Genomic DNA, 72,089 nt, shown 5'->3' with positions numbered 1-72,089 from the left:
CAAAAATGCTTCTTGTTTCTTTTCATGTGCCTGCTGCTTGTTTTGATGCCCAGGGTCTTATCTTTTATGTAATTTTCCTTTACGCAATGTGGAGCCTCTGATGTGGCATGGGTTTTACATGAGGCGTGTCACTCCCTTTTAAAACATGAACAACTATTTTAATGTGCCTTTGTCTTTTTATCAGCACGTGGATATGCTTGCAGTTCCTTTATTGGTGTATACTTTCTCCTTTTTATGCACTTTTGGGTTGCTTCAAGTCTCCTTTTAAAATTTCTCTTACTAGTGGTAGCTTGGATGTATGATTCTCTGCCTTCTTCACTTGCTGTGTGTTCCTTCTTGGGCATGGTCATTGTCTTTTCTTTAGCATCGTAAGGCTCCTCCCTTGCATGGGAATCTTTTAATGCACTAGTTTCTATCCTTGATGTTGTCGTTGACTATCTTCATAGCGCCTCCCTCTTCTTTGGACGGCTCTCTACTCTGTTTTATGGCAGTTTGGCCTCTAGCATTAACTCTCTTTTTTATGCTACGAATTCTCCAAATTGTGGCTTCAAGTGTCTATTGACTTTGATGGTGTGAGTTGCATCTTATTTCCTCCATCTCGATGCCTCCTAGCTTTCCTCCACATGTCATGAATCATTAGTAAGACACCCCCTTTTTTTTTTAAACTACAAAATCAATATATGATGCCTCTATAAATGACTAATTCTTAAAATGAACCTCCTTTTCAATGGATTCACCCTATATTTATAACTTGGGCAGCTTCAAACTTTAGTAGTAGGGTCTTCACTCACGTGCTATGGCTTGTGTCTCATTTTAATGACATACAATTTCATAATTTCCTTCCCATTTGTATACATGGGAACAATAAGATTCCCTTGAATTATGGAACCGGTAATAAGATTGTTCTTGACACTCCACTTTGAACTAAACCCTGAGACTAGTTTCACATTATAATCTCCATATCCTTCAATACCATCATGTTCATTAGATCCTGTTGACTCCTTGGACGAACCCGAAAAATGACACTATCGCATATCCTTTCTTTAACTTGAAACAATGATTTCTAAAAGCCCCTTTTTCACATGGTATTTTTTTCTATGACTGGCTCCCCTTATTTAAAAATGTGATCTTCCACTCATATACCATGGGTTTAGCAATGTTAATGATCATATGGTCATTTAGGCAGCTCCCCTTCTTGTTGTCTTTCTTTATATGTTTTGCAACTTTCTTTGAATGCTCGGAGTTCATGGTGAGCATTATGTTAGTAATGACTCTGTTCTTTGCTTGAAAACTTTTCACAATTATGTTCACAAATAGAAACATCAACTTTGAAATAATGATTATATCTTTTAAAAACATCTTGCTTCTCCATATCTAATCAGTCTAATGCAATTAGTCGGGCCCCAAAGTGGGTCTAACTAAAAAAAATTCATTTTCGAACAACTGAAATGCTGAATTGATCTATTGATCATTTCGAACTGATTAGAATCAAATTTGATCAATAATCTCTCATTAAAAACTCATTTTATCCTTTATCTAAAAACTATAAATTTGGTGCCAGGAGGTCTTTTACTGGCCTTAAAAATTGATCCAAAAACCTTATCGAGCTCTGAAAATTGGCACACTGAATCTTTGTTCTACATTCTTGCATCCTGTCAAATCTTATCTCATGACGACTTCGGAGTCAAAAGATATTCACTATCAAAGTTGACCTCTCAGAACTGCCTACAAGAAAACATGTCAAAAAGCAATAAACTGGGTTCGGATTTGTCTTTAAAATTTGGGTAAATGAGCACATGGGGAAATGAAAATTGGGCCATTGGTTCTCTGTCACAAGGACAATATGAATCTATGATTTGGCCTCATGACGAATCATAGGATGCAAATGGAAATCAGTCAAAGTGAGCTACTTGCATTTTGCAAACTGGAAACAATGTCAAATAATGATTTTTGCAAATGGAATTGACCTGGAAAAGTGTGTAGATGGATTCGTCATGACCTAAAAACTGACACTCTTGAAGTATTTTTAGTGGACAACATAGTGATACAATCCATTCAATCTTACCAATCACAGATCGGGAGAAATAACATCATGAACAAGGGTTCCAATCAATCTGCAAATGTTGACACCAGTAAAAAGATAGAAATTGTGTTTGGAATCACATTTGAAAACTGATCAAATGGATTTTTCATAAGCTGAAACTTGAAACATAACAAGTCTCTGACATCTACAATGCAACGCAAAAGGAATTTTGGCATTTTGGTCAGCTAGGTCAAATTTATAACACATCAAATAGGGCTTCCCAGAATTTTGAACTAATTGCATAAGCACGAAAAATAGTAACTGACCAACTTTGAGGGTTTCAAAACCTAGTCAAACAGACTCGAAACGACTCAAAATATGAAACATAGGCTCTCAGGTATGGACACTAGGCATTCCCAAAGCGGCGAGTCATGACACAATTCTGGGTGCAACTTATTCAATGCCAAACATAGCCTCCTGTCGTTGTTTGACACTTACGGTAAAATTACAGATTTGGCAATTGCTTAAAACAAGACTTCACGGGATGACTCAAAATCTCAACTTGACTTCATGGAACAAGTGGACTCACTAAATGGAAGGTGTTGGAAACATTAAACACCTTAGGGGCCTTAAAGGTACAGTCGGGTAGAATCTCATTTAAAAGCATTTATAAGGCTTGAATTTCTCAACGGTGCTCAAAATCAGGGCTAGAATTTTGAGCACCAACACTTCTGATAACGTACACTCTCCATTGTTCTTCTTTCACTTGATTAGTTTAATGTACTTTATCCCTCTTTGACAACAATGCCAAACATGTATACTTAACCCTTGGCATCTTTAATAAATGCAGATATAGGGTTTTGCAAGTTCTTCAATTTTCTCCCTCTATCACCTTGCTTGTGACTAATTTGTAATTCTAGTTCTGTGATTACTTTAGGCAATCCCTAAAGTAAGATCCACTACATCAATTTGTATGAAATGAATGTCATCTTGTTTGATGCAGGGTACTCCCTCTATCTTTTTACGTAGCCTTTGATAGGGGTATCACCCCTAGTTTACCTCTCAAATACTCATAAGCATCCTTAGGTAATGCTTTTGTGAAGATATCAGCAATGTGCTCCTTTGTGTTAATATATTCCATCTTCACTTCTTTATCTTGAACCATTCCCTTACATAATGATACTTTATTGCAATGTTCTTTGTCTTTGCATGCATCACTGGATTCTTTAATATATTGATAGTACTTGTATTATCACAATAAAGTGTCACTAGTTCTATGATATCTTTCTTCATTCCCTTAAGTAGTTATTTGATCCATACAATGTTTGTGTAGTTAATAGCAGCAGCAACATACTCTGCTTCAACAATAGATTGGGAAGTACAACTCTACACTTTATAGTTCATGTAACAAGTCTTTTACCTAAGAATAATGCTCCTCCACTGGTGTTCTTTCTATCATCAATATTTCTAGCCCAATCAGCATCAATGTAGGCTTTCAATTCAAACTTTTCATTCTTCTTATAGTATAAACCAAACTCTTATGTTCCTTTCAAGTATCTCATTATCCTGTTCATAGCCATCAAGTGATTCTCTCTGGGATTAGTAGAGAATCTTGAAACTATCCCCACAGCTAATGCAATATCAGGTCTTTTGTGTACTACATATTGCAATTTAGTAATCATGGATCTGTATAATGTTTGATTTACCTCAACTAAATCATCATTCTTTGATAGCTTGACTGTTGTCACCATAGGTGTACTTACTAGTTTTGAATCCTCTAGTCCAAATGTCTTCAATATCTCTTTGACATATTTTGACTGAGTGATATATACATCGTGTTTCATCTGATATACTTGTAATCCCATAAAGAATTTGATCTCACCAAACATTGACATTTCAAATTCTTGCTTCATCTGATCTGCAAAATCCTTACGCAAAGCATCTTGTCCTCCAAATATGATATTATCAACAAATATCTCAGATAATAGTATAGCTTTTTCTTTATATGTCTTCATGTACAAATTTTTGTTATCATCTGTTCTTTCAAATCCAATTTTAACAAGATACGTATGAAGTCTCTCATACCATGCTCTTGGTGCTTATTTCAATTCATATAGGGCTTTGTGCAGTCTACATACCATGTTGTTATTATTTTTATCAACAAAACCTTATGGTTGTTCTATGTAGACTTCTTATAATATGTCATTTAGAAATATAGACTTGACATCCATCTGATAAACTCTGAAACTTGTGTATGTAGCATAAGCAAGAAAAATTCTCACTCCTTCCATTCTTGCAATAGGGGCAAATGTTTCACCATAGTCAATTCCTTCTTCTTGTGCATACCCTTTACAAACTAGTCTTGCTTTGTTTCTTGTCACTTCACCATTCTCATTTAACTTATTTTTGAATACCCATTTTGTGCCAATCACATTCTTGTCTTCTGGTCTAGGAACTAGACTCCAAGTCTTGTTCTTCTCTATTTGCTAAATTTCTTCTTCCATAGCCTTGTAATATTCATCATCTTCCAATGCATCTTTCACTATCTTAGGTTCCTTCATGCTTAACAAACATGATTCACTTCTCAATCTATTTCTTTTCATTGGCCTTGCATCTTTATCTCCAATGATTTGATCTACAAGGTGATGTCTTTTGACATATTTGGACAATCTAGTCTAAGCTCTTGTAACTAAATTTTGTCTCTCAACTTCAGTATCATTATGCACATCTCTATCAGGTGTTTCAGCATCTCTTTCATGTGTGCTAATCACAGAGTTAGATTGTGCATTTTCCTCATTCTGCAACTCGACATCTGAATGCAACTCAACATTTATAGGTTGTGACTTGGTAGTTGTTGAGACTTGCTATTGGTTTGTAGCAGGATTTGTAGCATCTTCTTCAGTAGGTATTCCTTCATAATAGTATATATATGATTTGTATTCTTTTGGTTATTTTGTAGGTTTTGCCTCATGTACTTCTATAAACTCATCAAAATTCACATTTTCACTTTTCACAATTTTTTTAGTGTTAGTATTTAAACACTTGTAAGATTTACTTCTTGTGGAGTAACAAAGGAATATACCTTCTTCACTTTTTGCATCAAACTTTCCACTTCTAACATATTTAAGAATATAGCATTTGCTTCCAAATACCTTAAATTATTTCACATTAAGTGGATATCCATACCATAGTTCAAAAGGTGTTGAATAAGTACCTTTCTTGACTTGCACATAGTTCAAGGTGTATAAAATAGTACTTACAGCTTCTCTCTAGTATTTCAAAGTAACATTCTTCTCTATCATGAGTGTTTTGGTACAGTCCATTATAGACCAACTTCTTCTTTCAGCAATTCCATTTATTAGAGGGGTCCTAGGTGTAGATGTTTGTCTCTTGATTCCTCTACATTATAGAACATCTCAAACTCATTTGAAGTGAATTCTCCTCCTCTATCTGATCTCAAGAATTTTAGACTTTTACCTGTTTCTTTTTCAACTCTTGTCAAGTACCACTTAAACATTTGAAAACCATTTGATTTTTCTTTTAGAACATGACAGTCATCATCATAGAGTAATCATCAACAAATAGCATTATATACTTAGCTCCTTTGTAGCTTTGCACTTCAATAGGTCAACACAAGTCAGTATGAACAATTTCCAATATTTTCTTAGAGGTATAAGCTTGACTTTGTCATCTTTCCTAGTTGACATTATTTTCACATTATATTTTTTGGTTTCTTCAACTTAGGCAAACCTCTAACTCTTTTCATGCTATTGATACTAATTAGATTATCAAAATTAACATGATATAATCTCTTGTGCCAAAGTTATACATCATCAAATTTTGCAATAAGACAAGTAGCATCTTCTATATCTAGATAGAACATATTACTTCTAGTTTGGTCACCTTTTCTAATGAAGTTTCCATTTGTGTCATATATCCTGGTAGCTTTGTTTTCAAACTCAATTTGCATCCCAGATTATTCAATTGTGACACACTTAAAAAGTTATAATTCAAGCCTTCAACATAATAAGCATTGCCACATGAGATCTTGTTTGTGAGTTTGATAGACCCTTTTCCTTTTATCAAACATGGTGCATCATTACCAAATCTTACACTATGATCATAATAGGTTAAGGTAATGAAATTACTTTTCTCTCCAGTCATGTGATGTAAGCATCCACTATCAATGATCCATTTGTCATTCTTGTTCACACAAGTCATAAGTATAGTTGCCTCATCCTCATTAGATTCATCCTTCATTGCAACGTATACCACTTCATCATCATTTTCATTAGAATCATGTTCATCAGCAATGTAGCATGACTTCTTGCCTTTGACGTTGTAGTCTATTCCATCATCTTCTCTTCTATTTTTGTGTTTGTTTCCTTCTCTATAGTTCTTCTTCTGTATACATCTTACAGAAATATGACTAACTTCATTGCAATTGAAACAAATGATAGGTAACTTACCTTTGAACTTTCCTTTTCCTATATGAAATCTTCTGGCCAGCAATGCTTCCAATTGTTCAATGTCTTCCTCATCTGTGTTACTGTCACTAGTGTGTTGCATAAAAATGTAACTAAGGAAATAACACTAAGCAACTAATGCATATTCCTAAATTATCATGCAAAACCTCAAAATATGAAAGAATACATGTAAATGAATAACATGAAACAAACAAAAGTATTAATGACATCAAAATAGCACTATGCAAACCTCATGAAACCATCAAGTGTAGATGATTTCCTTGCTCATAGGATGTGGTTGCTCACAAGTCCAGCAGCATAACAATAAGGTAGATAGTGCTTCTTGAAAATGAGGAGAGGGCTCTCCTTTTATAAGAAAATGGATCCAATGGACGGTTAAGATCGAATGCAAGATGGAGGGCTAGGATCCCTCAGGATTGATGAGGTGTCAATGAGGTGGAGGACAAGTAGACTCCACATGGATTAGGGTTTTGACCATTCAAAGGGGGCAATATGCTCACACATGTGTGAGCAACCTCTGATGGTGACATGATCAATGAGGTGTGAGAAGCATGGCTTCTCACACGTGTGAGAATACTTGATTCTCATGCAAGAGGACAAGTGTGCAAGAGGTGTGAGAAGGATGGCTTCTCACACATGTGTGAGACACCTTGACTCTCATGCAAGAGGACAAGTGTCCAAGAGACATGCAAGATATGAGGGATGAGGAAAGTGTGAACATCTCTCACACATGTGTGAGGATTCCTCACACATGTGTGAGAACACACTTAGGATTAAGAGGAGATTTAGCTAGGATGATTATGCAAAGCAAGCATGATTAGGAAGTGGGTAGGTTTAGCATGATGGGTTAGATAGGATAGTGAGGTTAGGTGAGTGTTAAAAGTAGGAGCCATGTGCTCAAATAGGATTAAATGTAATATTTAATTCCTAGTGGGATTAGGAAAGGGATTAATTAAGTAAATGACATACTTAATTAAAGTGAAAGGGGTTAGATGCAAGGGGAATAGGTTAAGATTTAAATAAACCTTAGTTTATTTAAATCAAAGAAAGGGGAATATAACTAAATAAATGTAAATTTATTTAATTAAATGATAAGGTAATTAAATAAATAATAGATATTTATCTAATTGGTCAGGAAATGGGTTTTGGACAAATTTAGGTGTCTACAACTAGATGTATACTTTATCTTTCTTTTCTTCTTCTTTTGCTTTACCTCTTTAGAATCCTTCAATAAAAAAATTTCTTTGAAAGTTGATTCAATACTCTCTGGTCTGTAGTTGTTAAAATTAGATAGCTCAAAAGCAGTAAGTCTTCCTACCAGACGTTCAAGGGTTAGATCATTTCTTGGCATACATCTTAACTCTTGGATTGTAGATATTCTAATGGCATACACAGGAAACAATTTCCTCAAGACTTTACTTAGCATAGTATCATCGTCCATTTTAATAGTAGCACCTTTTATTACACTAACAACTTCTTTTATTCTAGCAACATATTGAAAAATATTCTCACCTTCTTCCATTCTCATGTCATCAAACTTACCTCTAAGGCTCTTTGACTTGGCTCTTTGAAATTTTTTGTCTCCTCCATAGATGGTGTCTAGAGCATCCCACATCTTCTTTGCACTATTAAGGCCTTTGATATCATCAAATTTTTCATAGCTTAGGGTAGAAGTAATCTCCAACATTTCCTGATTGTGTTCTTTGTTTTTCTTCACATATTCAGCAGTTAGGGCTCCTATTGGATCAGCATGCTCTATTGCAATGCAAGATTGTGCATAATCTCCAAGTCCTCCAAGGTGTAGCTTCATCAAACTTTTCCATGAAGGAAATTTATCTCTATTAAGCTTGGGTACCTCTATTTTTGACATCTTGATCTTTGTGCTTCTAGTACCTTAAAATTAGTCCTCTTAAGCAGATGGCTCTAATACCAATTGTTGGAATTCTTTTAGAATAACTGAGAGGGGGGGTGAATTAGTTATTCAAGGTCTAGATGTACAAATAAAACTACATTCATTGTGTATTAACTAAAACTAATATGTTACTATCAAATCAACTTGTAGAAATGTAAAGCGTGAAATACAACACATCCATCAACACATTTGACATAATGATTTAACATGGAAACCCAATTTGGGAAAAACCAGTAGTAACATGCTACTCCTTTTTAACTCTTCTAAAGTGATGCCCTCTTAAAGACCAACCCTATTAAAGGTTACAATACACACTATTAAATGTGACTCAGTTAAGGGATTTCAGTCACCCTATCAAAAGTGAGCCTTGTAAGAGGACTTTAGGCCATTCACTTGGAATGCCACCCTATTAAAGGATTTTCCAATAATGTTAAGTCAACCTTACTCCAAAGGATTTACCCTAGGCTAATACAATTGTTAGAAAGTAATAGTAAAGCTTTGATTTGATACAACTTACAAACCTTACTTGCAAATTATAGATCACTATTTAGTCCTCAACTCTGCTTAGCTTTGAATCTATGTAGCTCTGACAACTTGTTCAACCTTCAAGAATTCATCCTCTTTAAGCTTTCTAGCTCAATACACCATTGCAAACTTCTTCACTTGGGTCACTTAATGAAGCAAAACCCCTTTTCTTCTCATTATCATATTTTTGCATAAAACTCTCTAACACTTTGCTTCATGACCAGACATTCCTACATATAGGAAATTAGAAAATTTTCCTACTCATTATCCATCATCAAAATTAGGGTTTTTGATGGATTAGGTAGGATACAATGTATCTATCTCATATCTTGTCTTTTCTAGAAACTTCTCTTGGAATCCATTTGAATTTGCTTCCAAAATGGTTTACATAAGATTATGTGCCATCAGCTCATCAATCTTATCTTCCTCCTAATTCACAAGTTCCAAGAAAACAAACTTGTCAGCTTTTATTGGGAAATTTTTTTATCTTTGTCATAATGCAGCATCTCGGCATTATCAATCTCCTAATGCTTGACACATATTGCATTACTCGGCATCAACTATAAAACCACTCGGCATCAACTGGATTTTACTAGTGCTCGGCATCAACTAAAAATTACTCAATATCTACTAACTTTCTCGTCATCCACTAGAATTTTCTTTCACTCGGCTCCAACTGACTTTTTGCTCGGCTTGTACTAACTTTTCTCGGCACCTACTGTCCACTTGTTCAAGTTTGGCAAATGAACTTTGTTTAATTTTATTCTTCTAAACTTTCTAAGTGTAGCCATTCATTTTGTAACCTCAAGTAGATCTAACCAAACATTGACATTTCATATTCTTGCTTCATCTGATTTGCAAAATCCTTACACAAAGTATCTTGTCCTCCAAATATGATATCATCAAAAAATATTTTAGATAATAGTATACATTTTTCTTTATCTGTCTTCATGTACAAATTGTTGTTATCATCTATTCTTTCAAATTCAATTTTAACAAGATACATATGAGGTCTCTCATACCATGCTCTTGGTGTTTGTTTCAATCCATATAGGGTTTTGTGCAGTGTACATACCATGTTGTTATTATTTTTATCAACTAAACCTTACAGTTATTCTATGTAGACTTCTTCTTCTAATATGTCATTTAGAAATGCAAACTTGACATCCATCTAATAAACTTTGAAACCTTTTTATGTAGCATAAGCAAGAAAAATTCTCACTCCTTCCATTCTTGCAATAGGGGCAAATATTTCACCATAGTCAATTCCTTCTTCTTGTTCATACCTTATGCAAACTAATCTTTCTTTGTTTCTTGTCACTTCACCATTCTCATCTAACTTATTTTTGAATACCCATTTTGTGCCAATCACATTCTTGTCTTCTAGTCTAGGAACTAGACTCCAAATCTTGTTCTTCTCTATCTGTAAAATTTCTTCTTCCATAGACTTGTACCAATCATCATCTTCCAATGCATCTTTCACTGTCTTAGGTTCCTTCATGCTTAACAAACATGATTTACTTCTCAATCTATTTCTTTTCATTGGCCTTGCATGTCTCGAATAATTTGATCTACGGGGTGATGTCTTTTGACATATTTGGATAGTCTAGTCTGAGTTCTTGTAACTACATTCTATCTCTCTACTTCAATATCACTGTTTACATCTCTATCAGGTGTTTCAACATATCTTTCATGTGTGCTAATCTCAAAGTCAAATTGTGCTTTTTCCTCATTCTGCAACTCGATAATTGAATACAACTTGGCATTCATAGTTTGTGACTCAGTAGTTGTTGAGACTTGCTATTGGTTTGCAGCATGATTTGTAGCATCTTCTTCAATGGGCATTCGTTCATAATAGTATACAAATGATCTTTATTATGCTAGTTCTTTTGTAGGTTCTACCTCATGTACTTCTATAAACTCATCAAAATTCACATTTGCACTTTCCACAATTTTGTTAGTGTTAGTATTTAAACACTTGTAAGCCTCAAATACATAAGGATTTACAAGGTTGTAGATTTTTTCAAAATGCTAAAGTGAGTAGTCATAATGTGGATTTGTATACACCTTTGAAAGTACCACCTATGTCTTGGGAAGAAATTATCATGGATTTTATACTTAAATGTCCTAAGACTAAAAGATGTAATGATTCTATATTTGTTGTACTAGATAGAATTTCCAAGATATCCCATTTCGTATCTTATAAGACAACTATAGATGTAGTACATGTTGTTGGAAACTACAATTAGAACTAGTTTTATGTTGTCATTGATGTCAAACCTCACTAGTAAGATATTTCCTAACAATGTAGAGTGATATATCAATTGAGTGATGAAGAGGATTTGAAAAGAGAGATAACAAGATGAACTAGTAAAGTTGTTCAGTAAAGAGAAGTAAGTATGATGGAATTACATTGGACACTTGATCAGTTAGTATTTGACAAGATAATGTGCTTTTTATAATTTTATAAAGTGAAGAAGAAAGATGAGTTGATGTGTAGACAAGATGTTTAGTAAAGCATTAAGCTTGACCAAGTGACAGTTTATTAGGTCAATGAAGAAGTTGAAGCAAAAGATTAAGGAACTTAAGTAATAGTTGAGAAAAATAGTATTAGTTGAGCACAATGAAGGTTGAGCGAGTCAGTGTAAGCCAAGAAAGAAAGATTAGTAGTGATGACCGAGTTATATAGTGATGGCCAAGCTGAAGAACATAGTGATGATTGAATGTTTGTGTTTTAATAGTTTGTGAAAGAAATAATTTTTGAGGTAGACAATTGAATTTTTGGATGAGTCAAAATGCATAAATGATAAGGATTGATAAATTGGTATATTTAATGCATGAATTTATTTGTTTAAGCAATATAAGGTGGGATTCTTTTGGGACTCAAAATTTCATTCCCATTTTGAGTACCATTCCAAAGTTTTGAGTCCTTTTGAGCCCTATAAATGCATTTTCTTGCTTGTATACCCAACTATCATTTTGAGGCCTAAGAGGCACCCTAAATTCAACATATCTATGCATCCTATAATGATAAATTGATATTCTGAGTCATTCTACAAAGTTCTATTTTGAGCAGTGTTCAATTTTGCATTTTTGCCTAAGTGTCAAATAGCAATAGGAGACCTAGTTTGCATTTGAATATCTTGTAACCAGTAATGTTTCATTAATCGCCACTTTGGGATTGTTTAGCATGCATATTATTGAACCTATGTTTCAACTTTTGATTTATTTTGATATGTTTTGACTAGGTTTTGAATCCCTCAAAGTTGGTTACTTATCTCTATCATGCTAATGCATATTTCTCAGAAATTCAGGAAGCCCTTTTTGACCTATTATAATTTTGACCCAGTTGACCATACTAAGAAAAATCCTTTTGCATTACATTCTAGAGGTCACATTCTAGAGGTCACACATTTTCTATGTTTCAAATTTAAGCATATAATGAATCTGTTTGACCAGTTTTCAAACAAGATTCTGAATGCAAATTATAACTTTTTACTAGTGTCGTGAAATGTAGATTGATCAATAATCCTATTCGAGATGTCGTAAGTTTGAATCTATGATTGCCTAGATCAAATGGTTTGTACCACTACATTCTACTTTGAAAATACTTCAAGTGTGTCAGTTTTTAAACCTTGATGAATCTATCTACAGACTTTCCCAAGTCCATTCCATTTGTAAAAAATACTTTTCTATTGATGTTTCCAGTCCTGCAATTCTGAGTAACTAACTTCGCATGCTTTCCAAATGCATCTTTCTATCTTTCATGAGCCCAAATCACAAATTTATATTCTCCTCATGGCAATGAACTAAATCCCCAATTTTCAAACCTTCACACATATGTTTGCCCAGTTTTTGAAGCTAAAACAAAATGCATTGAATGGTTTTTTAACATGTTTATTTGCAGATAGTTTTAACTATGCAATTTTGAACGTCAATATCTTTTGACTGAGTGGTCATCATGCAACAAGATTTGGCAGGGTGAAAGGATGGTAAAAAAGAACCAATATGTCAGATCCCAAGGCTCGGTCAAGTGTTTCTATTAGTTTTTAAAGCCAACCTATAGGCCTTCCTATCAACAAATCACAGTTTGTAGATAAGTGATAAAACAAGTTCTAAATTATGATTTAGTGGTTGAGTTTGATTTTGATCATTGCCATATACTCATTAGATTAGTTTCAACAACATCAAGATGAAGATAATTTCAGTAGGAAACATGTCAGTATCAGATTACAGATCTGGAAACTTCTCTATAAATCTTTCTTCTTTGCTCTTTGTATAGGTTCCAATTTTTATGACTATGAGACCACAATGTTGGCTCTGGTTCTATAGTTTTGATTCCACATCCCTCAGCATATTTTCCTCTATTATAAACAGCATCAATTGTATTTCCTTTTGAAGCATTTTAAGTTATACAGTCATCTTTATGTGTATCCTTTGAGTTTTTGACATACGAATGATGTATTGATTTCAAGGACTTAATACAGAGTTTTCATTTATAGTTTCATTCTGAAGTTTATTCCTTTTCTATTGTTTTGTAGTTTTGTGTGATATATGCCCAAAGTGCATATTGTCTAGTTGCAGCTTGGTGTTGAAGTTGTATGTTGTTGTATGTCTTGCTAGTGGGTCAAGGACCTGAGTAATTTTCTTGATAAGCCATTGACAAAACTGCAGGGATCATAGGAGGATTTGATAAGCACGAATTTCATTTGAAGATTTATTTCTATTTGCAAGTTAAATAGATCGATCAAATGTATGAATATATGAGTATATTTCAAGTATCCATGTGTATGTTGAGATTTAGTTGATGCCCAATAGATAAGGGACTAATCAACTTAGAGGTTACATGTTCTTGTTGTTGCATACCTAGGTTATGTTGATGATTCAATTATTAATCAAATATCTTTTCCTTTTTATGTTTAAGAGTTGAAAGAGTTTCCCTCACTTGGTTTATTAGGTTCATGTGCTCTGTTATTAGCTATTTCATCTCCTTGAATCTTTGCATAAACATAGAAGATAAAGGGGTTTTATATGTTATCTAGATTTAGTTGTATGCCTTTGTATTGGTACCATATAAAGAATATGAGGTCCACCCGCCTAGGTCTTGCAGAGCCTAAAGAAGAAGAAGGAGAGTTAAATAGCCTTATAGTTGACCCCGGTGTCTGAATAGGTGCATTGAGGATGGGAGTTTGTTGCCCCTAGGTGTAAATGTTCTTCCACTAGGTTATTCAAAAGTTGTTAATTCAGAAGCCAACAGATTTAATGAAAAGTGTCTAGAAGTTTGAAGAAAGGAGAAGGAAAAAATGATGGACAAATTCAATGAATGTGATCAAACCCTAAGATCTAAAGTTATGTTTAAGTGGCAAACAATCAAACCTGTCTATTTAAGGAGGCACAAGAGACATTTTATGTTGGGTGTAATGTCTACCCCTAGTTTACATTCAGTTATTATTCCTAAACTCTTTTAGGCCAATTTATGTTTATGCTTGATGATTAGTAGTAGTATTTTCTAGATTATTGGATATTGTTTTCATACTCAATTGATTATATGATGAGACTACTTTAGTACTAGTTACTTTATGTATGCATGATTATACTTTGATGATGATGGTTTATGATGATTTCAGTTATTTGATGATGTTAATTAGATGGATTATTTGTACATTTTTTCTATGGATACTTACCCCATACTGAATGTGTATGGTGTGCATATATGTTTTCTTTATGTATGATGTTTCTTATGTGGTTAAGGAATGGAGTTGTAGTCACCTGCTACTCAGGATCTACATGATGTACCACTTCTTGCTATTGCCTATTTAGTTTAGAATATATGTGTTTGTACATGCGTGGATTTTATGCAGATTGCAGGTAATGGGTATCGACTTCCCTAAATTGCCAGGATGAGCATAGCCTATCTTAATATTTCAATGATAAGAGAGAGGAGATAAATTCTTGAGTCCAAATCCTAACCTTTAAACCAATTATCGTAGAAAAACTAGGACAAGTATCTGAGATGATTATCATTCTGAATTCGTCATATGATGTAAATTTGTGGTTATAACCCTTGAGTTTGATCTTGTATGTGGTATTTTATGCTCAGTTTTCATATTTTGTCTTTTAGGTCTTTAGTGATTTTTCTATTAATTAAGTCAAATTAAAAGATTAATTAATGATTTAATTTAATGAGAAATTATTAAGATAATTTCAATATTCAATTATTTTTAATTAATTGGAAATTAACTAAATAAAAAGAATTAAATTTAAAGAGAAAATTATGTTCTAATTTTAGAGCGTAATAATATTTATTTAATTTAATAATAATATATATAGGAGATCATTTTTAAATAAATGTTAAATATTATTATTGCTTAAGTTAATAAATATTATATTAAAAACACTTTGAAATTTAATAAGAGAGAGTGAGCAATTATTTAATAAAGTTTAATTTAATTAAATTGCATAAAGCTTATGCATGAAATTAAAATATAATAAATTAATTAAAAAGAGAAAGCAAATAAATTTAATAAAGATATTTTATATTGCAAAAGAAGCATGCATGAAAATGTAAAAGATAAGTAAATAAAGAGTTAAAGGGTTGTAATCAACCAGTTCCCTGGGTGATCGCACAATTAGTGCCTTGAATTTAGGGGAGAACTCCTTATCAACAATCTAGGGTTCATTTTCCAAGGACCGAGAAGTTTGGAGAATAGATTTTTCAAAGAGAAGATTTTGAGAGAAGAGAATTCTCTCACAATCTTCAAGTGGTTGCGAGTTAGCTTCATAACTAGGTAGAGCCTCGTGTTTTATTCACCCAATGAATTATGTTTCTTCGAATTTCCTGTCTTCATCGTGCTTGTTGAATTGTTTGTTTCAAATTTTGTCTATGATAAATCTTTCAATCTCTCATTGTGAATTATTGTTATTCATGTGAATTCTTTTGTATATGAGGATTGAAAATTAGAAAACACTTGTTTTGTAGATTAAAAGTTGTTAATTTAATCAGGAAGGGTTTTAAAAAGAAATGGAAATTTTAGATTGAAAATTTGACTAGTTTGTTAGAGTTTTCTTATCAGACTAAATTTGCTATGTTTATTTTAAAAAATTATATTAAAAATGATATTGGGGGGGTTGTTTGAAAAAAAACATTTTTTTATATTAAAATTTATATTAAAAAATTAATAAAAAAAAGGGAAGAGAGGCAAGTTTTACCCCCACCTCCCTTCCAAGCGGTATTTTAATGTTGCGCTGACCGCAATAAGGACTATGGTAGTAGTAGTAGTACCTTGTACTACTACTACAGTCATAGGCCCACTATGGCTAGTAGTCATTAAATGGTTCACAGCTTTTACTAGGTCGGTGAGCCTTAAAACATGTATTAATATATATGAGTTTTGTTTTATAAATTGATTTCTAAATTTTAGCTTTTATAAAAATTTATTATTAATTATTATTTAATTTTATTAATATGTTTTATTATTAATTAATTAATTAATAAAAGTTTCTTTATAAATTTTTTTTAAATAATTATTAATTGAAATTAATTAACTTAGTTTGATTAAGTTTTTAATTAATAATAAATATTATTTAATAAAACTTTAGTTATTTATGAGAATTATTATTTAATAATTTTAATTGTCAATAAAATCATAGTGAATTTTACTTAATGGACAATTATTATTATTGTAATAATTTATTGGAGATAATTATTTTAATCCATCTTATGATATTAAATTATGAACTTGGGAATTTCATAAGGGTAATTGGGTAATTTGTTCAAATATGAGAATGGGTTAAGTTGTAAGGGTATAATGTAAACTTCATATATTCAAAAACTTACATTGAAATGATAACTTAAACCTAACTGTAAACTCAGACTGTGTGTCTTCAAAATCAAACCAAACTATGAAATTGCATTGTTATTTGTATGTTGTCTTATGTTTTGGGTTTGGGTTGACTAGAGTGTTGACTAGTCTTAGGACATCTCCTAGAGGCTTGGGAGTTATGTTTCAATGATATTATGATTATTTGATCTTTGATCTTTTAAACTCGACCATGGTAATGTGTCTGGTATGCTTTATGATGAGTTTGGATCTATTGTTCATTATTGCTTTTAGTGTTCTTGTGTGATACTGTGAGGAATGGTTTGACATAGTTGACTTAACCTTTGAGTCATCGATTAGTTATTTTTGGATTCTTTCGAGTTTCTTGTAAAGAACTAAGGTTTTATTATGAATTATCTTTTGATGCTTTCTATTCACTTGTATCGGACTGGGGGGAATACTATGATTCTTTGATTTGTACTTTTGTGAGCCTAGGGTAGGTAATCTATATGTTATTTGAGAAGTGGCTTGTAATGGAGGCCGGGGCCCAAAGTGGCTACTAGGGTAACCCATTGTAAGTAGTCAATAAGTGATAATGCTACACTAAATGAGAGTAAAATTCAAACCTAATAAGAGTCTTTGTTTTCCTTGCCCATGCCTCAAGTGCTAGTATAGACTAGGATGGGAGTAGAGATGACACTTGGTTATGATCATGCATCATTAGTATGCCTTGTCAGTACAAAAGGATAATAGTGTCGCATAGAGTCACTAGGGGGGCAAATGATTAAAAGACTAGCTGGGTAACCCTAGAGTTGGTTCGTGCGATGAAAATTGCCCACAAGTAGTATAGATTCCCTACATGTCTTTGTTTGCCTCTAGGTTTAGATGTTGACTTATCTTGGAACCTTTGAGTTAGATTACTTTTAGGATTTTCCTTGACATAGATATTACTTTTGATTTTTGGGATTGATATCTTGTTTGGGACTTGAGACTATCTCCTTAGTGTAGTGGGAGTAGACCTTTTTGGATTACCATGAGGTCAAGTGGTAGTGGTTTTTACTTTTACCACTGAGATTCATCCATTGTTGTTGTGGCTAGAGTTCCTTGTTCTGCATTTCCTTTTATTCAATCTTTGTGTATTATGATGGATGGTTATATGTTGGATGATTTTACTTTTTGTATTGTATCTTGTTTCATGGATCCAAAAGGGATGATGTAATCTATTTTATAAATGTATATTCTTTTATCCTTTTATACCTTATGACATGTATAGTGGATGATTGTACATTCTAAATTTATTGTCAATTGGCATTTAGGACAAATGTATATTATTTAAATGGGTTGGACTTGTAGTTATTCTCTCATGTGGATGTGTTATTTATTGGACTTATATTATTTAAATTTAAATGTGACTCAACTTCTTGGGATCCTTAAGAAATGTAATCTATTATGTTTTCTTATGTATGATTGTATGTTATTGCTTCTTCCACTTTATGATTGTTGTACATGTTGTTGTTTTAAAATAAAAAAATTGCAAACTTAGTAAAAATTTAGGTTAGTTCTTTTGGATCCCTTGGCGGGGTGTTACATTGGGTCATTGGTTATTGGACTGGGGAATTTGTGAAGAACTTGTGAAGAATAGAGTAGTAGAGGAAAAGTGAGGAATTGGTGAAGAGTGATTCCTTGAAGAGTTTCCAAGCAGACCAAAGATGGAGAATATGATGAAGTCTTGACAATGAACTAGGAATGAGCCAAATAGAGATCTGAATTTTCAAAGTAAGTTGTATTTTATTAGATCAAACCAAGCTATTACTTTCTAACCAATGTGGCAATAAAATCATTTAATCAAGGTTGACCTAACAATCATATTGTAAATCCTTTAATCAAGGTGACATTCTAATGGAATGATCTAAAGACCTCTAAAAAGGTCACTCCTAATAGGGTGATTAAATCCTTTAATAGGGTCATTCCTAATATTGTGTTATGTAACCTTTAGTAGGGTCAACTCTTAACTGAGCTCACTCCAGATGAGTGAAAAGTGGTAGGATGTTATTTGGTGGTTTTTCTCAAATTGGGTTTCCACATTAAATCTTGGTGTCATACTTATGTTAATGTTTTTTTCATGATGCATTCTATTTAATGTTATATATTTATGTTTTTCGGCATATACTGAACAAAGATCTAGTGTGATATGAATAAGTTGAATTACTAATGAGTTATTATATTGGCCAAGTGGATATATGACTTTGATTAAGTTTTTTGAAATTGATAAGTAGGAGATAGCAATATCACATTTTTTGAAGTTGTTAAAAGTCAAATTGGTACATTTGAACCTAAGTATAACTGATTCACCCTCTCCTCCCTCTTAGTTATTCTAACCATTCTAACAATTGGTATTAGAGATTTGGTGCTTGTAATAAAATTTTGAAGGGACTTAAGTTAAATATCAAGATGTACAAGTGTGATGGGGACACAACCCAAGAACAGAATGGACACAACAAAAAAGGGGAATTGTATTAACTGGAAAATAAGCTAGTACATTCAGTACAGAGAAAATAAACTTCAAAACATGCCCTAAGGGCTTACAATAGCACAAATGTGGAGATAATTTCTCCTTTCAGTACCTCCTCTCAAACTCCACTCCGAACTGCCTTTTACAATGCCAGAAATCTCCTTAAATAGAACCCGGAGGGTTAAGGACTAGAAGTACATTCTAGAAAGTGCTAGTAGGCATCCACCGACCAAATAGAAGGTTTCAGAAGCTGCATTAGAAGTTTGATGCAAATCTAGAAGAATCCAGAAACGGTAACTGAACTTTCGGGAGGCATAACTTTTGAACCGTAGCTCTGATTGACGAACCGTTTACATTTTCAAAAAGCTCTCAAAGCACTCTATAGCCCTATGGACAAGCTTTGCTTGTCCCCCATTTTTCAGCCCTTTTTGAGGTCATTTAATGCCCCTAACCTAACTTTGAAGCATTCTTAGGAGGTCTCCACAACTCAAAAAATTGCAATAACTTTCAAACCGTGGGGCCTTTTGACCTGATTCTTTTTTTGGAATGCTCTAAATTACAATTACATTCATCTAGCCAATTTACACCTCCTAGTTCACCAAAATGATGGCTCAATTACATACTCCTATTTTTTCAAGATTTACACGAACACTAATAGTGGAACTGTGAGAGTTGGAACCTTTAATTGACCCAAATGGGTATCCAAAAATGAAAACACATGAAACAGAAACTAAGTCTAAGTATTTTTTTTGGGTGACATAGGATTGCCCTTATACCTCTGGATGCTCCTGCATCAAAGTGAGAGATGTCTAAGTTGAACAAAGATAACTTCCCAACATGGCAACACTTGATGAGATTGCATTTATCTAGAGTTGGATATTTTGTACTGTACTACTTGGACAATTAATATATTGAAGTTCCTATACCCATGAAAATTGAGCAAATCAAAGAGAAGCAAGAGCACAATCAAATGATGATAGATCTAACCTCTTCCCTAAGTTATGTTGAGTTTGATGATGTGAAGGATGCAAAGAAAATGTGTGATAAGTTGGCATAAATTTATGGAGGAGACAAAAATGTGCTGAGGTCTAAAGCATAAAGTTTGAGAGGCAAGTTTAATGACATGAGAATGAAAGAAGGAGAAATTGTTTCTTAGTATTGTGGCTAAAGCAAAGAAGTAGTGGATTCAATTAGAGGATTTGTAGAAGACATATATGATGAGATTGTGATAAGAAAGGTATTGAGAACCATATAGTTTCCTATCTGTGCAATTAGAGTATCTACAATTCAAGAACTAAGATGTACACTTGGTAAAGATTTGACCTTGGATAGTCTAATTGGTAGACTTGCTGCATTTGAATTGTCCTCTTTTGATAATAATACACCTACTTTTGAATGTGCTTTCAAGTCTCAACTAACTCTTGATGGACCTAAAAGAAAGAAAAGTTCAAAGAGTAAGATTGTAGATAGCAACAGTGAAACAGATGATGATGTTGATGATCTAGAAGTGTTATTGGCAAAAGGCTATGAAGAGGAAAAGTAAAATTAAAAAGTAAACTCCCTATTAACTATTTTACATGTAACAAAGTTGGGTATAATGATACAAGGTGTCCTGATAGACATGAAAAGGAGGAAAGGAAAGACAACAAATATTGAGGAAGGAGAGACAACAGAGGTAACAAAGACTTAAAGGTAAGAAATCTTGTTACATTGCTAAACAAAATGGTTCTGATAGTGATTATGATGAACATGATGAATAATTTGTTTATGTTGTAATGCAATATGAATTTGGTGAAGATGAAAAGTTGGAGAAAATTGCTCTAATTTATCATGTGAGTAAGAATGATAAATGGATAATTGATAGTGGTTTCTCACATCATATGACTTGTGATATAAGTTTTAAAAACAAGAACATTATAATGGTAGTTATGTTAAGTTTGGAAATTATGCACCATGTTATATGAAAGGTAAATGATCTATTATATTGAATGACAAGATTAGATGTGACAACGCATATTGGGTGGATGGATTGAAATATTATCTATTGAGTGCAGCATAATTAAATAGTTCAAGCTACCAAGTTGAATTTCAAAACAAGAAGGAAAATATTATGATGCTACTAGTGAATGTATTGGAAGAGAAGAGAAAACAAGAGGTACCTTATTCTATCTAGTCCAATCTGAAGATACATGTTTATTTTCATTATTTGAAGAGTAAGATGAAAAGATGGAAAGAGTAAGAGGACTACGAAGATTGAGAAAAGTTGATAAGGTGATGTGCAAACAATGTTAAATGGGAAAATGATAAAGTCTAGTTTCAAAAGGAAGACCTATTCTTCTGATGATATTTTGGAGTTGGTTCATATTGATTTATGTGGTCCTATTGAAGTGCAAATCTATTATGGTGACAAGTACTTTATTCAATTTTTTGATGATATCTCTAGAATGATGAATGTGATGTTTCTAAAAGAAAAATCTAATGTTTTTCAAATGTTTAAGTGGTATTTGGCTAGAGTTGAAAAGGAAATAGTTAAGAGTATGAAATTCTTCAGATTAGATAGAGGAAGTCAATTCATATATGAGGAGTTCAATACACTCTACAATGACAAAGGAATCAAAAGACAAATATCAGCACCAAGGACTCCACCAAAAAATGGGATAGTTGAAAGAATAAATAGATCAATCATGGACTATATAAGAATGTTAATAATGGAGAGGAATGTTTCACAAAAGTATTGGAGAGAAGTATTGATGTCTATACATTGAACAAAGTTCAAGTCAAGAAAGGTACAAACAAAACCCCTTTTGAACCATGGTATGGTTATGCACCTAATGTCAAATATTTCAAAGTTCTTGGAAGAGAGTGTTATATATTGAAAGATGCAAGGAATAGAAAACTAGATGCAAAGAGTGATAAAGGTATATTCTTAGGATATTAGACTAAGAGAAAGGAATACAAGCATTTGAATACTAACACTAAAAAAATTGTGGAAAGTGAAAATGTTAGAGTTGATGAATTTTTAGAAAAGAATGAAGAGGAATGCAAGAAGGAACCTACAAATTACATAAATTTTGTATACATCTACTAAGGAGAACCAAGTACCTTACTTGATCCAGAGAAAGAGATTGCCAAACATTAGAAAAATGGCACTATCAACCATCAATAGACAAGCTCTTTTGAGCCTCAACAAGTTTTCAAGCATCGAGGTGTAGGAGTTGAGTCACACAGAGAGGAGACCAAACACCAGACAGAGGAAGCTGAATTATAATAGGAGATATCTGGAGGGGATAAGAAAGGTAGATCAAGTAAATTATTTGAAGGAGAAAGAAGATCTAAACCTGTCTTAGAAAAATATGTGAGGAGACATCGCACACCAGAATTAGTTATTGGAGACAAATATTCATGAGTCATGTCAAGAAAGAAGTTGAAGAATGATACATGTTTACTATGTGATTTTGAGCCAAGAACAGTCAAATATGCATTGGAGAATGAAGATTGGATAAGATAAATGCATGAGGAAATTGATCAAATAGAGAAGAAAAAGACATGGTCATTGGTACCAAGGCCAAAGGAAAAAAATTTGATTAGAACCAAGAGAGTATTCAAAAACAAGATGAATAAGAAAGGTGAAGTGATAAAGAACAGAGTAAGATTATTTTGTAAGGGATATGCACAAGATGAAGGAATTGTTTATGGAGAGAATTTTTTCCCTAGTTACAAGGTTGGAAGGAGTAGGAACATTACTTGTATCTACTACTTACAAAGGTTTCAAGGTATATCAAATGGATGTCAAATCTGCATTTTTTGAATGGAATCTTGGAAGAAGAAGAAGTCTACATTGAACAATGTGAAGGATTTTTTGACACTAAGAACATCGTATGTAAATTACACAAAGCACTATGGTTTGAAACATGTTCCTAGAACACGGTATGAAAGGTTACATGCATATTTGGTAAAATTTGGTTTTGCAAAAACTAATGAAAATAGCAATTTTTACTTTTAAAGTGAATTTGAGAATAAGATAATGATAGCTGAAATATTTTTTGATGATATCATATTTGGAGGACACAATCTATTTGCAAATAATTTTCTATTGAGATGAAGAAATAATTTGAGATGTCAATCTTTGGAGAGATTAAATTCTTTATTGGTTTGCAAGTTTATCAAATGAAAGGAGGTTTATATATTACACAATCAAATTATATCAAGAATATATTGAAAACCTTTGGAATGGAAGATTCAAGACTAGTTGGAACACCTATGGCTACTAGACACAAACTTTTAAAGAATGATGATTTCGTTGAAGTAAATTAGATATTGTATAGATCAATGATTGGAAAATTACAATATGTTGTTTATAGAAGACCTGACATTGCATTAGCTATTGAAATTTTAACAATATTTTCTATGAATACTAAAGAGAATCACATGATGGTAGTGAAAATGATATTGAGATATCTTAAAGGAACAAAAGACTATGATTTATGGTATAAGAAAAATAAGGAGTTTGAGTTGAGAGTGTACACGGATGTTGATTGGGCTAGAAACATTGATGATAGAAAGAGTACATGTGGAGGCACTTTCTTTCTAGGCAAGAAGTTTATTTCAAGGACAACTAAGAAGCAAAATTGTATCTCACAAATACGTTGCAGTAGTAGTTAATTGTTCAAACATTGTGTGGATCAAGCAATTTTTGAAAGGTATGAAGGAAGGTATTATTTAACCTATGGTGGTATATTGTGACACTACAAGTGTTATAAACATATCTAAGAACCCTATGATGAACACAAAGACCAAGCATATTTCAATTAGGTATCATTACTTGAGGGAATTATTACATGACAAAGAAGTAAGACTATAATATGTGAATACAAAGGAACATATAGTTGATATATTCACTAAGGCATTAACTAAGGATTCATTTATATATCTAAGAGGTAAGTTAGGGGTCACTCCACTATCTAAGGAAAACTAAGAAAAGATGCATGATTGCATCAATTGTTATGATCAGAATATCTTACAAATTGATGGAGGAGGTCACACTTTAGGAGTTGCCTAAAGCTATAAAAAGAAAGAAGTATGAGCTAATGAAGTTGCAAGTAAACACATGCTGATATAGTCAAGAGAAAAGATGAAAGAGGGAGTGATAATTTCAAAGATTAGTTAGTATAATGATCAAAGAGGATGATGTGTATAGAGGATGATGTTTTTGGCATTGTTATGAAAGAGGGAGAATATGTTGCTAAGTTACCATTCAATACAAGTTGAGAGGGGGATGAATGTAATATCTGAAGATGTGTGAGGAAGAACTAATAGTTACCAAACATGGAGGTATATCAAAGAGGAAGCTAATAAAATTGGTACTATAATGAAGAATCACAATTGGTATCATAAAGGGAGAAGTGTACAAGAAGCAAAGAGAGAGCATATCATAGAGTGCATGGATGAGAATCATAATGGAACTAAGGATATTAATGAAGAACTAATACAAAGGGAGTTGCAAGTGACAAATAAAGAGAACACTTTTGTTATTGCATGGTAACTAAAGGTGTTGCCATCAATGTCAAAGAGGGAGATTGTTGGAAACTACAACTAAAATAATTTTTATGTTGGCATTGATGTCAAAACTTGCTAGTAAGACATTTTCTAATAGTGTAGAGTGTCATATTAGTTGATTGATGAAGAGGATTTGAAAAGAGAGATAACAAGATGAACAAGTAAAGTTGCTAAGTAAAGTGGCATAAGTATGATGGAATTACATTAGGTACTTGATCATTTAGTATTTGACAAGATAATGTGTTGTTTGATCATTATATAAAGTGAAGAAGAAAGATGAGTTGATGTATAGACAAGATGTTGAGTAAAACATTAAACTTGATCGAGTGACAGTTTACTAGGTAAATGATGAAGTTGAAGCAGAAGATTAAGGAATTAAGTAATAGCCAAGCAAGATAGTTTAAGCCGAACGAAACAAATTAGTAGTGATGATTGAATTGAATAACATAGTGATTACCAAGTGCCAATATTTTAACAATTTGTGAAAGAATCAAGATTTGAGATCAACACAATTGAATTTACAGATGAGTCAAATTGTGTAGATGATAAGGATTCATAAGCTAACATATTTAATGCAAGAATTGAGTTTTTTAAGTGATCTAAGGTGAGGATTTAACGAGAAGTTTCCAAAAGTTTCAGGAAAGGACAAGAAGTACAAAATGATGGATGGATTCAATGAATTGTTTGAATATTCAAATGAGAAGAGTACTTCTGAGTGGGGGGGGTGTGTGAATCAGAAGTGCCACACTTTAACCTTTTCAAATCCTTTAAAACAAATAATTGAAAGTGAACTGCATGCATGTTAACATATTAAATAAACATAAAGTAAATGCATGCATCAACACACATAACACCAAAAATTTGGTAACCCAAAAAGCCTCCAGGAATAAGAAGGTAAAACTAGGGTGGGGATGACACCCACAAAATCACTGCAGCAATAATTGTTTGACCACTTCTAATGGTCTTCCCTATTAAAGGTTTTACACTATGTCAATAGTGACCTAGTTAAAGAATTTACAAACACTTTACATGAAGTGTCACCCTGTTAAAGGATTTTATCACCTCTTCAAAGGATCTACAACCTAATTGTTAAGCTAGCATATCAACATAGGATTTTTCTTCTAACAAAATTGCTAGAGAGTATTAGATTCATAAACCTTATTGCTTATAATCTCAAATTGCTAATTTTAGGCACTTGATCTACTCATTCTGATATGATCCTTGCTTGATCTGATATCTGTTTGTAGCCCTTGTTCTGTTCTAATCAACTGGATATGCAATTACTACTCTGTTCCTCTAAGTCTTTCACACTTCCCACTTAATTTCACTATAGTTTACCCAAACTCTATTCTCATCCACACATATAATGGGGTTTTCATCCTCCTTTTAAAGATTATGAAGACTTAGGGTTAGGTATGGATCTATGATCCATATTGAATCTTTAATTCTCACTCATTCCTTGCACTTCTCCCATTGGTTGCATACCTTCTCCATTTTTCTTATTGGTTGCATGTTGATTGCACAGGAAATAGAAAAGATTCATTCTTATCCTTATTATCCTTTGAGATCCTTCTATGTCGGCTCAAAAAATGGTTTACATCTGAGTTTGTGAAGGCACAAACTCATATGTTGATTTTTGTGGTACTCAACACATACTGGATTACTGGTGCTTGGCACGTGTTTGATCTTGGTTTGCTCAACAACTATTACATTTTTTCTTGCTTGGAACATGCATATTTTTGGCTCACTCGGCACATGAAGCATTGTAACTTTCTCAGCATCAACTGTGACTCAACACTTATATATCACTTGGCACCTATATAATGTTCGGCACTTGAAGTCACTCAGCACTTAATCTTCACTCGGCATTTGAAGATTGCTCGACACATGAAGATCACTCAACACCTACTGGAATTCTAGCTTGACACATATAGTGTACTCAACTTCTCTATGAAAAGTGGTTAAGTGTGTTAACACTCAATTGTCAAAACCAATCTAAGACCAACAATCTCCCCCTTTGACATGAGTGTCAAAAACACTTGCCTAAGCTTTATGCTTGATCTTATGAGTACATTATCCAATATGTTCAATAACTTGTTCAAAATTTTGTAAGGAACAATATAACTTAAAATTCTTATAACTCCCCTTGAGCTAATTGTGCCATTTCATTCTTGCAACCAAAATTCTTGTGTTGATGTATCTGATACTCTTTGCCTTTGCCCTATTCCTATTTCCTGTGCTTTCTTGTTGAGCTATTCTGTCTATACTTGTAGGTTTTATTCATATCTCCCCCAAAACATTATTTCTCCCCCACACTATTTACACATTATGTCTTATCTCCCCCTTTTTGGCTATCTACAATCTTTTCCCTTTTTATTCTCCAAAAGAATGAATGAAAGACTGTAATCACCAGAATACTTAGTATTCTCCCCCTTAGTTATATTTCCCTCTTTATTTTCTTTCTACCCCTTTTTGATACTTATGTCAAAGGGTGCTAAGGAGTAATACCATATCTTGCCAAAAATGTGTTGTTTACCTCCATTATCATCTTGAGAGCTGCATCCCAATTCTCTAGAGCAATTTCTAGTGACTTATGCTAGATGGTAGTCTCTGTAGCAAGATGTACAAGCCCATCTAATGTAGAAAGATTAGGATCTTTCTTTAGAACATTCTCTACATAGGCTTGCTCTTTGTGGAGGACCTCCAGATGTGTGGTAATGGAGGACTGTATCTACATCAATTTGGCCTTTATATTGGCCTCTTCACTTGCTAGTGCAGCTAACTCCTTTGAGAGTTTGAAGCGATTGAGAAAAATGCTTCTCACTTTGAGCTGGATCTCTTGGTAATTGCATGCTAGAAATCTTAAGATTTCTCTCCAAGCTCAATATCCTTTGTCTTGTCTCTTGTGTGAAATTGGAAAAATCACACAGCTTTTTGTACAGTGAGAAAATGTTCTCAAGTACAGTTTTGACCTTTTCAATCTTCTTGGCCAATTCTACCTATGTAAGTGCTATGCCATTGGATATTTTCTTGTTTACTTTCCCTTGAAACTTCCTTTTAGACCACTCCATAAGTTTGACGTTGGTGTCCTAGTCTTTGATTGTCACCTAGTCAACTATATCTGATAATTGTTCCAATATAGGCTTTGACTCATCTGGTGACTGCAAGCTAAAGGCATCCATAAGATGTCCTTCATCTCAAGTAATGTTCACTTGTGCTTATACTCCTTTCTAATTATTTCTTGTCTTCTCCTTCTATTTAATGCATCCTGCATCTTTGTAATATGTTCAATGGTGATAATCTTTGAATCATAGGTAGGTATGACAATTTCCTCATCTAACTCAAGGTCTCGATAGTGAAGCACCCTGGTCACCTTTGTAGAACTCGAGCCTACTGTAGAGATTTTCAAAGGTATGCCTTTAGTGCTCGGCTTGTGTAGGTGCTTCCTTGACTTCTTCTTCCTTGACACCTTCCTCCTTATCTTCTCCTAAGCCCTGGGTCAATTCCATTGGGCCTTGCCCTTGTTCTTCTTCTTCCTCCTCTTCTACACCTGTTGCCCCTTCAATTTATGCACCAAATTTCTTCTTTGTCTTCTCCACTAGTTTATCTTTCCTTTTAATTATAGAGGTTGTCTTCAACTTTGTTTCAACTTTAGATTTCACAACATCATATGTGCCAAAATTTTTGGCAGTCTTGTATATTTCTTCTACAAGCAATGTAGTGATTGCTACTGATGCTTGATCAATATCCAATTCATAACCTAATGGTCTAAGCCATCTTACCCTTAGAATTGTTGCTTGTATGTAGGTGTATTCAATGTCCACTAAGAAACATATATCATTGACATCTTGTTCCACTAGGGAAACTGGTATCCTCAACCTTTGCTTCATGAATTTCTTAAAATCCTCAAAATAGCTTGTCATTTGGGCTTCAAAGTTGTCACCCATCTGTTCAATGTACTCATTGATTTGAGTGATTGTAGTTTTGTTTGGATTCTAGTTCACCTTTCCAATTGACGAAAACTCTTCCATGACATAGAAAAATATGCACACAAGAATTGGACTAAACTTGCATTGAGCTCCTTTTGACCTTCTAATTGCTCCTAGGTTCTCATTTATCTGCTGAAGCATCAGTTTTGCTAGATCATATGTATGATCTTTCTTTACAAGCTTATAGGCTACATCAATAGCAATGCATCGTACACTGTTTAATCTGTTGGATTGGTAAAATTCATGAGATATCACTCTTACTGCAAAATCTAGAAGAGGATCTGTTACAGTATCAATTATCATACCCCTCTCATTCCACTTAGCCCTTGTATTCCTTTCAATGACCTCTTTTGAATCACTTATCAAGGTCTTAGGCCAATCTAGGGTTGGGAAACCCATAATCCTATGTAGTATCCTCTTGGTAATCTTAGCTGGTCCTATTTCTAGCCACAGATAGCCATTGTGTATTCTGCTCAAGACAATCTGTATCCACTCTATTTTGAAACCTGTGGGATAAACTAGGGCATTTGTTAAACCCTTCTTCTCAACTATCTGAAACCTATGCTTCAAAATCCTATTGTCACATAGCTTGTCATAGGCTTGGAATATCTCAAGGTCACCTATAGCTCCTATCTTGTAGTTGTAATACTTCCTTACATCCTACACCATGACAACCTTGGGTGGAATTATGGACAACGCACTGGCAGGGTCATTTTTGTAGGCTACCTTAAGAATAGGTCTAAACTCAAGTTGTTTTACTTCATTACTAACCAATTGGACCTCATGACTTTCCTTTCCTATGGGGTTCTTATAACTAGAAGCCATTATACCAATCTAGGGTTTCAATATATTAAAACTTTAACACTGCATAGCTCAGCACTTGATAAATACCTTAGATTGATGAAATTTATGTTGAATCGCCATTGAAATAGATAAGGCTTCAAGGTTTTTGTTTGATCACTTTTGCACTCTTCTCATCTTTGCTTGGCATTTGAATGACATAAAAATGATCAAAATTTGACCTTATACCTTTCAAAACCTAGCATTAAAATGCTTAGTGCACACAGTTGTAAACTCTACACTTGAAGGTTTGAACATGACTCAACTCCCATTGGATTTCATTCACTCGAATTCTACTAGATTTCCACTTCACTCAACTTCCATTGAAATTTCTCAACTCGGCATCAACCATCAACTCAATCGCTACTAGCAACTCAGCATGCACTGGAGCTTTATTCAACATTTAAGGACAATTCGGTAGTATTTGCAAAAACTTTAAATTTTGACTTGGCATCTTTTCTCATGTTGATTTATTTTTCATAGTACTTCTTTATCTTGGGTTTGATGCATGATATAACTATGTATATTAGTCCCATACACCTATTCATGCTTAGTTGGATGAGATGTGACCACTTGACCTCTTGGGTGAAGTGATCCCTTCATTTGATGTGTTGCACTCATCTTTCTTCTTCCAAGTCTTGTTTATTTGCCCTCTGATTTGTTCAACATCTACCTTCTCTTTTCCTTTGTTGACTTCTGACTTGGGTTCCTTAGACCTTGTTGGGCAATACCTACTAATATGACCACTCTTCAAGCAACTGAAACATGTGGTTTGACTCAACCACCTATTGTAGTTTCCTCTGAAATGTGTTCTTATATAGTTCTTAGGAACATGCCCATACTTCTAGTAGTAATGACAGCTCTGCCTGGTATTGTAATCCCAATTGTACTGGTGTGCATGGTTGTTTCTCCTTGTAGGCTAATTAGGTGTCCACATAGGATCTGCACTCAAATGCTCTATGTCCATACTTCTTGCAATTGTAGTAGTGACCTTCAAATTTTGGTGTCCTTATAGTTCTAGTCTTGCATTTATGTGATTGATGTCCCTACTTGTTGCATTTATGATAGTAGCTTGCATTCTTAGGCTTATCATGTTGATTGTTCTTCTTACTCCTACATACATTAGCAGTGTGTCCCTTTTTACCATAGAAATGACAAGTAGGTTTAGTGTTCTTACCTTTGTTACTCCTTTCTTTTGTAGTCTTGGATGATTCTCCTTGTTAAGTGCTAGCGTAACCAAGTCCTGAAGTATCATTACTGGCCCTTGGTGATTTCAGTAGTTGCTCAAAGTACTTGATAGCCTCATTGGGATTTTTGAAGCTTTCTGCTACACCTCCTTCTCTCTCCTTAATTCATTCTGCAATTGTTCATTTTGCATTCTCAAGGTGGAGATCTCAATGTCCTTCATGTTTAGCTCATAATGAGCATTCATCATTTGGCTAAGGGTATCTATCTGCATGTTAGAGACTTTTGCAAGCTTTATGGACTTTTCCTCTAGTTTTTTTGCAAGGTTTCTTTTGTCATCCTCAAGCATGGCCCTATCCTCAATGGTTCTTTTCTTTTGTTCAGTTATCTCCAACAACATCATTGCTTGTGACTCTTGCTCAATTTTAGGAGACCTTATCTCTTCTACTTGAGCTCTATTCTTTTCCATCAATTCAGTTATTGGTGCATCAAATTCCTTAGAATCTCCATTGTAAAACACTTGTGTGGTGTCAATCTCCTTGTAGTGTATGTCATTTTCAGCTATGGCTATATCCTTCCTTCTTTTCAAGGAATTTCTCAATTCTTCTCTGGCTTCCTCCAATTTGTGTAGAGCGAGGTGCACATCAGTCACCTGATTGTCTATGATCTTCCCAAGTTCAAAGACTTCCATCTTCAGATCTTTTCTCTAAGTTGTTAGGATTTTCCTTGTGAGTACCTTGCTTTGATACCAATTGTTGGAATATTCAAATGGGAAGAGTACTTCTAAGAGGCAGGGGGGAGGGGTGAATTAGAAGTACCACACTTTAACCTTTTCAAATCCTTTAAAAAATTAATTGAAAGTAAACTGCATGCATGTAAACATATTAAATAAACATAAAATAAACACATGCATCAACACACATAACACTAGAAATTTGGTAGCCCAAAAAGCCTCCAGGAATAAGAAGGTAAAATTGGGGTGGGGATGATACCCACAAAATCACTGCAACAATAATTGTTTGACCACTTCTGATGGTCTACCCTATTAAAGGCTTTACACTATGTCAATAGTGACCTAGTTAAATGATTTAAAAACACTTTACATGAAATGTCACCCTATTAAAGGATTTTATCACCTCTTCAAAGGATCTACAACCTAGATGTTAAGCTAACCTATCAACATAGGATTTTCCTTCTAATACAATTGCTAGAGAGTATTAGATTCATAAACCTGATTGCTTACAATCTCAAATTTCTGATTTCAGGCACTTGATCTGCTCATTCTGATATGATCCTTGCTTGATCTGATATTTGTTTGTAGCCCTTATTCTATTTTGATCAACTAGATATGCAATTGATGCTATGTTCCTCTAAGTCTTTCACACTTCCCACTAAATTTCATTATAGTTTACCCATACTCTATTATCATCCACACATACAATGGGGTTTTTCGTCCTCCTTTTAAAGATTATGAAGACTTAGGGTTAGGTATGGATCTACGATCCATATTGAATCTTTAATTCCCACTCATTCCTTGCACTTTTCTCATTGTTTGCATGCCTTCTCCATTTTTCTTATTGGTTGCATGTTGATTGCATAGGAAATATAAAAGATTTGTTCTTATCCTTTGAGATCCTTCTATGTCGGCTCAAAAAATGGTTTACATCTAAGTTTGTGAAGGCACAAACTCATATGTTGATTTCTATGTTACTCGGCACATACTAGATTACTGGTGCTCGGCACATGTTTGATCTTAGTTTGCTCGGCACCTATTACATTATGTCTTGCTTGTCACATGCATAGTTTTGGCTCACTCAGCACATGAAGCATTCTCACTTGCTCGGCATCAACTGTGACTCGACACCTATATATCACTCAGCACCTGTATAATGCTTAGCACTTGAAGTCACTCGGCACTTGATCTTCACTCAACATCTAAAGATTGCTCGGCACATGAAGATCACTCAGCACCTATTGGAATTTTGGCTTGGGACATATAGTGTACTCGGCTTCTATATGAAAAATGGTTAAGTGTGTTGACACTCAATTGTCAAAACCAATTTGAGACCAACATGAATCTGATCAAACCCTACAATCTATAGTTATGTTTAAGTGGGAAAGTTCAAACCCATATATTGAAGGAGGCACAAGAGATGTTTTATGTTGGGTTGTTGGTTGTTGGATTGAGGAATTTGTGAAGAACCTATGAAGAACATAATAGCAGAGGAAAAGTGAGAAGTTGGTGAGGAGTGATTTCTTGAAGAGTTGCCAAGCAGATCAGAGATGGAGAATATGATGAAGTATAATCAATGAACTAGAGATGAGTCAAATGGAAATCTAAATTCTCAAAGTGAGTTATATTTTATCAGATCAAACCTATTTGTTACTTTCTAACCATTGTGACAATAAAATCCTTTAATCAAGGTTGATCTAGTTCAATCATATTGTAAATCCTTTAACCAAGGTGACATTCTAATGGAATGATCTAGATAAAGACCTCTAACAAGGTCACTCCTAATAGGGTGATTAAGTCCTTTAACAAGGTTATGCCTAACAATGTGTTTTGTAAACTTGAACAAGTTTCACTCTTAACCTAGCTCACTTCAAAAGAGTGAAAAGTGGCAACATGTTACATGGTTTTTTTTCCCAAATTGGGTTTCCACATTAAATCTTGGTGTCATACTTGTGTGAATGTTGTTTTCATGATGCAAGCTATTTGTAATACCCCAAAATTGGCACATTTCCATATTGAACAATTATGATCTATTGAATTCTTCCTAAGTCCTATTTTACCATTCAATTCTAATTCTGATAATCGCTACTTGACCTAGGTGTCAAATGCAGAAAACCCTAAACTACATTAGTCACACTATTTATTTAATTCCTAAGTATCAACTCAAATTAGCTATAATAAACCTATTGATTTAATTTAATTATAAGTGTTCATACTTTAATTAAATTAAAATTACCTCTTTAGCTAATGTAAAAAGGAATTAAATATATTTGATTTAATAAGATATCTCCTATTTTTAATTATTGAATTTAATTATTCAATTAATTAAAGTTTATCCATTTATGAGGTCAAATTCTACTTTATTCAATTAAATATTCTCTCCAAATCTTCTCTTCAGTTTAGAAATGGAAACTCTACATGAACTAAAATTAGAAAGGGAATTAAATCAATTAACTCCTTATTCTACTCAAAATCAAATCAGTTAACTCCTTTTTCCACTCAAAAGCAATCAGTTAGCTCCCTTTTCATAAGGAATTTTCCATTATGGTTGAGTCTTATCTTCAATCTTGATCGTCCATTCTGATTAATCTTGATCATCAATCGGAGTTCTACTTAAGAAGCCTTTGATCCCTCATTATGGAGTTTGAATTGAATTTGCATTGAACTTATGCTGAAATATCTACTCATTTTCTCTTGCATTCTTACCTTAATATTCTTGCATATTAATCTCATTATAGTTTAATAATGCATCCATTTAGATTAATTATTCTTTCTTATTCTTAGAGTAATCTTGTATATATTTAGACTAATCTTGCATATCTCATATAGCTTAAAATCATTCGTTCTAGAGGTTTGGTTACATGCTTCTCATTCTAAGAGCAAAGGCAAATTCCTTCTAGTTAGAAGGAAACAAGTCAAACTATTGGATTATTCAGATGAATAATCTCATATTCATTCTGGGATGATCTTTTAGATGATGACCATGTTAAAGTGAGTGTGAGGATCTGAGGCCCGCATTTCACATATACACTATTTATTATTTACTATTAAATATTTATGTTATTCTACATATACTGAACGAAGAGCTAGTGTGAGATGAATATGTTGAATTGCTAATGAGTTGTTATATTGGCCAAGTGGATTTATGAGTTTGATTAAGTTGTTTGAAGTTGTTAAAAGTTTAATTGGTACATTTGGACCTAAGGATAATTGATTAACCACCTGCCCCCTCTCATTTATTCTAATCATTCTAACACATGTATCTAACTTGTTTTTAGAGAAGTTGTGAGATTATATGAGTTACCTAAAAGCATAGTTTTAAATAAAGACAATAAGTTTGTTGGTTACTTTAGGAGGACACTTTGGAAGTAGATTGATGAAGAATGGGTTGAGATTTAGTTCTTCATTTCATCCACAGAAAAATGTACAAGAAGAGGTAGTAAATAAAATCTTAGGGAACTTGTTAAGATGTTTGACTAGAGAGAATATTGGGAATTGGGATTTAGTCCTAGTTCAAATAGAGCTTGTATATAATAATTCAGTGGATAGAAGTATATAGAAGATACTATTTGAGATTGTGACAAAAATGATTTCTAAAGGAGTATCAAAATTAAGGGATATTAGTCATAAGGTTAAGAGGACTAGTAAAAATGAATAAGAATTCGTAGAGCTTATGAATTCATTGCATGAGGAAGTAATACAAAATCTGGATAAAATGAATCGTAAGTACAAAAAGAAAGTATATTAAAGGAGGAGATATAAATAATTTCAAGTAGGAGATGACATGATGGTAAATTCAAAAAAATAAAAAATAATAACTAATAATAATAAAATTATTGTTGCAACATACATAATGTTGAATATGAGGAAGTTTGGGCCTTTTAAGATATTAAGGATATTTGATTTAGGGAGTTCATATGAAGTGGAGTTGCCAAAGGACATGAATATATCACCTATATTCAATGTTGCAGACTTATATGAGTATGATAAGGTAGATTATAGTAAAAATGATGGATTAGATGTGGAGCATAAATATCCTAAGAAGTAGATAGAAGATATTTTGGATAAAAAAATTGGTAGAAGTACTAAAGGTAAGAGTACAAGAATATCTTGTCAAATGATAGGACAAACTGGATAGAAGATTCTTTATGGATCTCTCAATATGAGGTTGATTATCTTAGTTTTCCTCTATGCCCAACAAAGTAAGAGGCTTAATTTTCAATAACCATGGGTGTTTGATGCAAGAGAATCTTGGGTTCATGGAAATCTTGCATCAACCAAAAATATGTATTTTTAGTTTGTTCTTATTTGTTCCTATTCTGCCAGTCTTAATGTTTATTGCAATGTTCCTTCAGTTTGAATCTTTTGCAGTTGTGCATCTCATGACAAGTTCCTAGTATCATGTTAAACCTATACCTAGATTCACACCTTGATCTATTACTATTTGGTTAAGATCTTGTAGATTCTTGGTGGAACATTCTTATTCTTCATCTCATGACTAGTTTGTGTTTTTTGATCTTGCAAAGAAATTTCCTAATTGGCGAAGCTTCTTAAGCTTAAATCATGATGTTTCAAGATCCTTGGTTGACATATCTCTTAGATCATATATCATTTAAAATGTGTTTGATGGATGTGTTCATGATTTATGTCCTAATCTATACCTTTTAATACATTTTTGACATCTTGGAGAATGTAATCTTTCCCAGTTGACTTGATGTAGGTCAAGGCTCTATAACTTGTTATAGTTGACCCTTGTTGGTATTCTGGTTAAAATATGGTTCTTTTAGGTATGATTTAAAGGATTATAAGGATTTTAAATTGCAATGGGACCTAGATGCCTAGAATGTAAGACTGCATGTTGTAGATAAATTGTAAAAAAAAATTGACAATGTGAAGGATAGCCTTATTTTTCTCCCAATAGCTTCTTCTTGATTCCATTATGTGACTCTTTCTACATGGACTAGATAGATCTCTTTGATGTACCACCTATCATGATTGTACTATCATTATTATTTGGGTAATCATATTCACGTGCTTCTAATACCAAGTCATCTTCTTTGTCAATATATGAGTTATCCAATAGCTCATCTTCCCCATTTTCTTCCCTATACATATGCTTATGTACATAGTCACCCAAATTTGATAATTCCCTTGGAACTTTTGAGAGAATTGAGACGAGTTTCCACCCATTGAGAGAATTAGGCCTTTTTACATTAATTGTTAACATTGGGTCTCACTCAATCTTACATTTTTATCTTTTTTTAGTTACACATTTTCAAACCTATGAGTAAGGCATACAATTGTACTTTATTATAGGTTCCATCTATGAGGTGTTTTGATGATTACATACAATATTATTTATACAATATTATTTGTCCAATCACAATTAATGCAACTTGACTTTGAGGGGCTAGAGATGCATTTAGAAGCTCCATAAAATTTCATTTTTACCATCCAAATTTCAAAGTAATTTCCATTTTGACATGCTTGTTTCTTTAGGGCCTCAACATCCTCATTGCAATTAATAAGAAGTTTAAAACTATACATTCTTAATAAAGACTAAAAGCAATATTTGAATTAGAGTACTCCTAATTTAAAATAATAATAATACATAATAATTTTTAAATTGGTGTTTAAGCCATAGTTTACCATCGACTTGATAATACATCATTTATATAATATAAACATTATTTCAAAAAAAATTGAATTTTTTTTATTATACTCTAATAACTATAAAAATATCATATATTTTACCAAAAACTTAGTCTTGAATATTTAAGCCAATTATAAATAAATTTGTAAGGCGACATGGAGGTTTTCACATTTTATTGAATAGTATAAATTGTACTTCAATTATTAAGTTCCAATTTTTGTCTTTGATCAATGAGTTAATAAATATAACCACACATGGAGGGCCATGGAACTTTCAAAAGATATTAATTGAAACAATTGATGTACCGACCACACCAAGAATAACATGTCAATTAATTTATACTTTTTGAGGAAAAGCATCATCAATCTTTTGAACAGCCATAAATCGAAATATCTGCTCTAATCATTAGTGTTTCTCATGTTATTGTCAATTTGATATATTAATTTGAATCATATTAATTCATATCAATAATCTTTTATTCAATCCCAAAATTATGCCATGTTTTCATGGTCAAAAGCAAATTCCATTTTGATGGCCCCATCCTCTTCAATATATGACACTTAGTATATAATATAGTTTTTAATTTATATTTTAGGTATAAGTGCTCCATAGGCATGCATTTTTTTAGATCAATACTTGAATCCATACAAGGTGATAATAATATCTTCCCCAAATAATCTTCTCCACTATACAAGCTATTGAATTTTCTTGCTTAAGAATACATACATCATGATAAGTTTTTTTTTTGAATTTTCTCTTGCTTAATAATACATACTCCATGATAAAATTAATGAAGCATATTTTTTTCCCTTTTATCAAAAAGTAGCATCATCATGTGACATTCTTTACTCTTCAAGGTGACTCCTTGCTAACCTCCTTTTGAAACTTTCCCTCACAAAACACATTTTATAACATTTTTCATGTCACATCTCAATCTTTAAAAGCTTCATAATGGCCCAAGTGTCCACTTTACTATTTGAACGGCTATGTAAATTATTGATTTCCACTAGCTTTTAAACGTTGCTTTTTTAATTTTATTAGTGAGCTTGACTATATATCTTGTCATCCTCACTAATTTGTTTAACACTAATCTCATCACTATTCAATGAATGAAGTAAAGGTATACACACAAAACATCATAACTTGGGGCCATATTCATGTATATGCATGATTTATTAGATTAGAATTCATGTATATTCATCATTTATGAGTGTTGTATATGTGGGCTTAAGGATTAAGTTACATTTTGATCTTGAGAAAGCTATAAAAGCAAGTGGTGCCATCATCATAATGGGTGTAACAAAATGACATTGTTATGTTTTAGGTCTCTTAGTCAACTTCTGTGATCCCAACTATGTATAATTAAGTTTGCTTTTGTGCACATTTTTGAAACCCTAATTATGCATAGGATTCTCATTTCAATGTCTATAAAAATAAAGGAGGGGCCGAGTTACTTTGTTTCTCACATATGCAATGAGTCTGAAGTTAGTGGTGGGGACATTGTGAGCGTTGTTTTGATAGTTTTACCTACTCTTGTCCATATGGGATCTTTATTTTACCGTTTGGATGATGGATAAAGAATAAACATGATTTGATTTGAGAGATATATGTAGTTATACAACTGATTATTAATTCAATTAATATTTAAATTTTTTATTTTTAAAAATAACATGAAAATGCAAGTATGCAGATATTGATTAAAGCTATGGTTCTTTCTTTGTTTAAATTTATTGTGATTTTTATTATAAATTTTATTAAATTTGTTAATTATATTAATTAATTATAATTATAGCATAAATGTATTAGTTTTGTTTATTATTTGACAAATTATGCTTTTATGATTGATTGAAGAATGAAGTATTTGGAAGATTGATACTTTTTATGTGAAGTTTTTTCAAACAATTTATTTTATAATTATTATGTTTATGAATATGTCTTAAATAATCTAATAGATTACTTTTATTCTTGTTATAAAATTGTTTTAGTCATTTGTAATTTTAGAGTATTTATTATTTTGTTGGCAAGACAAATTTATTCTTGTTTGATGTGTGAATTTAAGAATGTAAATGAATATTACAAATATCTATTATGAAGTTTAAAAAAATTGAGTGACAAAATAGAATCTTTAGATCGTTATAATTATTTGAGTTTTAGAAATTGAATTGTATATTACTCTAAAATATTAGCTTTTTAGAAAAATAATCATACAAATAATTCAATACACCTTCATAAAGCTTTCTAATTTGTAATTTATTTAATATAAAAAGAAAACTATAATATACATGTATTATATATTATGTAATATATTTTTCTCAAAATAATAGTATTCATTCTAGAGTAAGTTTTTAATATTAAAAATATAATATCACACTAAATTGCTTATAAATTATGCTTCATGTCAAAGAGAAAAACAACCACCAAGAAATGAACTTGCATAAAGAGCTCAACAAATCACTAACTTCACTAGCGATATCACAAATCACAACTCACATGCATTATATATATATATATATATACACACACACACACACACACACACACACACACACACACACACAAACAATTCTTAAAACTATGACAATATTATTTAAAATTTCTTTCACAATTCATTTGTAACAAAAAAGAATTATAGTTAAAAAAATGATGAGAAGCAATTGACATTGTCAAAACCCTAATTTTAATCTACAACAAATTTATTATAAGAATATTGACATTATACTATAAAATTCCCTTCCACAACTTATTTGTAAAAAAAAAATTATATGGACAAAAATAATAAATCTAAAGATCTTTTCACAAGTTTGCATTCTAACAATAGTGATCTAATACCATAATAATTCCTTTTCACAACTGGCTTTTAACAAAAACCCAAACTATATCTCTACAAAACATGTAGATTATTTTCTTCCTAGTGTAATAATTGTGACCTGATACTATAACAAATTCCCTTCCACAACCCAATTTTAACCATAAATAAATAAAATAAAAATATCATGCCTACAAAAATAATGAAAGTTTTCCTTAACATTTTTTCCCCAGTTCATATTCCCAAAACCATGATGTAATGCTACACCATATTCATTTCCACAACTCATTTTTAATAAAAACTCATACAAAATCCCCACAAGACATGTTGATTATTTTTGCTTCCACAAAAATATATTATTAATTTCTCTTTAGTGTAATAATTTGTAATAATCATGACCTTATAGTACAAAATATTTCTCTTTCACATCTTATTTTTAACTATCTCACCTATAAAATCTTGAATCTAAAAGCCTTTTCCCAAATTTACATTCCTGTGATCCAAATTCCTTCCACAACTCATTTTTAACAAAAAAAAATCATACAAAATCTCCACAAAAACATGCCATTCATTTATCTTAACTATAATAATCATGACTTAACACTATAAAAAATTCAGTTCAAAACTTATTTTTAACTAAAATTCATACTTACAAAACTCACCAATCTTTAAATCTTTTTTACAATTTACATTCATGTGATTTGTTAGTGCAACAAATTCCCTTGCACAACTCACTTTTTACAAAATCTCATACCAAATTTACACTCCTATGATCCAAATTCCTTCCACAACTCATTTTTAACAAAAACTCATACAAAATCTCCACAAAAACATGCCATTCATTTATCTTAACTATAATAATCGTGACAACACTATAAAAAAAATTTAGTTCAAAACTTATTTTTAACTAAAATTCATACCTACAAAACTTACCAATCTTAAAATCTTTTTTATAATTTACATTCATGTGATTTGTTAGTGCAACAAATTCCCTTCCACAACTAGCTTTTTACAAAATCTCATACCAAATTTACACTTCTATGATCCAAATTCCTTCCACAACCCATTTTTAACAAAAACTCATACAAAATCTACACAAAACCATGCTATTCTTTTGTCTTAACTATAATAATGTGACTTAATACTATAAAAATATTCATTTCAAAACTTATTTTTAACTAAAATTCATACCTACAAAACTCACCAATCTTAAAATCTTTTTTTTTACAATTTGCATTCATGTGATTTGTTAGTGCAACAAATTCCCTTCCACAACTCACTTTTTACAAAAATTCATACCAAATCTCCACATAAATATGTTTTTCATTTATCTTTATTATAATAATCATGACCTAATACTATTTTAAAAAATCATTTCAAGGCTCATTTCTAACTACAAAAAAATTTCCTTCCACACATAACTAACTTTACAAAAACTCATACAATATTTTCACAAAAACATGCTATTCATTTCTCTTTAATATAATAATCATGGACCTAATACTGCTAAAAATTCTATTTCACAACTTATTTTTGGCTAAAATTCATACCCATAAAATTTAGTAGTCTATTTTTTCCCCACTTTACATTCATGTAATATGATACTATAAAAAATTATCTTCTTCAACATTACTTATTTAACAAAAAATGACACTCACTTTTCACTTTTTACATTCTCAAACCATGATATTGTTGGAATAATGATACATTTGTCATTAGTTACAACACTTATTTGATTCTGAATGCTTACCGAGTTCATCACTCAGTTTACAGTTCATACCGAGCATTCATTGGTTACCAAGTATGTTCAGCAGTGTATACCGAGTCAGGAAGGTAAACACAGGTTTTAGTGTTTACCGAGTCAAGAAGGTAAACGAAGGTTTTAATGTTTACCGAGTCATAAAGGTAAACGAAGGATTTAATGTTTACCGAGTCAGGAAGGTAAACGAAGGATTTAGTATTTACCGAGTCAGGAAGGTAAATAAAGGTTTCAGTAAGGTAAAAGAAGTATTCAGTGCTTACCAAGTGAATTGAAGGAGTTAGTTTCTACCGAGTGACACAATGTTTACCAAGTCACCAATGGTTACCAAGTTCCAAGCTACTCAGAGTGATTAGCATGGACCAAGCCCCTACCTCTACCGAGTGCATGACGATGTCGTGTAATGTAGTGGATGCCGAGTGTCAGAAGGTCACCAAGTGAATTTGAGGAACTTGAGTTTTCTACTATCTGGCCGACTCAGTAATGTTTTGTCCACTTGTGTTTGGCCGACCTTGTTGCTGTAAATATTGGAATGGTATATATGTAATGTATTGTGCCATTTGCAAATATGATAATAAAAAAATGATGAAGAGAAGTAACAGTGAAGTAAGAGCGAATTGAAAGAGAATCAACAGTGGAGTATTCAACAAGGTTATGAAGGAGCAGCAAAGATATATCCATCACATCAAGTGATCAGTACATAAGATCTAATCAGCAAACCAGTTGCAAGCAGATCCACTGCTTCATCCTAATAGGTGAATTAGTTTTGTAAATCCTTTAACAGGGTAGACTTAACAGTCTTTTGTAAATCTCCTAACAGAGTGCATACTTCATTTTATGTTTATAAATCCTCTAACAAGGTGGATCTAGCAGTCCTACTTGCTCCTAACAGGGCAGATCACCAGAAGTGATCACTATAAGCCTTAACCGGCCAACTTTATACTGTAGTATTGAAGTTTCGTGGGCATCATCCCCACCCCAGTTTTACTTTCAATTTGAAAGGTTGTTGGGTCACCAAATCAGTGTGTTAATCTTTTCATGCATACAGTAAAGTAGATGAATGAATGGTGAATTTGTTATTATGCTGAATTGGTTTAAATTTTAAAGCTTACTGATTCACCCCTCCCCTCTCAGTAACCTTGTTAGTCCTGAATATTTCCAACAATTGGTATCAGAGCTTTGTGGTTCTCAGGACAGAGCTTGACAGCTTGAGAAAAGATCAAGGACAATGGAGATATTCAGACTTGACAAAACTATTGAGAATGAGAAGCTAGATTTGGAGATGGCCATGGTTCAACTCAAAGAAGCAAAGGAAAATCTTTCTCAATCCCTAAATAGAAGAAAGGAACTTGCAAGACAAATAAATGACCATTTTTATGTTGAAGAAAGGATTGAAGATTTGTTACCATCAAGTAATTCAGAAGAAGCTGACAAAGCAATCAAAGAACTTTTAGAAAAGAATGGATCTCTGCAAGAAGAGGTAAGAAAGCTTAAAAGAGAGCAAGAAATATAGTCAATCAGGCTATGTGAAGTTTTGGAACAAAGAAACAAAGAACAAGAAGAATTGGAAGATAGAAGTCATGAAACTCAAAATCAATCCCTTGAACATGAAGATCTAGCAGATCAACTATCCAATGCAAATGAAGAAATCAGGATTCTCAGAGCACAAAATGAAAGTCTACAGAATGACTTAAGAACTGAAAGACAAACCAATGAAAGCTTGGAAAATGATCTAAAAATTGAAAAACAAGTCAATGAAAGGATGATGAAATCTCAAGCAGACATGAATCAATTAAATCAGCAAAATGAGCAGAATTTCTATAAGCAAAAAGGTAAAGCTGGTCTTGGATACAAGGAAGAAGGTGAATCGTCTGAACAAAGTACTCAAAGGAATCAAAGACCCACTTGTAATCATTGTGGCAAGATAGGTCATACATCTAACAAATGTTGGAGTAATGGCAAAAGTAAATTCAATGGCAAGTGTTTCAATTGCAATCAGCATGGTCACAAAGCCAATGAATGCAAGGAGAAACCAAAGTTTGAAGGCAAGTGTCACAAATGCAAGAAACAAGGACATAAGGCATCTGAATGTAGATCAAAATCACTCAATCCAGTAGAACAAATTGTCAAAGCAATATTTGGTTGGGATTACAATACTTGGTGTAGATGTCACTATTGTGGAGAATATGGACACATAGGAACAAATTGTAGAAGGCATCACCTAAGGAAGAAAGATACAACCATAAGATGCTATACTTGTATTGAACTTGGTCATATAGCCAAGAATTGCATGAATATAGGAAAGGTTGAAGATGAAAAGAAAACTAGAGCTGATAATATTCGAAAGCAAATGAAACAACAATGGATTCCTAAGTCTACCGAGAAAGAAAATTCAAATGATGAAAATGTCACTCTAGAAATGGGTGACTCCACCATATCTAATTAAGACTTATCAAGAAGGATAAGGGACTGCATCTTCAAGCCATATCCTAAGCAGTTCCAAAAAGAAGGACTGGAAATGATAAATCAGTATTGCAAATACAAGTCATAATTCACAGTGTTGCATCTACCGAGTAAGGTTGATTTTCAGACTTTACCGAGCTTGGTCAGGAAGATAAGAAAGGTTTTGTGTGTTCACCGGGCTGCAAGGTTTACCGAGTGAGTCGGTGACTATTTATAAAACCCTAATTCTCATCTACCTTCGTACCCAAGCATTAATGACAGGATTTCGATCAAAAAGGTAGAATTTGATCTCATTCTTCACCACGAATTCAGAGTTCACAAAGAAAATATATTTTCAAGTGCATCCAAGCGAGTTCAAGTGATTTGAAGCGATTTTCCAGCAAAGAAATTGTGTTACGAAATCGTTCTCTCACCGAGTAGCAATGGCATCCGCAAGCACCAGTGGCAGTAAGGCAAAGAGAGGTTTTGAAATGCTTATGAAGGGAGTCGAATGGGAAGCGCCCAATTTCAAAATTGTTCCTACCATCGCTGAATCACTCGATCCGCATGGAGCTCAATCGCAGATCCCTCCAAAGGTACTTCTAATCAATGATATTCGTACTCATTTCAAGTGTACTGTGCAAGAAATAGGGACACTAGATATGGATAGTACCCTAGCTGAATTATGCGTGGATGGAACCCTAAAACCTGAGTTCAAACATTTGGAAACCAAAGGCTTAACCCATATCCCGCATCTGCCAAGGAGTTTCCAAGTGAAATGGGTGAGGTATATCTTAAGTTGTGTGCATAATGGACAATTGTGGTTAGAACAACCCATCCTCATAACAAAGAAGATGATCCACAAGATCACAGGCTTACCAATGTTGACCAAAGCCAAAACCACCAAAACCCTAGGTCGAGATGACCTCTAGAAATTAACCCAAGCCGAATGGGATGGCAGAGGATTAAAGCTCAACAATGTTTCAGATATAGAACTGAAATTTGGTATTTGTGTTATTGCATACAAACTGTATAGTTCCAGCAGGCTGAATAGTGTACCCTGTGAGGTTGTAAATTTGGCATATAAGATTGTAAAGAAAAATATGGAGTTTGACCTAGTTGATGTGCTATTAAAACAATTCAATAAAAACATGGATAGCATAAGGACTGCAAAGACTAACCCTTGTAAATTTGGTTCTTTGCTAGTTTGTTTATTTTTCTATGTACAGAAATTCTTTCCATCTAAGGGTGCAGTTGTATGGAGGAAAGATACTCCAATTTTGTATCAAATAAACGAATTCATAGTAGAAATGGGTATGAATTTTGATAAGGTAATGGATAATTATTTTGAAGATTTCAAGGAAAGGATGAACAACAGGTTCAGGATACCTCCAAAACTTGTTGAAGAGTATAAGGATGATATCTGTTTCATGGTTGACTATGACAGAGTCTACATCCAGGTAGTTAAACCCCGAGTGGCATGGGTAAAACCATTGCCCTATGAACTAAATATTGATGATGCAAGAGACATCATTGAGGCACTGGTAAATGAACCAGTGGATCCCAAGTTGCCTGCATTTGGAACCTATGAAGAGGCTAAGGTTAGAATAGAGCTTGAAATCAAGCTTCCTCAAGCAATCTCTAAAGGCAGAAGAAAGATAGAAAAGCTAAAAGCTGACACTGGACCTCTCATGATAACAGAAAGGAGAGGAGGAGATGAAGAAAATGAAGAAGAAGAAGAAGAGCCTCAACGAAAGAAAGGTAAGGTGATTGTCACCAAACCTACAAAGCAAACCACTACAGTATTCTCCAGGAGAACAAGACAGGGAAAGAAGGAACCTGTATTTGTTAAGCCTCCACTCACCTTTGAATCAAGACTAAAGTAATTAGATGAAGGAGGTAGCTTCACAAACTTTAAAGCATTAAAATTCAAAACCAGAACAAAACAGGAGAAAATGCAGATTGAGGATCTGGTACTAAACAAAATGGGAAAATGGAAATACTCCCCGGACCAGATAGCCTCTCAGATCTCCAAAGAGCTATTGGAAAGATTGCAACCAAGATGGGAAGCTGCAACCAAAACTGTCAAAGACATTTATGAGCAGACCCTGAGGAATCTCCTGCCAAATCTCTCTAATGCTAAAGTGAAGAAATCACTGAAAGATCACGAAGGCAATATGATGATTAGATTCCACACTTGTTTGATACTTGTCAAAGATATTGAGCATGTGGTAAATGATGCTACAAACATGTGGAAAAACATCTATCATCTACACAAACCCAGTGAGGATACTGTTGAAATCACGGACAATGACAACAGTGATGATAATGATGATGATGATATTGAAGATATTCTAGGGGATCTCCATTCAATAATGTTAGAAGTGGAAGAAGAAGCTAGAAAAGAAATTGAGGAAGAAGAAGCTGAAATAGAAATGGAGGAAGAAGAAGAAGATGAACAAGACAAAGAGGAAGAAGATCTAGTAAAAATTGTAGCTGATGTCATTGCCTCCCTTCCTCACTCTCCACCAAAGACTGTAAAATCTACTATGGAGATAGGATCTTCAAGCAAGATTGTGAGCACAACAGAGACATCCATTGCTCAAATTCCTCCAGTCTCCTCTCAGCTCCAGGTTTCTGCAATACAAGTGCCAAGCACTTCATCTACCGAGATGGCAGTCACTTCTTCAGTTACCGAGCTTCCAAGCACATCATCAGCCACCGAGTCATCCACTACAGCAGCTACTTCACCGAGTATATCTCTTCCACCTGCAACTTGTACAGTAAGTCTTCCCAGTTTCTTACCAATTTTATCTTCCTCAGCCACATTGGCCCCAATTTTTGCTCCAGTCAATTCTCCAACTGTAAATATACCAGTATGTACATCATTTTTGAGTAGTACATCATTTTTGGGAAGTACATCAAGTTTTGATACAGCCAGCACTTCTCTTAGTTTACCTTTAGTTGGTCCCATTCCAGTTTTGACAGCCAGTCCAACATCATCAACTATTGTTTCAATTTCAAAGGGCAAAGGTGCAGTCACTGCAGAAAAACCAAAGAGATACATGTTTTCCAGTAAGGCAATAGATGAAGAAATAGATCTGGATAAGGACATTGTCATTCCTAAGATAGATCTAGATACTGCATCAGTTGATGAAATGAGAATGATCAGTCAGCTATCAGAGTAGAAGGCTAGGCAAAAATAGCTCAGGCATGAAAGAGACCAGGAGTATAGCATTATTGAAAGTGCTAAAAACATATTAACTGAAGCTATAGGTGTTGATGTGGATTCATCTCAACACATTTTGTTACAACTAGAAGAAGCGGTGAATAAATTCAATGAGGATACCTCCGGCCAATAAAAATTGATTGAAAAGGCAGAGAAGAAATTTGACAATAAGGTGCTTGAGCACATTGCTCAGCATATTGCATTAAAACAAGTTGAATTAACTTCAATTTTGTCTGACATTAAAAATTCTTTTAATAATGTAACCTCACTTTTTGCAAAACTTTGTGATGTTACCGAGTATACAAAGGAAGTAAAAGAAAAGTTGAATAAAATTGATGCAGATATGAAGGTCAGTGCCCAAATGCTGCAATCTGACCACAGTGCAAGTTCATCCCATCATCTGAGAATCAAATTTTTGTCAGAGAAACAGGCAGAATTGTTGAGAGAGGAAGCAAGGATCAGGTCTACTCTGATTGACATCTAGAATATAATCCTTCCTATCATGAACACAATGCAGAAACACATTGCATATTCAAAAACATTGATTCATGACAATAATTTCTCTGTTGCAGACCATGTGATTGAACTTTCTGCAGAAGTTCAAGTAGCTCTCTCCACATGTAAAATCCTGCAAGACAATTGAGATAAAACTCTGTAACTAATTCTTCAGGTACATTCTGAGTTTATCACACATTTTGGTGTCTCCATGTAAATACATTTTTTATTCTTTGGCATTATTGTCAAAAAGGGGAGAAAGTAATATATAGAGGAAAATCAGACACAAAAGGGGAGAAGGTAATAAAGTAATAAAGAATAAAGTCATATAACTCATGTAAAAACCTTGTGTATATTGTATGGGGGAGTTATATGTAAGGTAGCCCATGTATATTCAACACAGCAAAATCAAATCAGTTTTGTCAGATCTTGTATATAAATTTTGGCTCATAAGTGTTTTTGTCACTAATGCCAAAGGGGGAGATTGTTGGAATAATGATACATTTGTCATTAGTTACAACACTTATTTGATTCTAAATGCTTACCGAGTTCATCACTCAGTTTACAGTTCATACCGAGCATTCGTTGGTTACCAAGTATGTTCAGCAGTGTTTACCGAGTCAGGAAGGTAAACAAAGGTTTTAGTGTTTACCGAGTCAAGAAGGTAAACGAAGGTTTTAATGTTTACCGAGTCAGAAAGGTAAACGAAGGATTTAATGTTTACCGAGTCAGGAAGGTAAATGAAGGATTTAGTATTTACCGAGTCAGGAAGGTAAATAAAAGTTTCAGTAAGGTAAAAGAAGTATTCAGTGCTTACCAAGTGAATCGAAGGAGTTAGTTTCTACCGAGTGACACAATGTTTACCGAGTCACCAGTGGTTACCAAGTTCCAAGCTACTCAGAGTGATTAGTATGGACCAAGCCCCTACCTCTACCGAGTGCATGACGATGCCGTGTAATGTAGTGGATGCCGAGTGTCAGAACGTCACCGAGTGAGTTTGAGGAACCTGAGTTTTCTACTATCTGACCGACTCAGTAATGTTTTGTCCACTTTTGTTTGGCCGACCTTGTTGCTATAAATATTGGAATGGTATATATGTAATGTATTGTGCCATTTGCAAATATGATAATAAAAAAATGATGAAGAGAAGTAACAGTGAAGTAAGAGCGAATTGAAAGAGAATCAACAGCGGAGTATTCAACAAGGTTATCAAGGAGCAGCAAAGATATATCCATCACATCAAGTGATCAGTACATAAGATCTAATTAGCAAACTAGTTGCAAGCAGATCCACTGCTTCATCCTAACAGGTGAATCAGTTTTGTAAATCCTTTAACAGGGTAGACTTAACAGCCTTTTGTAAATCTCCTAACAGAGTGCATACTTCATTGTATGTTTGTAAATCCTCTAACAAGGTGGATCTAGCAGACCTACTTGCTCCTAACAGGGCAGATCACCAGAAGTGATCACTGTAAGCCTTAACCGGCCAACTTTATACTGCAGTATTGAAGTTTCGTGGGCATCATCCCCACCCCAGTTTTACTTTCAATTTGAAAGGTTGCTGGGTCACCAAATCAGTGTGTTAATCTTTTCATGCATACAGTAAAGTAGATGAATGAATGGTGAATTTGTTATTATGCTGAATTGGTTTAAATTTTAAAGCTTACTGATTCACCCCTCCCCTCTCAGTAACTTTGTTAGTCCTGAATATTTCCAACAGATATGATAGTACAACAAGTTTCTTAAAACTCATTTTTAATTAAAAACCATACCTACAAAAGTAATGAATCTAAAGATCTTTGGCAAGTTCATGTTCATGATTTACTATTATAAGTTCCCTTCTAATACTCACTTTAACAACCACGACCTCATCGTGAGTGTAAAAAATTCTCTTGCACAACTCATTTTCAAGAGAAACTTGGACAAGATCTCCCTAGAACATGTTGATTCTTTTCTAACTTCTTTTAAAATCATGACTTAACTCCACAACAACAAAAAATTCCATAACTAAAACTACAAGAATTCGCTTCCACAACTAATTTTTATAAAAAATCACACCATATAGAAAATCATACCTACAAAAACAACAAACCTAGAGATCTTTCATAAATTCGTATATTTTAAACAATCATCTAATATTACAACAAATTATCTTCTACAACTCATTTTAAAGAAAATATCAAACAAATTCTCCATAAATCAAGTGGTTTCCTCATCTTCATTATTACAACAAACTATAAAATATATAATTCAAATACCAATATACACAAACAACATTAAAATGTGATTAAGAATTTTTTTAAAAAAAATATTCTTAATCACCTCACTTAATTTACCATACTAAATATTATCTTTAATTACTATATTTTTCCATGGGTGTGGTAGTCTAACAAGGACACCAAGCACTTGATGCATGAACCTTGTCATGACATGTCCTCCAATTCCACCATTGTAGGAAAAAGGAAAAAGAAAAAAGAAAAGAAATACTCTGCTCTGCAAAATTTAAGAACAATAAAAGGCCAAAGAAACCCTAAAACTAAGGAACGGAGTCCACCGGCACCTTATTAATTAACAATACGCACGTCTTTTGGTCAAATGATCGTATGATCCAGAATACGTTCCGCACATTACGGAAAGATCGTCCCCGTACGTCTGTTAGAAACATTCTAATCCGTTTAACGTTATAAGGTGCACGTCTGTTGACGGCGCTGTCGTGCGAGAAAGGGCGGTTGAAAACTTTGAATCAATCACGTGTGGGACTCACGGGGAACTTTTTAAAGGAAGGTGACACGCAACTTTAACGGCGACCGTCCGATGTGACACGCTGGAAAACTAGACGTTGTAAGACTGCCACGTAGCGGACGAGATTATATCCCTAACGTGAAGGTTACGAGGTTTACTGCCCGAACTGCCGAACCTAACACCGAACCAGAGGCTACGTAAGAATTGTTTTTCTAAATTCCGACAAAAACAAGAATATGAGATGTATGCTTTTTAACGTATCTTACCTTTTCATTTATTGGTATTATTATTTTATAATCAGGGACCAATCTCGCGACGTATGGGCGGCGGCGATAGGATGTGGGCAACGTTTACTTTTGTTGAATTTTTTATTGAGACGCCGTGGAAAAATTCAAAGCCTTTTACTTGTATTGTGGACTTTCATAAGATCGTTATTTTTCTAATTTTTATATTGTAGATAATGGTCATGATAATGATTAGATATTAATTTGTATATAGAGATTAAAAGAATACGTGTTTCTTAATATTATAATGTAGTTAATTGGTATTTGATCTACGCTGAAATTGAATGGTTCTAAATGAGTCTATGAGGGATCAAGTCTTGTTGGCTTCATCATAAGGGATGAGGTCGAGTTCATGTCAGGGGAGATTATGGTGGAATAGATACCCCAGTCCTTCGCTCTTAGCCAAAGAGACAAAAGAACGATTATAGTGTAAAGTTGATACATGTTGTTTAAAACATATTATTATGAACATTTGTGCAAAGTGGGTTCAAGGCTAATGTTGAAATGAGGCTAATGTAAAATTATCTGACTCATTTGGGTAAGACCAAGGTAAGGTCGATTGGCCACTCGGTCGCAGGGATGGCTCTGGTGCAACAAAAGAAACTTGACTCATTCCACTAGCCTCGAGATAAATTAACCTATCTTAATTCTTTTGTTTCTTAAAAAAATAACCGTTTTTTCCTAAAATTCATAAATGTATGTGTGTAAATGATAGAGCAATCATTGTTATGCCTCATGTGTTTATGCAATAAAAATTAATGTACTTGTAGAGCAATAATGATAAACATTGAATATAACAATCGTCTGTATCATAATCAAATTGACAACCAAAAAATGAGTATGGGGAGCTTTATAAGGATCTACCTTTCTACGTAAATGTTCTTTTCATTTATTTATTTTGATAGGAAACATGTTGGCATACATAGACACTGGCACATCTACCTTTATATAGCAGTAGAAAATTATAACAATATGATGAAAATATGCATAGACTAACAAATCTTATGCATGCGGCCTACCTATGTATGTCCATGGATGTCATGTGTATGCAATGGTGATTATGTGCCTAGAATGTGCTTGCACTTATTTGCTAAGCTCATTTCAACCATCACATTTGGTTCCTTTCAATGACTTTGATGAACCTCTTTCCAAAAGTGTGAACTTTTTCAACACTCCCTTCTTGGAACCACCACTTATCACTGTCTTACTTGATATTCCACCATTCACATAAACCAAAGACATGCTCCATGAGGGTCATATCTTTTGTAGCTCTTGCTATTCCCACCTCTCACCTAGTTCTTCATTCTAGCTTTCTTAGGATCCTTCAACCTAACACGATTGATGTGCAGGTTTCATACCAATCATCTAAGTGCAAGTACAAACATGGCTCTATTCCTACTATTTGCCACAAGAAATCTATTATTCCTTCACTTTCACTTGTGTTATCTTCTACTAGTCTTGTAGTCAAAGATGCTCCTCCTTAAGACTTTGTTAGTGCCTCTCTTCTAGACACCAAAACAACCCTTATATTCTTCAATAGACTTTAGTAATCAAACACTACTATCCTAAGAAGTGTATGCAAACCATATTCACAAAATTGTTGACACATGATTCACAATAACTTTTGGATGAAAATATCAAGGCAACTTCATCCTTGTCTTGTTGAACGTGAGATACATTGTACCACCTCACCCATTGCTCCTCCATGAGCTTAACCTTCTTCATCCTAGGATCAAGATAAAGAGAAGAAAGACTTGTTGGAGGTGATTGAATAGAGTAATATTGTTCAAGTATTTAGGTTGGAGTTTGCTTGATTGTTTGTCTTGTAGGTTTTTGGATAGAAGAGAGAAAATATTTTGTTAATTCCTCTATTTGTCTCATCATTCTCCTCTATATCATATATTGATTTATTGTTTACCCTAGGGATAATGCAAAGTGTTGAGGTAGTTAGGCCTCTTCCATGTAGTGCCAAGTTTTTATTTATTTAATGTACCCCTCAATTCCTTATTCTTGTAGTTCTAATGTATTAGGAGACATGATTTTGATCATCTACAATTTATAGATCTTTAGATGGAATTTTTCTATCATAATCTCAAAATGCTTCCTATGTGATCAACTATTATTTTTTATATTAATAAAAGGAAAACAAGGGTTTTGTCTTCTTAAAGAAAATAGTGTGGGGAGGTAGATCAATCATCATAAACCCATCATAGACAACACATTAATAGTTGATTAACATCAAAACCAACAAGAAAACCTTAGCAATATAATATTACAAACTACTATAAGTCTTTACCGAATAATATTTTGAACTTCTAAACATAACAACATGAACAATAAAACCAAAGCAAGCACAAGCCATCCTAAGGCTAGCTGACATAATGGCTCGAGTCTTCATGAAGGAATTCCCTTCTTTTTCTACATCCTTTCCCAAGACCTTTTTTTGCACATGGCACAAACTACGCATACCCCTCAAGGTAAATTTCGAAATGCTTATCATTTTCTTTTCCATCGACTTGATCTTTTTCTTCAAAATTTCAATTTCTCCTGCCATGTTTTTGCACTCCTTGCAACACCCTTAGCACTTCACTAGTTGTTTTCATCCTCTAACATGATATCCTTAGTGAAATCCACATGTTTAGTTCTAATATTATCTTAAACATACATTGAACTATCATTAATAGACTTTCCCAAGCTTTCCCAAATCTCCTCCTCCTGTAGCAATTTCCACCCTTCCCTCCTTCCTCCAAAGGCTTGTGCAAAGTTGACCCAAGACCAAAATGTGAGATAGAATTAGTGACAATGTTATTTCTTTTAGACTTCCTCATTGACCACTCCTGTTTTTAAACTCTCGTAAATTATCAATTAGTCAAAAGCAAAGTACTTTACCCTCCTTGATTAGTAATTATAAAAAACAAAATACAAATTACCCTGAAACCGTTTTCCCAAATATTCCACAACTGTTATGACCATTTAGGAAAAGCTTTACAGCGCCAAAACATGTACTCTATTACGTGGCTGAGGCACGGGACCGAACCTGAGGTATGGGAAATCTATGGTTTCCGAGCCTGAGGTCCGATTAAAACACGACTGACTGAACCGATACAGAGAGCTCACGGCGATAAAAAGATTATTATTTGAGCTCAAAGAATGCTCTAAATATTCAATTTTCGCACAAAAGCGCTGTTTTTGGCAGGCTTATCGTTCTCGTCTACTCATGGCGAACAGATCGCTGGTTATTTCGTCAAAAACTGTTCAGAAATGAGCTTTGAATCGAAATGAATGTGAAGGAGTCCCCTTTTTGATGTTTTATTGAGTAAAAAGAGAGGATTTCAAATTTTCTGCGTTCCATGGCGTTAGAAAATCAACTTTCATTCAGTTTTACGGGGAATTCGAGTTTTCCTGAGAAAAATTGTGGAAATTCGAGGAAATTGAACGGTCAAGAGGCGTTTAATGGCGAAGAAGCGACGCAGAGCAGGCCGAGCTATGCAGCGCTGGCTTCCAGGAAGGCCGAGGAAGCAGGTGATTTGAGGAAAGAAGATTTAACTATTTTACAGATGAAATATTTAATATCTGCAATGTTTGATTTCTGTTTCCAAGATGCGGTAAAGTGCTTGTAATCTGAATGCTATCTTTGCAGTGTTGTATGTTTGTGATGGTCTTCTTTTAGCAGTGTTGAATGTTTGGGAGTGTCATACGGAAAAACTGCCAAGAGATTCGCCTATTGATAAGTTTTGTTCTCGTCTTGGAATCTCGATAAACTAGTACGTTTTATGCAGCATCTCGTAAAGACGTTTGACATCTGTTACAATATGAAGATGCGCCTAATCGGCTAGAAGAGAGGTCGTGGTGATAGAAAATTGAGCTCCTATGGTATCTGTATGGAACCGCAGGACTTATGAAAACTATGTTTTGTTTTTGGGTTTATCTGGAGACTTGCAATATATCCAAGACGTGTAAAAACTTTCCGATTGAAATGCGTCTAATCTGTTGAGAAGGATGATGCGAATTTTATGATATTGTAAAAAGCCTTTCAACAGGATGTGATTAATTAAAATCGATTAGGCTGTTTGAAGAGAATATGTGGATTTACGGTAATGTAAGAGGTTAAGAATCGAAGATTTCAGAATTCCTGCAGTGCGCGTAAAATTCCATACTTTCGTTTGCCTAAACAAACTTTTTAAAGTCTATCTGGGCGATTTTTGCTTGACAGATGATGAATGTCTTTAACGAAGTTACTCTGATTCCCAGTTGTTGACCAAGATGCAATCACTTCTTTTTGAAATGCCTGGAAACTGTAAGAAAAATGTGATGTCATTAAATGCTTCAAATCTATTCCTGAAGAAGATGCAATAACTTTCAGCTGAAACGCTTGTAGTCTGTTCTAAAAGAAAAAGCAGTGAATTTCTTCTGAAATGTCTGTGATATGTCAAAAAAGATTGAAATAAACGCTTCTGTACTGTTCAAAATGTTGGCAGTTGTAGCGAAGTTTTGGGCTTATAGTGCAGAGCGCTGAAAAACGAATTATTTTATAAAATGATTGTAACTTCTGAACAGCGGGGGCAATGTTTTATTTTCTAAAAACGTTTTAGAGCACCGGATATTTGTTAACGACAGACGCAGCATTAAAGCCAACATGCTTAAAAATAATTTATCAGCGCATGAGCCTCTTGAACTTTAGTGGTTATGCGTATTAGTTTAAGAAAACCCCTTCACGGGGTTTTAAATGTACATCTTAAGCCAGATTCGACCTTCAAGATAGATTTTTCGCAGTTTATCTATGTACTTTTTAAGTAATTCTCCCATTTCATTGTGTACTTAGATTTACAGCCAGATTTTATCTTCGATGGTTGAATTTCCGTAGTTTCTGAGATTTCTCCTAATTGGATAGATACTCTTATTATCAGGATTCGATTTTTAAGATTTGGATTTTTGCAGCTTATTCGTATACGCTATAAGCAAATGCCTGCTTCCATTGAGTAATTTCAGCTCTTACATTCCTCTGTGGTTGTACTTGCATGTGCATGTTGCAGCTTCCAGAAGGTATCAAGCTGCAGCATGGCTACGAGAAATGGTGGACGTAGCCGCGGATTCACTGCCAAACGAACCAACTGAAGAAGAATTTATGGTGGGACTACACAACGGTCTTATTCTTTGCAATTTGCTTAACACGGTTAATCCTGGGGCTGTACCTAAGGTATGCAGCAAAACAATGCCAACATAATTTCCCATGTACGAGGGATTTGGATTTCTGCAGTTATAAGTTTTTGTTCATATGTGTCTACATTCAAATCTTCAGTCGATTCAAGGTTCCTCCTTTTGTTTAGAGATAGATTTAATGCAAATCGTAAAATATGCTTAAAGCGTGATATAAATGACATAAAATGTGCCGAAATCTTGTGTAATTCCTAGTCTATTTTACTCCATCGGCCATCAAATATATCTTACAGAGTCTGGAGGACACAAATTAAAAGCTTCCGTTATAATTATATTTCCATGGAATCTTCTTATATATCTGGATTCCGCCTGAGTTATGTTCATTTTGCTTGAGGTTGTGACAGGTGGTGGAAAATCCGGCACCTTCAGTCCCTTGTCTGGATGGAGCAGCCTTGTCTGCAATTCAGTACTTCGAGAATGTGAGGAACTTCCTTGTTGCAGTTGAAGAAATGCAGTTGCCAACCTTTGAGGCTTCTGATTTGGAACAGGTTTGTGTTCTACTGTATTGTTGCAGTTTCAGATTTCATGACTATTATCACTTGCAGGAAGGTTCAATATTCAAATTCCACAGTTGTATTAAGTCGGGATCATTTTTTTCCAAAGCCAAATTGTGCCCTTACATCAAGGATTCTTTGAAAGCCAGTTCCTCGGCCTCAACTTAACGTGGAGGACGATCTCTGTCAAATTTCAAAAGTGGATCAACATTGTGATAATTGTCCTGGCTATTAGTGATACTGTTAGACCACAAATAGTAAAATATATTCTGTCTACGGCACTCAAGGATATTCCATTGTCATTTGCAAGCTATATATGTGTTTAAGAGCCCCAAGTTCTGAAGCGAGTTCTGTATGTAACTTAAAAACAAAATGCTGTCCTATTTGGTATCTTGGATTTCCACGTTTCTCCCCAACAATACTTTATGTAGCGTTGAAAGTAAGACTTCATATTTTATTGCAGAATGTATCCAAAAGCATCAGAGGGCCAAAATTATGTTTCTTGATTCTACTCAATAATAGTTCAGTGAAAATATTATTTTTTCTTATCTAAATTTCTATATGAATGCTTCATCTTGTATCACTATCTTACTTTACCAAGTGTATGACTTTTCAGGGAGGGTCATCTATTAAAGTGGTGGATTGTGTTTTAGGCCTGAAATCCTACTACGACTGGAAGCAAACAGGAGCACATGGCCTTCTAAAATATGGTGTTAATGTGAAGTTTCCGGATGGAATAAAGCTTCCCATCAAGGGACCTGGGAAAAACTCCGAGTTAATGAATGATTTAACTTTGAAGGGCAATCAGGGGCAACTCAAGCAACAGGATATGCTTGGAAACAATGTTACAAGCGCTCTGTTAGATTACCTCAGAATCAAATTCCCTGAAGCATTTTTGGCAAAGGACTATGCAAACAAGGATCTCTCTATGAATTGCAATGGAACAGTAAGTAGACTATAATTATTACCGATTTCATTTTCTGTACAAGTTATTTTTCATTGATATTCTAATTCTGTCAAAAGAGTTGTATGCAAATTGAGAAAGTCAATAGGTCCAGGCAGATTAATTGCTCAACTTAACAGTATCCATCATTGCAGGCACTCACCAATTTACTTCTCAAAATTCTTTCTGACAAAAAGGCTGAAGAATTGCCTATGGTAAGCCTTCGAATCTACTGTTTATTTGGCTCCTTACTCAATGCTTGTCATAAATGTAAGGATGGATATCTCATATTTTGGTTGTTGATGATAGGAGACTTGTCTAAACAGGCATTATGGTTTGTCAAGCATCTGTTCAGCTTTTTTGTTGTTTTCTTGTGGTCTTGTCAGTCTTGAAATTTCTGATTGTCCATCCAGCTTGTAGAATCTATGTTGACTAAAGTCATGGAGGAGTTTGAGCGGCGGCTTGCCACCCAAGGGGAGCAGGTGATGCTTCAAGTTCAATGTCCAGAAGTCTTTCTGATTTCATAAAATCTTTTCACTTGTTGGCACTCGAACTCTAAGTGCTACATTAAGAACAATAATTAGAAATATGTAGTTCAAGAAAAAGTTTATAATCTATACTTGTCCTTTTTACAGTTAAGCATGGTTCTGAAGGACCTTCTAAAATGTGATGACGATCCACTACTAAAGTCATATTTTTTGGGAGCAAAACAAGGCATCCATGAAGATGCTAGAGTACAGAATGCAAAACAGTTTTCTCATCTGTCAAGTGAAGTCAATCATTATACAAATGCTAACCCAAAGCAGCAACTACAATATGACGTTGCAAGAGAAATCGAGGTATATTGACAGAAATGAACATATATTGTTTTCAACAAAATATTTATTATGCATTAAAGCCGCATTAGTCTTCTTCATAAACCATAAATCTCACAGGAACTGAAGTACACACTCTACACCACAAAGGAAGGCATCAAAACGCTGCAACTAAAATGGACAGAAGAATTGGGAAATCTTGGTAACTTGATACTACTCTTTGCTGAAGGATGCCACAATTGCAACAATTTTTTACTTTCTTCTTGAGGAATTTGGTGCCTTCCATAATAGAACATGTATCCCTCTGTCGAATGTCATGTTTCAGGGATCCATCTTCAAGGGCTTGTGCAAGCAGCTGAAGGTTACCACAATGTTCTAGAAGAAAATAGACAACTTTATAATCAAGTGCAAGATCTAAAGGGTATTTATCTGTTAAAATAATCAATCTTATTGAGGTTAAATATATGAGTGCCATGTTTTATCCTCCTGATTTTTCCTTTCTGAATTAGGTAGCATAAGAGTCTATTGCCGAATCAGGCCTTTCTTGCCTGGACAGGGGGGCTGTCAAACTACAGTGGATTTTGTTGGAGAAAATGGCACTCTCATGATTGTTAATCCTGCTAAGCAAGGCAAGGAAGCACGCAAGACATTTAATTTCAATAAAGTGTTTGGCACCTCTGCCACTCAAGGTAATTCACCACAATAATGTAGCTCTTTTGCTTTATGAGACACATAGGCATGTCCTAATTGTCGTTTAACATGTCAATGCACAGAGGAAATTTTCTTGGATACACAACCTCTAATACGATCTGTCCTGGATGGCTACAATGTTTGCATTTTTGCTTATGGACAAACTGGCTCTGGAAAGACATTTACAATGGTGGGTCACATTATTTGTACTGTCTGTATGATTAATTGAAGCCTTTATTGTCATAACATAATTAAAAAGTATACTTGTGTGAGTATAAAGAAGAAACAAACCAAAATAGGAGAATATTAACAGATAGACTTGTAATCATTCAGGGTGTAAAAATTAAGAGATTTGATAATGAGAAATCTTGGATACATGAACTGTTCCATGTTTCACCACAGTACTATTCTAGCCATGGAATTCACATAAGCTATTGTGATTTCCGTATCATTTGCTACATATCAACAATGCTGCCCTCGTAGGTAATACAGTGCAGTAGTGACAAGCATTGCCATATCTGCACTGTTTTAAGAAAAAAGTAATCTTCACAAATGTTGTCACTCACAATATATGATGAATGCTGAGTTGGGTTCATTACCAAAGCTATTCTTCCACTGATTCATCTATTTTTCTTTTCAGAGTGGTCCTCAAGTAATTACAGAGGAGAATTGGGGTGTGAACTATAGAGCATTGAATGATTTATTTGAAATCTCAAAAAACAGGAAAAATGTGTTTGAATATCAAGTAGGAGTTCAAATGATAGAGATATACAATGAGCAAGTGAGAGATCTGCTTGCTACAGATGGTTCTAGTCGGAGATATCCTTTTGTTGTATAAGCCTATTAACATTCCCTTCAAGTTTCTTGTTTCCATATTCAAACAATAATTGCCTGATTCTTAAAATTGAAGGAATCCTTGACTCCATGGAACACTAGAAATTCGGAACAATTCTCAGCAAAATGGACTCAATGTGCCTGATGCAAGTTTAATACCAGTTGAGTCTACATTTGATGTGATCAACCTTATGAACATTGGACAGAAGAACCGTGTTGTTGGAGCAACTGCTTTGAATGACCGTAGTAGTCGATCACACAGGTAAGTCAACTCTGCTTTTTCAGTACGTAGTCCCACCAATCGTTGCATTCACGTAGATGATGGTAGTTTTCGCATTTATTCTCCACAATTTTTTTGTCTTTATAGTATTTCTGTGTTCGTCTCCATGGATTATCTTTGAATACTTCTTCAATAGCTTTCTCTACTTAGATTTTTTCCTTCCATATAAACATTAGAATTTGAAGCAAAGGAACCAACAACAAGAATGGTTTGTAGTGTTTTGACAGTGCATGTACAAGGAACAGATTTGGCCACTGGATCAATCCTTCGAGGATGCCTTCATTTGGTGGACCTTGCTGGAAGTGAAAGGGTTGACAAATCTGAAGCTACAGGAGACCGATTGAAGGAAGCCCAACACATCAACAAATCACTTTCAGCCTTGGGAGATGTGATTTCTGCACTTGCACAAAAGAACTCTCATGTTCCCTACAGAAATAGCAAGCTAACACAGTTGCTTCAGGATTCCTTAGGTCACAATCCTCTTTTCTTCTATTGATTGTTGCAAATTGTATTTATTATTCAGGAGACTGATTTTGAGTATCTTTTCATTAGGGGGGCAGGCGAAAACTCTTATGTTTGTGCACATAAGTCCAGAAGCAGAGTCTTATGGAGAGACATTAAGTACTCTAAAATTTGCGGAGCGAGTAGCCACTGTTGAACTTGGTGCAGCTCGTTCTAATAGAGAGAGTGCTGAAGTTCGGGAGCTCAAGGAACAGGTCTGCTACTATTTTTTCCCCAATTTGTACTGGTTGAAAGGTCACAATATTGTTACCGTATATAAATCTAAAACTCAGAACTAGTTTGGATGTATTCCTTTTACTACAAAGGGCATGTTCAAGCCAGTAAAAATTACCATCTTTATAGAATAGCAATGCATTGTGTCAATGGATTTGATGAGATTTTCAGATCAATAAGTGAACAAGATTTTGGTTCATTGGTGTTATAATTCCCCAACAAACTGTCCTTCAGTCTAGATAACCTTTGAGTTTGCTCTTTACTGTAATTTAAATAGAAGTTGATGTCAATATGGAAAACTGCAGATTTACAATTTGAAGATACAATTAGCCAAGAAGGAATCTGAAGGAGAGCAACCTCAGAGCTTGAGAAGCTCAAGAAATAGTACAGAAAGACAACGCATGAAGGTTGGCGCATCACCGTTGCAATTGCAGCGACATATCAGAGACTCTCAAGCACAGTCAAATAGGAGACAGCCAACAGAAGAGGTTGGAAATATTGAGGTAAATGCAGAAATCTACACGTCCATCTGATATATATACTGACACACTTTTTATATCGTTCTGTTTAAACTATAAAAGTAAGAAGGCTGAGATATTTGTATGAAAAAAGTCTCAGGGTAGGAGCATTTCTTCAGGAAGGCAAAGGAAACCCATCTATAATAGGGACCTTACAGGAGAGGAACTTGATGCAAATTATCCCCGGCTAGTGTGCCGGCCATCTCCAGAAAGAAGACCATTGTCTGCTGACAGAAGATCATTGTCTGCTGAAAGAAGATCACTCTCTGCTGATCGTGGGAATCACACAAGGAGTAGAATTAAACATGATATCTTAGAAGAGCAAGAAGCAAGAAAATGGCAAGACAAGGTGATGGTAAATAGACATTTAACCATCCACAGTGCAGCTTCACGAAATGATGCCATGAGGGAAGCTTGTGAATTGGCAAAGCAAGACAGCATTTCTGATATGTTCTACCAGAAGTATTATACGAATCCAAGGAAGATCTTTCCCGAGAGAGAAGACATCCAATTTTTGATGGAGCAAAATGAAGCACATATAGTCAAAAGGAATAAACTTGAGGTCAAAGGGAGGCAAGAAACACAGGTAAGAAGAACTCCACCAGGAACAACAGATGAATCAGACATAGATGTGTACAGAACAAGTGATTGTTCTGAGACAGATTTATGGCAATTTAAGGAGCTTAATCTGAGTGACATAGCCTCAATACAACATGTCCCAAGGATTAGAAAGACTCCACAAGCCTCTACAAGGAGTTCTCAACCTGTGGAGAGAAGGTAAACATAATGCATATTCCTACATTCTATGAATAAGCTTCTGAAGTAGATGCACTCAATCTTGGTAGAGCCATTCCTTCTCAGAAATGTTTGTTTATTTGTTAGTATGTTGATCTGTTTACAACTTGTATCCTTTTGTTTCTACTATTTTTATCTGGAAGAAGAGTGGTGTCTAAATTCATGTTATTGTCTAATTAATTTGCCTACCTCATTTGCGACCACTTTTTCACTTGCAGAAGTCCAAGCCAAGCCAAAAGCCCTGCCTCAGCAAGCAGGTTGTACAATGGCAATGGACAACTGAAAGCTCGATCAGTGAGGCAATCAGTTGCTAGCTTGCCTTCTGGGGGAATGGAATCAAAGCGGATTTCACCAGGAGGAAAATTCACATTCGAAGGCAGGGTTGCCAGTAAGTAACCCATGAACTGTACATTCCAATGAATTCTAAATATGCTGGATACTGAATGCTCAGGGCAAGGGAAAGAAGCTTTACAGAAGAAAATTATGGGTGGGTCTAAAAATTACACATTGATTGTTCTCAATTGGACTCCAAAACCAGTTCTGATGATTACCGGCTACTATTTTTATTTTGATTCTATGTTCATCAGTTTCACCTGAAGGATCATCTGTCGAGAATTGTGCAAAGACAACTTTTTACAGGCAGCCATTTGATACTCAGATTGGAGAGGCATCATCCACACCATCAAGAAGATGGCATTGAGTACTATTGCCAGTATTGCTGTATTATTTATTATATTTTTTCAATTATTGTTTTGGTGTAATATTTATTTAATCAAAAGAAAGCTAATAGCATTGATTAGCCTATCCTAGATATTGGATGGAAGAGTGGAAAAACTGTTAATTAATTTCCATGCTTGTTGTGTGGTGTATATAAGTTGAGCAGTGCACACGAATGTGATGCTCTTAACACCAACGGGTTATGGTCTTATAGAGGTCCTTTTCGAATATCTTATATAGAATTTTTTTAGGGTCAGCATCTCATCCTATATGTCTTTGAGATTTGGAGTTGTATATACCTATCAGCTTCAGCCTTAAGCAATAAAAACCTGAAATTTTTAGCTTTCTTGTTTGGTTCGTAAAAATTTCAGGGAATTTGATCTTTCTCTTTCACTTAGTTTCTTTACCACCCCCATTTATACTCTTCAGAATTTTGATTTTCCTATGGGTCTGTATATAGACCTGGGTAATCTATATTTCAATGGGGTTTACGGTACAATGATGAAGTTGTTTGGCTGAGCTGCTGTGCAGCCTACCAATATTTTAGGGCTCCATTGAGCAGAATGCATAGGGGCCCTAAAATGCCTCATACAAACATCAAAGGTACGACTCAACATTATTAATGTTTTTTAGCTTTTTTTCTCCATAATATTTGGCATGTGTACACATGAGATAGTCTTCTGTGTTCTCCCCTATAATGGCTGAGCCATATACGTTTATTACAATATTCTATGTTATTCATGCATGTTTCTAAAAACGGAGATAGTGCTTCTGAACTCTAAAGCTTAAAATGCAAAATTGAACAAGAAATGACAGATGTGTGTGAGTTTAATTGTTCCAACTAAATTATCTACCTTTTGGACATCAGCTTCTCTATACCTCCATGTAGGAATATCAAATCTCTGCCTATTGATAATTGTTCCAACTAATTATCTTTCTTTTGGATCATTCTTGAACCTATTGAAATCTGAAGGTAGGGGTATCTTATCACTAAAACAATCATTTCCTTCTTAGCTAGAACCTTACATCTTAACTCCCAAAAACATGAAGTGGGGGACTGATTTTCTTGATCTGGGTTCGCCACTTGTCCCTAACACGAAACAACTGTTACATACTGTCTTTCTTTTCTCACTAACCAGCTACCTACATCACAACCACAACTACAATGACCACAATTACAAAAGTTGGGGTTCATTTTCTAGGGTTCTATCCAACTGAAGCAAGCAGAATGGAAGAAACATAATTTTTTAACACAAAATTGATTTCAAATACAAATTTACACCTTGGGTTGAATGCTGATAATTTTAAAGCACTGTAGATAATATTATATATTTGGTGTCTGAATTTTCCTGATTTTGTCTTGAACCGTCCTCCTGCAACCCCATTTTCAGCCATGTTACCATTTGCATTCCTCTTGCAGGTTTCTCATCTCATAATTAACCTAGTCTGCTCTCTCGGATATTTTTGATCATCCTCCACATTCTTCTGGAGAAACCTGGTTAGAAATTTAAGTTCACGCCTCTAGATTAAATTCATTCTAGGCAGTTTTACAGCTCGGTAGTTGTTATTAGCACGATGCAATCGTAATAAGGTTGTGGCCCTATGGCGGGGGCTGGGCTCTAAACTAAAATAATGAATCTCTATAAATAAAAAATTATGATACTATAAATTTAAAATCTTAAAGCTATTATAAAATTAATGATAACACTAGCTACATATTATAAACCCTATTTCTATTATTAAATACTATTATTTTAAAAACTTTTAACCAAACTTAAATGGTTTGTAATTTTGATTTTATTTATATAAAACTTAATTTTCTTTATAATTCCTTTTACTTCCATCAATATTTTAAAAAAACACATTTTCAAAAGAGTTCATTTCTTCTAATCAATACAAAACTTACTTAAACATGTTTTTTCTTTACTTGTTTATTCTTGTTATCGGTTACATATTTGTATATTTGTATTTGTTTTCATTTTGAAAGAAATTTAATCATATGCAAGTTTCATATTCTATAGGCACTTCCATCCTCATGCAATCCTTCTCAAGATTATATCAATGTGAGTAATACAACATTATATTATAAGTTCAAAATTATACTTATATTGGTCATTGCATTTTCATGAAAAATAAAAGAGTTAAAACTAGCACTTCACCTTTCAAGAGTGCAAGGGTTTCACAAATGATGTCACTATAGTTTTGACGTGGAACATTTTTTTATAACTTCCCTCATCTCTTCCTATATCTCCCCATCCCTCTAACTATGATGTCCTATATAAAATGGACAACCTCTCTCTCTCTCTCTCTCTCTCTCTCTCTCTCTCTCTCTCTCTCTCTCTCTCTCTCTCTCTCTCTCTCTCTCTCTCTCTCTCTCTCTCTCTCTCTCTCTCTCACCAACTTGTCCAAAGAACCCCCTTTGTCTTACACTTCATGTCTAGGGGCAACCAATTAAAGTTTTTTAAATTTAATTTAATGAATGTTTTATAATCTTTGTTTAGCTGAAGTGATATTAATTCTTGATATAAATTATAAATATTTATACATTAATTTATTTTAAATTATTATTTATAACTTTTAAATAATTTAATAATTATTTTAATTTCTATCTTTAATTTTAACATTTTTGATAGGTAATTACAATGCATAGAACAACAATATTCATATGTTACTAATGTTATTAACTTGCCCACGCCTCTGCACGTCAAAATAAAAAGATTGAAAACATTAAAAATATTATTACACATTTATGCTTATAAATTTCTCAATAATGATCAAAACATTAAATCTAATAATAATAAAGGTGTGCACATTTGCAAAAGAATTCAATGTGGTTTTATGCATGACGAACCAAGGTATTTGTAGTTAGGAGTCAACCAATTGGTTTGTGGGCAGACATTGTGATATGAGAAAAATAAAAAATGTGGGGTGTGTGTGCAGTGATTACTAATCTAGGAGGCAACGTATTTGTAACTGACCTGAAGAAGCTAGCAGGGAGGCAATTGCAGAAAACACAATCTCTAAAGAACCAAAGGAGTTGGGAGAGAAGCAATTACTTTTGGTAGTAGGCCTACAAGACTCTTGGTTTGAGAACATTACTTATCTACTGACATATGGAGACTGTCCTGAAGGCATGACAGCAAAACAAAGAAGAGATCTCAAGTAAAAGATGTTAACAACATAATTTCGGATGACAAATTGTTTAAGAAAGTTGTAGATGGCACTTTTCTCAAATGCGTAGATAAACAACAATAGGAAAAGTTGTTGAGAACATTCCATGATGAAGCATGCAGTGGACATTTCTCATCCTCAGTCACGACTTTCAAAATACTAAGACAATGTTACTATTGGCTCGACATGTTTAGGGATGCCTACTCTTGGGTGTCAAAATGTGAAACATGTAAGATGTTCATGGGTAGACCCAGCTAGCCGCTCTACCTCTCAGACCTATCATCATTGAAGGTATTTTCCAACAATGGGGCCTCGACTTCATTGGTCTTATTAATCCAACATCTAGTGCTAGCCACCAATAAGTTATAATTGCGACTGATTGCTTCACCAAGTGGGTGGAGGCCAAAGTAACCAAGAAAACTACTTCCGAAGTAGTTTGTGAATTGATCAAGGAAAACATACTGGTTAGATTTGGTGTACCCATCAAACTGATAATGGATAATGCAACATATTTTTCTTTAGTTGAGATCACCGAGTTTTGTTTCGAGCATGGCATCACAGTCAGTCATTCATCTGAGTATTTTTTGCAAGGAAATGGCCAAGTGGAATTTAGTAACAAGAATTTGATGTATATTGTTAAGAAATTGCTGTTGAACAATCAAAAAACTTGGCATAAGAAGATTCATGAGGCGCTTTGGGCAGATAGGGTGACCCTTAAGAGGGCAATCAACATCTCTCCTTTGAATTGATCTACAAGACTGAAGCTAATATTTCATTACCTCTGGAATTGGCTATGAGAAAACTGAGAACAGTAATTGAAGATGACATCTATAAAGATGGACTCGAGAAGAGGATCTTGTAATTGAGCAAACTCGAAGAAGAAAGAGAAGAAATTGTGGATCACATCACACGACATTAGATGTGTGTAAAGAACCCGTTTGATAAAAGGATGAGACCATGGAAGTTTGTGATAGGAGATAGTGTACTATTGTGGGATAAACAAAAGGCACCAAAAGGTATGCATAAGAAATTCAATACTCTATGGAAAGGTCCATTCACTATTCATCATGCTTTTGAAAAAAACTCATTTAAATTGGCATATCTGAATGGCAAAGTGTTGCCCTTGACATACAATGATCAGGATTTGAAGCTTTATCAAATTTCAAATCGAAAATAGGTAACCCTTGTATTGTACTATAGTTATGTTTAGTTCCCTTTCTTGTTTTCCTAGTTAGGTTTCCCTTGTTCCCTTATTTTTCTTTGTTTTAGTTTTGTTGTGTAGCCCCCTTTTACTTTTGCGAAACCAGAGAATTTGGATTCCTCATTTGGACATGGATTGTCCAAGTCCCTAGACAAAGCTAGCTATTGCCCCACTTTTCATCCTCCAACTAATTCAAAAAGGTGAAAAATTATGTTATAATGAGTTCCTAGTTGTGTTTAAGTCTAAGTCTAAGCCTTCTTAGGTGGAACGAGTCTCCATCGAATTTCTCCTTTTCCCCTTCTCCACATTTCATAGCCGAGTGGTTCTCCATTTTGTCAAAATGATCTTATGGGTAGGTTAGTGCCTGGTCTGATGGAGATTCATGTTGCTCGTATAATGATCATTTACAAGTTATATCCACTTTCAGTCTATCACTTTCTCAATAGAAATAGAAGCTTGCAAAAATCTGGAATTTGTCTTCTCCTTAGCGGGTTTCTAACCCATGAAGATGATTTCCCGCAAAGGCTAGTTTAAAGTGAAAAGAAATGATAAGTGAGCTCAAACAGAATTTTTGCACCTCACTTAGAAATTTTTGAACCCAAAAAGGATAATGGTCTAAAGGTCAATTAAAAAGGAAAGCCATGGCGGAAAAATGGAAATTATCTTCTCCTCGACAAGTTTTCAACCCATGAGGAAAATTTTCCATATTCAAAAGAAAATTAAGCTAGTGGTCAGGTTCGATCCGTAATTTGTGCATAAAATGTCTCAGAGTGGATAATAGAAAGAATCTAACCGTTACAGAAAAGAGTTAATGAACAAAGTTAAACCCAGTGGATATTTTCCCATGGAGTACTCTATTAGTAACTTCCCAAAACTTAAAGGAAAATGGGAAAGTAAGTTATGGGGAGATAGAAAGTTACTGTTGAGCCAATAGAACAGTGAAAAGACCCCTAGATATCTATTAAATTCATGCATTTACTGTTTCAATGGATATCTCCTTCAATTCATTCATGTGGCATGAATTTTGAAGATCAACAAATGAATCAAGGCTCCTATATATATATATATATATATATATATATATGGAAACATGAACAGTTGGACAAACTACCACTCTTTCTTTTGAGCTATTTTTTTGTTAATTTGCATAACTTTTTCAAAAAGCCAATATCTATTACTTTAGCTATTCCTTTCATTTTCTTAATTCAAAAATCATTTTCAAAAGAATGGCAACCATATTTGTGGGTTTCAATGGGTTAAATGGAATCAAATTTCAATTGCAAAATTTCATAGATACTTCTCTATGTTTTTATGACATGGAGGATTTCCAAAAGAGAGTGAAGTTGGAGCAGATTCATCCCATCACTGAGAAGCTCCAAGGATGCGAGTTAGTCAAGGTAGCTAGTTTTTCGGTTACGGTCCAAGCCCCAAAGTTAATCTATGAGTGTATAAATCATTACAACCTAGACACGAGAAAAATTGTGATACCAAATGACATGGTAATGATTTCAATCGACAAAAAAACTATGGTGAATTGTCTGTGAGTACTAGAATGAGAGGAATTCTCAAATTTGGCCTTTGGAGGAACCATTTCCGAGTTCTCCACGAAGAAGATGATCTGGAGGAGAGTGTTGGTGTAAATAAGTATTCACTATTTACACTTTACTTAAGTTCACTTAGGTCAATGCATTATTTTATTATTTATTAGGTTGACACTTAGGAGTTTGCATACTTTTATAAGTTGTCATGTTGACAACACTAAAGTAAGCAACTCTAGTTCAGCACATGGTGTCTACAACACTAGAGTTTGCATAATTAACTAAGTTGTCATGTAGACAACACAGTTAGCTGCACCCTTAATTAAGCACATGGTGTTTACAACATTATTTTTTCTGCTATACCTTTGCGGGCTTATCCTCTCATCATCGCATTTACTCATGTGCTTAATAGAGGATAATCCACTCCTGGTGGACATGTGCTTGGTTGTAAGACTTATCAGTGTGATGCTTCCTAAACATTCTAAAAGCAATCTAGAGGCCTTTATATATAGGCATTCCTAGTGTACTTGTGCATCAATTGAATACTATATTGTTATTCTAATCATACTCTATTGGTCTATTCTATGCTTGTGCTTGAATTTTTTGATCTTGGGTGAATTTTTTCCTAAGGAAAATTCTTACATGGCATCAAAGTTGAGGGAGATTCTCTTCACATAGCCATTGGAGGCCTTTGTTGCTTCACCTCTTGAAGGACCCGATTCAGATCCAAAGCATCTACATCCATTGGGGGCATGTAGAGCCAAAGTGGACCTTGCCATTATGTCCAGAGCACCGATTCGGTGAAATTTGACTTAAAATATGCCTACCTTAGGCTATAGTCAAATTTGAGGCAAATTTTTTTTGCAAACTGGCACCCAAAGGCTTGATTTGCAAATTTGGTATGGTCATTTTTTAGATCTGTTTAATTTGATTTTCAGATCTGAATTTTTTCTCTGCAATTTTTGGATTGTATTTTTCGAAAAAAATTAGGCCTATTGGGTCCATAGAGAATTTTTTTTTTGCAAGAACTGGGTGGTGAAATCCTAGCCTCCCCACAATATTTTAGGAATATGCCATTTATTACATCCGACAACATTAAACTTTCCATTTTCGACGAGCAGCCGCAACACATTGCAAATTCGGTGAAACACCACACATCACTAGCGGACACTCACCCAATTAGTGGCTTCACATCAGAGGTTAAACACCCACTACATGTGGAACAAATTTGGTTTTAAAACATGTGGCCATTTTTTGAAATCACTTCTAGCGTCAACTCTAACGTCAACTCCGATGTCAACTCTTAGCAACTCTAAATCACCAGGAACTCCATTTGGTTACTAGCCTAACAATTAACCTTTGGCGTGAACAATAAACCTCTGGTGCCTACCATGTGGCAAGTGCAGAAACACGGTGATCCCTCTTCTTGGCAACGGTGATAATTTCGGCCACCAAATGTTGACATCGACAACAATAATTTTTTTCGCCCCCACCACATGTTCAACATAGCACCTCCACGCAGTAGCCCTGACTCAGACCCTCTGGTGACTTGTCTCGCCATGTGGCATATGCCTACAGCACCCTATGGTGCCTAATCAACCCTGACTAAAGGAGCCACCTCTCTACCACACGGACAGACTATACACAACATGTCTACAGGGACAACTTGACATACACATCAACTCTATACTTTGACACATAGCCTCTGTCATATACTAAGTCAATCAGACACGTCACCTTTTTCGTATAGTTCATACAATGCCACATCATGCTGAAATCATCATTCATATGTTGACATCATCTAGGGGACCAGTTTTTCACTAACATCAATCAATCACGAGCTTAAATTTGATGATCATCTAATTGTCATTCTTAGGCCTAATTGAACTGCTGCGACAATCGTTTGGACATCAAATTTAACATAGTGTTTTCCTCTCCAAACCCCTCTCCAAATTTAGTTTTGATTTGACAGTCCAACTTTGAGAGGCCATAACTTAGTCATCCAGACTCCAAATCAAGTGTGATTTTTTAATTTTGGGTAGAATTTTCTAAACTTTTTAGTGGTGTTGTTCTTTTCTAGTTTTGGGCACAGATTTGTCAAATATAGCACTTTTTGGCAATTGTACCTGTCCAATCCTATATTTTACAACTTCAAACACTCCATACGGGCTCATCTAGACACATTTTTAGGTTCCATATTTTTTGAAAGTGCATATTTTTTCATCTACTTTCCAAATCTACAATCAAATTATAAGCTTTTGTGGACAAAAAAGAAATAGGTCCTATTTTGCATTGTATTACTTCAAAATTGTTGTATTTTTGAACTACATTATAAAGTTCTAGATTTGAACTCCAAAAGGAGGTTGTAAATTGAAGCCCACTTTATCCATTTTGACGAGTGGCCTATTGTAAATGCACTACATATAAAGTGCCAAAATCTTTCATTTGGGGGGTGCCCATCAAATTTAGGCTCATAAAATGTTGATGTCAATGAAAAGTCAACCTCCTTGGATGACGTGGTTGATGACATTAGCTGATGACATCAGTTGTACGAAAATGGTGTCAATGGTATGTGTGGCAGGTATGGATAGTACACGTGGCAATGTGACGTGGATGTTTATGTGGTGTATACGTGGAGGCTGAGTTGTCACTTCAATATTAAGGTGTCAATGCCTACGTGGCAATAGAAGTGGGCCACGTGGTGTCTGAGGTCTCTCTGAGTGTGAGGGCACGTGGGCGGTCAAGTAGGTGCTACATGATGCAGGTTTACAACACTATCAAAGTTGTGAGCAACGTTGACATAAAAATTTCTTGGGGGTCGACGAATACCAAAACTTCCACATCAGTGGTCAGAGGAGGTATCACTGCTAGGGATCGGACATCACTGCCAGTCGAGGGATGGAATCTTTGTTCTGAGCACTAGAGGACAATGCCAGAAATGTTGTGGCCAGACTAAGCAAAGACTTCACCAATGATTGGAAGATGAACAAGGGTTGAAAGAACTGAAAACATGACCTCCAGGAGACTTGGGGCCGGTGGTAAGTGTGAGATTAGTCCCACATCCACTATGTGGGTTAACCAAAATAGTTTAAAAACACAATGCACAAGATGCAAAATAAATTGAGTCGTCGGTTGCTTGGTTGTGTGCTA

At 34.3% G+C, this 72,089-nt stretch overlaps 1 protein-coding gene across 2 annotated transcripts; it reads left to right on the top strand.

Moving 5' to 3' along the window:
- The first annotated feature begins 54,099 nt into the window (after positions 1 to 54,099).
- On the top strand, positions 54,100 to 63,375 carry LOC149580573 (kinesin-like protein KIN-14Q). Of its 2 annotated transcripts, none has more exons than XM_089792019.1 (19): positions 54,100 to 54,513; positions 56,025 to 56,188; positions 56,553 to 56,696; positions 57,319 to 57,648; positions 57,801 to 57,860; positions 58,059 to 58,127; positions 58,281 to 58,484; positions 58,581 to 58,662; positions 58,786 to 58,881; positions 58,970 to 59,149; positions 59,234 to 59,340; positions 59,791 to 59,969; positions 60,082 to 60,246; positions 60,481 to 60,734; positions 60,817 to 60,980; positions 61,305 to 61,502; positions 61,612 to 62,294; positions 62,531 to 62,700; positions 62,900 to 63,375. In XM_089792019.1, the coding sequence occupies exons 1-19, from the start codon at positions 54,342 to 54,344 to the stop codon at positions 63,010 to 63,012; spliced, it is 3,534 nt and encodes a 1,177-aa protein (XP_089648145.1). In that variant the 5' UTR covers positions 54,100 to 54,341; the 3' UTR covers positions 63,013 to 63,375. The 2 variants fall into 2 exon arrangements, with proteins under 2 accessions (XP_089648145.1, XP_089648153.1); XM_089792027.1 differs by having other exon boundaries at positions 61,618 to 62,294; positions 62,900 to 63,116.
- The last annotated feature ends 8,714 nt before the right edge of the window (positions 63,376 to 72,089 follow it).

Source organism: Cupressus sempervirens, chromosome 1 (genome assembly GCF_028749045.1).
Source record: "Cupressus sempervirens isolate cs-2001-9-10 chromosome 1, ASM2874904v1, whole genome shotgun sequence".
Lineage (NCBI taxonomy): Eukaryota > Viridiplantae > Streptophyta > Pinopsida > Cupressales > Cupressaceae > Cupressus > Cupressus sempervirens.
This window is presented reverse-complemented; position numbering and strand designations above follow the sequence as displayed.

Excerpts from the sequence above, each read along its gene's own strand:
- LOC149580573 (XM_089792019.1), top strand. The coding sequence starts at position 54,342 with ATGGCGTTAGAAAATCAACTTTCATTCAGTTTTACGGGGAATTCGAGT. Across the intron at positions 56,697-57,318 it reads AGGCTTCTGATTTGGAACAG|GGAGGGTCATCTATTAAAGT; the intron begins GTTTGTGTTCTA and ends ATGACTTTTCAG. Across the intron at positions 58,128-58,280 it reads TTGCCACCCAAGGGGAGCAG|TTAAGCATGGTTCTGAAGGA; the intron begins GTGATGCTTCAA and ends TCCTTTTTACAG.